This window comes from Azolla caroliniana, unplaced genomic scaffold (genome assembly GCF_043228905.1).
Source record: "Azolla caroliniana isolate FFs.n. ecotype wild unplaced genomic scaffold, voAzoCaro1.0.p SCAF_1, whole genome shotgun sequence".
NCBI lineage: Eukaryota > Viridiplantae > Streptophyta > Polypodiopsida > Salviniales > Salviniaceae > Azolla > Azolla caroliniana.
In genome coordinates this window covers 23,700,348-23,771,653 of record NW_028230436.1, presented here as the reverse complement: position 1 = coordinate 23,771,653, position 71,306 = coordinate 23,700,348, and the positions used below count along the sequence as shown (strand labels likewise).

The 71,306-nt window shown below is 41.1% G+C and overlaps 4 protein-coding genes, 1 long non-coding RNA gene and 1 other non-coding gene across 7 annotated transcripts; 5 read left to right on the top strand and 1 right to left on the bottom strand.

Annotated features, from left to right (window-relative positions):
* The first annotated feature begins 7,580 nt into the window (after nucleotides 1-7,580).
* On the top strand, nucleotides 7,581-10,048 carry LOC147869202 (10 kDa chaperonin-like). The gene is made up of 3 exons (XM_087327299.1): nucleotides 7,581-7,732; nucleotides 9,584-9,723; nucleotides 9,840-10,048. The coding sequence occupies exons 1-3, from the start codon at nucleotides 7,625-7,627 to the stop codon at nucleotides 9,886-9,888; spliced, it is 297 nt and encodes a 98-aa protein (XP_087183425.1). The 5' UTR covers nucleotides 7,581-7,624; the 3' UTR covers nucleotides 9,889-10,048.
* A 24,132-nt stretch (nucleotides 10,049-34,180) lies between these two features.
* On the top strand, nucleotides 34,181-51,370 carry LOC147869200 (alpha-mannosidase At3g26720-like). 2 transcript variants are annotated; one of them, XM_087327259.1, is made up of 30 exons: nucleotides 34,190-34,267; nucleotides 35,219-35,458; nucleotides 36,040-36,123; nucleotides 36,268-36,356; nucleotides 36,452-36,626; nucleotides 36,833-36,952; nucleotides 37,201-37,284; nucleotides 37,374-37,445; nucleotides 37,533-37,646; nucleotides 38,660-38,760; nucleotides 39,280-39,373; nucleotides 39,468-39,635; nucleotides 39,717-39,866; nucleotides 39,968-40,030; nucleotides 40,119-40,175; nucleotides 40,392-40,614; nucleotides 40,692-40,813; nucleotides 41,013-41,087; nucleotides 41,243-41,302; nucleotides 41,414-41,485; nucleotides 41,618-41,665; nucleotides 45,779-45,898; nucleotides 47,271-47,336; nucleotides 47,797-47,909; nucleotides 48,012-48,102; nucleotides 50,132-50,245; nucleotides 50,423-50,515; nucleotides 50,635-50,682; nucleotides 50,882-50,950; nucleotides 51,069-51,370. In XM_087327259.1, exons 1-30 carry the CDS (start codon nucleotides 34,256-34,258, stop codon nucleotides 51,264-51,266), a joined length of 3,135 nt encoding a protein of 1,044 aa, XP_087183385.1. In that variant the 5' UTR covers nucleotides 34,190-34,255; the 3' UTR covers nucleotides 51,267-51,370. The 2 variants fall into 2 exon arrangements, with proteins under 2 accessions (XP_087183392.1, XP_087183385.1); XM_087327266.1 differs by lacking the exons at nucleotides 50,423-50,515; nucleotides 50,635-50,682; nucleotides 50,882-50,950; nucleotides 51,069-51,370 and having other exon boundaries at nucleotides 34,181-34,267; nucleotides 47,834-47,909.
* Nucleotides 42,056-45,265, top strand: LOC147869201 (uncharacterized). Its single transcript, XR_015530476.1, has 2 exons — nucleotides 42,056-42,134; nucleotides 42,318-45,265. It is a non-coding gene; the product is annotated as an uncharacterized LOC147869201 (long non-coding RNA).
* Nucleotides 51,371-53,862: 2,492 nt separating the features above from the next.
* LOC147869199 (BTB/POZ domain-containing protein At1g30440-like) lies at nucleotides 53,863-57,957 on the bottom strand. Its single transcript, XM_087327279.1, has 4 exons — nucleotides 57,743-57,957; nucleotides 57,291-57,360; nucleotides 55,309-56,679; nucleotides 53,863-54,670 (listed from the first exon to the last, which is right to left on the bottom strand). The coding sequence occupies exons 1-4, from the start codon at nucleotides 57,943-57,945 to the stop codon at nucleotides 53,963-53,965; spliced, it is 2,352 nt and encodes a 783-aa protein (XP_087183405.1). The 5' UTR covers nucleotides 57,946-57,957; the 3' UTR covers nucleotides 53,863-53,962.
* A 5,250-nt stretch (nucleotides 57,958-63,207) lies between these two features.
* On the top strand, nucleotides 63,208-63,782 carry LOC147869198 (zinc finger BED domain-containing protein RICESLEEPER 3-like). Its single transcript, XM_087337295.1, has 2 exons — nucleotides 63,208-63,366; nucleotides 63,469-63,782. Exons 1-2 carry the CDS (start codon nucleotides 63,236-63,238, stop codon nucleotides 63,761-63,763), a joined length of 426 nt encoding a protein of 141 aa, XP_087193421.1. The 5' UTR covers nucleotides 63,208-63,235; the 3' UTR covers nucleotides 63,764-63,782.
* A 3,437-nt stretch (nucleotides 63,783-67,219) lies between these two features.
* On the top strand, nucleotides 67,220-67,322 carry LOC147869197 (U6 spliceosomal RNA). Its single transcript, XR_015532388.1, has one exon. It is a non-coding gene; the product is annotated as a U6 spliceosomal RNA (small nuclear RNA).
* Nucleotides 67,323-71,306: the final 3,984 nt, after the last annotated feature.

The following is a 71,306-nucleotide window of genomic DNA, read 5'->3' as shown; positions in this document are numbered from 1 at the left end:
ATGCTAGTATTGTGGCAAGAAGGGCCACAGGGAAAGTGAGAGCTGGAAGAAGCGTGCCGATTCAGATAAATGCGGATCCGGCAAGGCTAGACAAGGGAACCGGCAAAGCTCACACTACGCAGGCGGATCATAAGGATCTGGAACTGGAAAAACCGGAAAAGGGGACAACCTTCATGATGAAGCACAAGGGAACTCGATGAAGAAGACCACTTCCAGATCGGAGGAAGTGTGGTACGTTGACTTCGGAACATCTAACCACATGATGAGCCATGAAGAGTGGTTCTCATATCTAGAAAAACCAGAGCAACCAGGAGTTGTTGAAACCGAAGACAACACTCGTCACCCGATAGTGCATGTCCAAGAAGTTCCTTTAAGTCATGTTGGACAAAAGGGAAAGTTGATGAATGTTTTACACATACCAACAATCACAAAGAAGCTGGTATCGGTCAGGCAGATCATCGACCAGGGGATGCAGGTGCAGTTTACACACCTCGGGTGCTTCATCGAGGAAGAGGGTCAGATCATCGCACAAGGGTGCCGGGACAGGAGGATGTTTATCCTCGACACCAACGATGTAGGCATCGCTCTGTTCGCAAAAGAACAGAAAGTCAAGTCGGATATCGACTTGTGGCACAAGCGGATTGGCCACGTCAACTATCAGAGGCTTCGAGACCTACAATTGAAACATGTTGTTTTCAGATTGCGAAAATTCAGTGGCCGGAAGGCCCAAATATGTGAAGCCTGCCAACTCGGGAAGCAACACTGGCTTCCATTCCCCACCGACACAATCAGAGTCATAACAAGCTCGCCTTGATACATTCAGATGTATGGGAACTGACACAAAATGTTAGTCTTGGCGGGAGCCGATATTTCATCTCCTTCATCGACGACTACAGCCGACACATGTGGACCTATCTCATCGAGAAGAAAAGTGAAGTCTTTGACTGTTTCCGGAACCTGCAAAGTCTTGTCGAAGGGAAACTAAGAGAAAGATCAAGTGCCTACGGTTGGATGGCGGAAAAGAATAGTTATCTGTAGCAGAAAGGAATTCGGAGGGAATTCAACTGCAGATACACACCGGAACAAAACAGTGTGGCCTAATGGAAGAACTGGTCAATCGTCGAGGCGGCTCGGGCAATGATGGAAGAGAAGAGTGTGCCCAAGTTCTACTGGGCCGAAGCGGTCCAGACGGCCATCTACATTCAAAACTGGATTGGGGATAAGTTGTCAGCACATGAGCTATATTTCGGACGGAAGCCGAATTTGAGGCACCTTAGGATATTCGGTAGCATTGCCTAAGTGCATGCGCCAGATGAGAAGCGGAGGAAGTTGGACTCAAAGTCGGAGAAGTGCATTCTAGTCGGCTACTCACATGAGCAAAAGGGGTATAACTGCTACATACCCTGGACAAAGACAATCCTAGTGAGCCGCAATATTGATTTTGACTGTTTCTGTCGACTATGCCAGTGATACGTCGGATCGTCAGTCCACTTCCGGATTTATGTTTTCTCTAGGTAGCGTAGGTGTTGCATGGAGCATCAAAAAGCGGTCGATAGTGGCTCTTTCGAGCACTGAGGCTAAGTATTGGGGCAGTACCATTGCCACCTATGAAGCCATTTGGCTTCGGCAACTGTTGCAAGACCTCTGTATCGAAATACCGACTCTGATCCCGATCTACTGCAACAACATGAGTAGCATGCAGATATCCAGGAACCCTATGTTCCATGCTCGAATGAAGCACATAGAAGTGCATTATCACTTTGTGCGCGAGCAGGTCCTCAATGGTGAAGTCGAACTTTGGTATGTCCAGACGGATCGGCAGGTTGCCGACATCTTCACCAAGGTGCTCGAAACCGACAAGTTGCAGCATTTTTTGGAGATACTTGGTTTTTAGCATCTCGACATGCCGCACTTGAGGGGGAGAAAGGAGGAAACAGGAACGGGAACTGGGATAACAGGTAATGACACTGGACAAAGAGCCAGAGAGGCAAGGGGAGACAATAAGAAAAAGGGAGTCGAATCAACTGAAGAAGTCAGAACAAGCGGCGACAGTGACAGAGTCAAGAAGGACAGAGTCGACCGAAGGAGAAGGCCAAGACCTGGACATGGTCTAATGTGGTGAAGGGCCTGAAGGTTTTAGACGATTTGGAGACAGCCAATTTGGACAAGAGCTGGAACGAATCGGAGGCACCCGATTCGGAAGAGGCGGTTGATTCGTAGGAACCGGCATGTCGAGAAGTGCTAGAGTCGCAATAGTGAAGGAGCTGAGAAGGGCCTTATGAGCAGACAAGCCAACTGAGAAGGTCGAGGTGCGCGAGACCAGACGAGTCGTGGTAAGCGGAACCGAACGGGTGAAGGAGCACGAGCAAGGCGGGAAGACGCCAGGAGAAGCCGGAGGAAAGGACCGGTGGACACGCATAGAGATCCGACCTCAAGTTGAGCTTGAGGGGGAGCGTTGAGCGGGCAAGCTCAACCGTATTTGCATTGGTTGAATAAGCCGGAACCAGATTGGTATTTGGAACGGAGAACCGTATAGGTGTCCGGATATATCAGTATTCGGAACCTATAGCCGGACTGGAGAACCGGATCGTACTCCGAAATAGTAAGAACCGGTAGGTCGTTGGAGCCTATGGTTTGAGTCTAGTACGTAGGCATATTCCTTGGAGTTAGTGTCAGTCACTCGTATGAGCATCAAAGTACTTGTCAGTACTTCTTCCAGTCCTTTTAAGGACTTGTATAAAAATTGTTCTGTAGGACATTTGTATAAATAGAGTTGTTAAGAATTAGGTAATTAAGCAAGGGTTAATTAGTACCTAATTATTTGATTAAGTTAAGCGGAAGATTAAGTGATATGCATGTGTATGTGTGTGAGAGGAAGAGAGAGAGGAAGTCAACACTTATGAACAACGAGACAATATGGGGGATGATTAACTATATTAAAAAGCATCATCCAATACAAAAATACCCACAATGAGGTATATATAGATCTCATGTGCAAAGGTGCTCATGTGTGAGTAGAATATAGGTACAAAGGTATAAGTCCTGTATTAAATGAACTTGGGACTAGAGGATCTAGAATATTACACTTAAGTACAAGGTCCTATTTAAGGCGTTATAGTCAACATTTCTAAATAGATTCTATTTAAGTAACTACGAAGTTACGTGGTTGACTAACTAACTAACTCTAGTTGAGCTTGATCTCTCAACACGCCCCCTCAAGCTCAAGTGTGAGACGTCTGACATCATGTTTTTCTTTCGGCGTTGTCCGGCTTTTGTGCGACTTTTAGTGTCGGCTTCTGTGTCGTGGCAATTTCGGTTCCTCCCACTCAAGCATGTGACGAAGGCTTGGGTTGACTGCTTCCACCCATCGTGGGTCACGAGCCACTTTTGTAGAGGTCTCGGGCTCTTGTTCAGCCGCTACCTTCATCATGAAGGCATAATGATGTACTCGAGCCGAGTGACAGGATTCTTCTCTCTAGAAGAGCGTCAAAGTTTTTGGCTTGCTGATGTGAGCGCCTTTTGTTCTCCCGGTGTCTGCGTGATGGGTACACCAACTCACTGTTTAGTGAGGGAGCCAATACATCCGAATCACTGTCGTCGGGGTGGTCGACTTTGTATTCATGAATCTTACCTTTGCCTTTGTCCAAGGTCGTACTTGGCTGCAACGTGCTTGGAATGCTTGAAGGCTCGAGTGGGCTTGCATTGTCCTTTGGTAGAGGACTTGTCTGAATATCGTCCTCCGAGTTGATGTTCAACTCTTCCTCGGTTGGGTTGGGTGGAGCCGAATCGGTCTTATACCATGATGCTGATTCGTCAAAGACTACGTCTCGACTCACCTGAACCGCTCGGGTCGAGGGGTTAAAGCACTTGTATGCCTTCTTTTCGTATGAGGATACATTTCTCTTACCTCACGTCGGGCTTTCATTTGGGATGCATACGTTCGCAATGCTTCCGAACACCTTGAGGTGTGATAGGATTGGTTTCCTTCCAACAAGGAGCTCGTATGGAGTTAGCTCATGCACTCCATTGGTGGTGCACCAGTTCATGAGATAGACGGCCGTTGATGCCGCTTCGGCCCAATAGAAGTTCAACATGTGCTTCTCATGCATCATGGCGCGTGCTACCTCAAGTATTTGCCGATTCTTTATTTCAGCTACTCCATTTTGTTGGGGTGTGTGTCGACACGAGAATTCTCTCTGAATGTCTTCACCTTGGAGGTAGGAGATGAATTCGTCAAAGAAGTACTCCTTTCCTCCATACGATCGTAGGCATTGAATGTGCCAACTGGTTTCTTTTTTCACTTGGCCCTTGAGCTTTTGGAAGTGGGAGAGCACTTTGCTCTTCTTCTTCATTGGAAAGATCCAGGTGTAGCGGGAATAGTCGTCGATGAAGGGGACATAGTATCGGCATCCGCCGATCGTTGGCGTTTGAGCCAGTCCCCATACATCCAAATGTATGACATGGAGGAGGCCTTTGCTTGCATAGCTCTCCTTCGGGAATGGGAGTCGATGTTGTTAGCCGAGTTGACACGCTTCGCACACTCGGTCGACTCATTTCGACTCGAAGGTTGGAAGTCCGATGACGACTCCCTTTGTTTGTATAGCTCGGAGCCGTTGGAGGTTGATGTGGCCGATTCTCTTGTGCCACAAGTCGATGCTCATCTTGGTTTTGCGACCTTTGGCATACATGGCCGATTTCACCTCGTTTGAATTGAGAATGAACATTCGACCATCTCTCCGTCCCTTAGCTATGAGCCGACCATCTTTCTCGATGAAGCATCCTTCGTTGTTAAAATGAACTTGCATGCCCTGCTCCACGATTTGGTCGATCGAGACCAAATTCTTTGTTATTGTGGGCACATGCAAGACATTATTGATGCAATTGTTTTGGCCATCGTTGCCGAATGAAATGTTGCCGATGTCGATCTGGCGTTCGTAAGTCACGAAACCACTCTTGGTATGACGTCAGATGATGTGATGCACCGGAGATGACGAACCACATGTCTTCCGAGTTGGGGTGCTCATGGAGTAGGAGACCGACATAGACTTCACTCTATGTCTCATTATGAATAGACCACCGTAGTCGTCGTATTCGGAGTTGTTGGTGTAATTTGTGAGTTGTCGGCTTGTCGAAGCTGACTCACTTCTCTTTTTCCGACACTCCTCTTCGCGGTGGTTGATTTTGCCCACGTACACGTGCTACGTAGCGGCACTACGGTAGCCGATAGCCGGATTTTGTCGTCGGCGTCTCGAACACACAATCACGGAGTCGGGTGGGCGTAGTGGATTTTCTAAACCACACGCTCTGATACCATGTTAAGAATTAGGTAATTACGCAAGGGTTAATTAGTACCTAATTATTTGATTAAGTTAAGCGGAAGATTAAGTGATGTGTGTGTATGTGTGTGAGAGGAAGAGAGAGAAGAAGTTAACACTTATGAACAACAAGACAATATGGGGGATGATTAATAGTTACTATATTAAAGAGCATCATCAAATACAAAAATACCCACAATGAGGTATATATACATCTCATGTGCAAAGGTGCACATGTGTGAGTAGAATATAGGTACAACGATGTAAGTTCTATATTAAATGTACTTGGGATTGGAGGATCTAGAATATTACACTTAAGTACAAGGTCCTATTTAAGGCATTACAGTCAACACTTCTAACTAGTTTCTATCTAAGTAACTGTGAAGTTACGTGGTTGACTAACTAACTAAATCTAGTTGAGCTTGATCTCTCAACAAGAGTGTTATTATTTTGAATAGAGTTTATGTTATTCTGCTCTCTCTGTCTCTCCGGTGTACTGTGTATTTTCAAGCTTCCATTAAACCTTCATTTCTGTTTTACTGTTGTTATCCGGTCCAGCCGGTTTATCTAATCTTTCGCATATTAACTTTTACAAAGAAACACAACGATCCGACCTCAAGTTGAGCTTGAGGGGGAGTGTTGAGCGGACAAGCTCGACCGGATCCGGATTGGTTGAATAAGCTAGAGCCGAATCGGAGTCCTAAACGAAGAACCGGATCGGTGTTAGGATAGGTATCTGGAACCAGGAGTCGGATCGTAAAGTCGGATCATAATCCGGATCGGATTGTAACCAGTAGGCCGTTACAGGCCTACGGCTCTAGCCTAGTACATAGGCATATTTTTGGGGTCTGTGTCTGATGCTCTGTACAAGCATTAAAGTACTTGTCAGTCCTTTAAGGACTTATATAAATAGTGTTGTAAAGCACAGTTGTATATATAGAGTCTTTTGAGTATTTTGAAATTGAGTTTACTGCTCTGCTCTCTCTATCTCTCCCGTGTACTATATTCAAGCTTTCCATTAAACCTTGATCTCTGTGTTCTATTGTTATCCGGTTCAGCTGGTTTTGTCTACGCTTCCGCACATTGACTTTTACATTTTCTCTTCGCATGCATCAATATCTAAGCTTGTGCTACTAGAACACACAAGTACTTAAACAAGGGGTTCTATATAGAACTTCTATACAAGTACTCGTCTAAGTAAGGACCAAATTAGTAATGATGGAAGAGTTACTCAGATATCTAAGCATGCACTTCATACAATGTAGAGGTAATGCAAATTCATCAAGGTGATAACATAATTGAACAAAACACATGCCCTAAGGAGTGTGTGCTCATACACAAGATGTGTGATCGAGCTTGGTATCTCGATACAACCCTTTGAGCTCATTTATGTTGCATCTTCGAATAGACAAAAAGGTTTGTTTTTCTTCACTTTCCCCCAAGTTTGAGGGTTCAAGGAGACGTAGGTGAAGTATCACCAAAAGTTGATAGCACTTGTCTACTCCAAGAGTTTTGATAAATATATCTATTATATTCGGTCATTTTGGATATAGTTGAAGATCAATTTATATAGCTATGATTCTTTGGTGGATATAGTGTTTGTCTATCTTGATGTGTTTAGTGCCTTCAAGAAACACCGAGTCTTGTGTCATTTATATATCACGAAAGTTATCACCAAACGATTTCATAATGTTCGTATACTCTGCCTTTGTGTGGAATAGAACCACAAGTGATTGATTATTCTTGCTCCAAAAAATTGGCCGCACTACCAAAGAAGAATACAAAGCTTGACGTCGACTATTGATTTTTAGAGCTATGGGCCCAATAGGCATCAATTTAGCATTTCCATCGGATTGACCTACTGCTTTATAAAAGAATGACATGGTCCACGATGCCTCTAACATAGGAGGAGCACATGATCCACAACTCTCTTTACATCAGATCTTGTTGTAACAATCATCATGCAATTCACACCGTGCGGATTTATATCGAAATGTTGGGAGATGCGCCGGTTCGTTTGTGTATGCATACATACTCTGAATTATGATATAGTGTTTCCTCTCTACTTCCCGAACGTTAGTTATATATATTCGTGTGATTGAAGTGTTAGAGGGAGGGAGGGGCTGTAGTGTGGCCGGACAAAGGTCTCAAAGTGTGAAACCGATTTGGATGCTTCCAGAAGTATAACCAAACCTTCAGATGTACTAAACCCCCCCCCCCCTTAAACCCTAATTTTCTTCTCTGGCACGCCTTCTCGTTATCTGATTCATCTTCGGTTTCTGTCTGTCTGCCTGTCTGTCTGTCTGCAAATGGCTAAGAGGCTTATCCCCCTTCTCGACAGAGTTTTGGTTGAGAAGATCGTCCCCGCAACCAAATCCGTCGGCGGCGTCCTTCTCCCCGAATCTGCCTCCTCCAAGGTACACACACAGATCCCCCCCCTCCCTCTTCTCTCTTTGTCTCTGTTCGATCTTGCTTCCTGGCCTTTCTGTTTCCTATCGTTGCTTATATTTATAGGCTTTGTTGTGGTAGTGATCAAATCAGTTGCATTGCTTGCCATTGCTTTTGGGGTATTGTTCATGGTATATAGTGGTTTATACGCGGTAATGGATGTGGTACATATGGTAATGGTAATAAAATTGGCAATTCTTAAGATGTCAGTAATGATCGTATCCGTATACGGATTGTACATATGATAAAAGCAATGGTAATGGAATCAAAATGACATGTACATTTGTTACTAGTCATAGTAGAGGTAATGGTGTCTAAACTTCATAAGAATTAATTGCATGGTAATGGTATATGAGATAATAGTTCACGGCAATCATGCTTTGTGTCTGTTTACAAATGTTTATGAATCCTTGTATCTGTGATAGTGCCGCTGTTGCTATTCCGTCATCTTTGGTGTCTACAAATAAGGTTTACTTGCCCATTTCTACAGTGATTGAGCTTGTCTTCTTTGCATATGGAATGTCACGCTTTGCCTTTAAAGCTTGTAATGTTGTAATTTTTATTTTTAGAGTTGCAACCCAGAGTTGAGAGAATTTCTACTGTTTCATCGAGCATCTTGCTGTGCCTTCACGCAGCTAGGTGTGCAATTATGCAATACTTACTGCATATTGGGAGTGATATTTGCAATCCTGAATGTGATGTGTAATGTGTAATGCTGGCTCACTATGGAAATCCTGCTGTCTTAGGAACTGCTGTTGTTTCCTACTAGAAGTTTAAGAGGATGAGAATTCTTGCGTGTATGATGTGAAATATGTCTCTGCTGTAGCAGCTTTGCACATTATGTTTACTAGTGATGTTGTGGTTAAGGCATTACATCACCGAGTTTGGATTGTAGATATTGTCAGGTTTTTTGTCTGTCCGGTCAGGTTAGTTAATTAAGTTTCACGCAGCTTGGCGGTTAGGTCAGTCGGGAATGCCCACACGCATCACATTTCTTCTCCTGGCTGGGAATGGTTAGGCTCTTTCTTTGCCAGGTGTTGAATGTAGAAACTTATGTCGCTGGTCTAAGCTAGAAATTGAAATTCTTCTACTCTGCACTTCATTCACGTTGTTACATATGCCATGTGTTTGCCACCTAGATAAGGTCGTAAGTGGGTCTTATAGCGTCCTGTGAGAAGCTGGTTAGCAATGGTTTTGACTAGATCTCAGAAGCTAATGATTCTGTGTTCACTCTGATTATAGTGTGTTAACTGTGTTGAGAGGATGTGTCTTAAAATGGCACTATTGTTTTCAAAGTTGTATTTTTTAATGTTACATAGCTACATGCCTCATTTCTTATTTTTTGAACATTTTGGTTTATGGGTTCTTTTCAGAGCATTGCCTCTGCTGCATATGCCAAATGTTTTACCTGCAGCTTGTTTTCTAATAAACCATCTATTAAATGTGTTTGTCATTCTGTTCACGTGATGTTAGTGTCTGTAGGAAATACTTCTCTTTATCGTCTTTTAGAAAATCACATTATTTATCCTTCTTGTATTTGCCTCTTGATTTATATAGGTGGTCAATATCTATTTCTTTCATAGGTATATTTAGAAGTCTGTCGGTACTTTTTTCTCTCATTACCTAGTCTTTTATGTTATATTGGACTTGTGTGTAGCATATGAGATATTTTATACACTATTGTTGTGTTTCATCTTCGGCTCTCTTAGTTTACATGTGCTTCGATTAATCCAAATTGATACGTAGTTTAATGTATTTTTCTTTTCTGTTTTGAGTTCATGCATTATAATCATGCCTTTGGTCTATTTGTGTTTGTGCAGGTTAATGCTGCAAAGGTGATTGCAACTGGTTCAGGAGGCAGGGCTAAAGATGGTTCACTTATTCCCATGACTGTGAAGGAGGGAGATTTGGTTCTTCTTCCAGAATATGGTGGTACTGAAGTAAAGATAGAAGACAAAGAGTATGTCTTTCAAATAATGGTTTCTTAATTTATTTTTCTTCCTTTGCATGTTTTGGATTTTTGTTTTTCAGTCCTAACCCTTTACTTTCTGTACTTTCTTTCTTTTTGTTCTTCAGGCTCCATATCTTCCGCAACGATGATCTTTTGGGCATTCTTACAGACTAAAGAGAGTGTTAATCATAATTTCTTACATTTAGGATGGTTGCTCTAGTAGGCTACTGCTACTTCAGTCAATTTTGAGAATTACAAGTGTCAAAAGGAGTATAATTTCCTCGATTTTGTTATATGTATTCTTCCAATGGTTAAAAGAAAACCTTTTGGTATATTTTCTCTTGTTCTCTTACACCTCTTGGGATGTTAATTACCCAATTTGAATAATGGATTGAGTTTTATGTACCCTATGCTCTTTAATGTCCTTGTCTTTAAATAGTTTTGTTTGCTTGATTATTCTATGGATTTTGCTAGTGTGTGACGTGTATTCTGACTAGACATTGGTGAATGCCATAGTTCTTGGTCTGTGTAGTTCTTGATCAGTTACTCACACTTATTCACATGCACAGGAAGTATGAATAGCTACTATGAAGGAGAAATCGAAGTCATTTGGAGTGTTAAGTACTTAAGAGTTTTGATTCTCTTGGAACATGTCATTCATTGGGAAAAAGTAAAACGATAGAACAATGCAATAGTCCAAGATTGAGAACATGTGCCTCTTGGTGGAATGCAAATTATTGTGATAAACCTAAAGATGGTAGATTGTAAGTAGGGTGGTGATGTTAGATGCATGTAGATCGAAAAATTATTTGTATGGATTTTATGTGAAGGGAGGCAATATATCCTCAAACAAGCTCATACATATTTGTTACAAAATATGAAAACAATTTTTACATTGCCATATTGGTGTTTAAGAGTACAACCATAGTACGTTGTCGTGATGTGGTGTGCCGAGTGGGAAAAATGTGGTGAAAGGGGGTCAGAATGTGTTTGTGCAATGTGCGTGTACTCAAAGTCAATTAATTGTGCACTTGGAAAAGAAAAGGAAAAAGGAAGGGTGTGAAAGAAGTTGTGTAAAAGAGAGGAAATATGAAAAGTAAGAGAGAGGAGAGGTAAAAAATGAGAAAGTGGAGATGAAAAAGTAGAGAGGAGACAAACTGTGGATTTGTAAATTAATAAGATTATACCCTATGAATAATAGAGTTAATGGTCTAGCGAATAGGCATATTGACTCCTAACTGAAGGTACATAGTTCAAATTCAGTTTGACAATGTAGTGTGATTTAAGGAATTTTATTCCTTTCGCATTGAATAGGAATGTGGCGACCCCCTCCCTATTTTTTTCCTATAAAAGGAGGTTGAGGGGGGCTCATTTTAGAGGACGTTTTGGGAGGAGGAGACTATCGCCATTTTTCTTTCAGAGCTCTTCATCTTCATCTTCACCATTTTTCTTCATCTCATACCCCTTCATCGCCACGTGCTCGTCTTCTTCATGTTGGCACTCGAAGTGCTCAGGCCGTTTACAGTGCTCGTGAGCCCGAGCCTTGTTGGTTCGGTGTTGCTTCGCCCCCTTTCATTGTTGCGAGCTCGTGTGCTCACTGTTCTGGTGGTCGTGGTTCATTGGTGTCGACATTTTTGTGGTGTGGTGTGCTCATGTGCTCGTCTTCTTCGTGTTCGTGCTCGGTGTTCGGATTTGCTGTTGTCTCTAAGGGCATTTAGTATTTATGTTTTGTTGAGCTTGTGGTTAACTAGAAGTTGCCACATTGTAATCAAAACCTATTTAATAAAGGGCACTCTTGCATTGCAATCGAACTTACATATCTACTTCTTTAGTCAATGTCATTCATCTTTTCTTTCTTTAATTCTCATCTCCTTGTACGTTCGACCATATTGTGACAAGGGAGCATTTCGGGCGTGCCCATGCACCTTTCCTCCTCTTAAAGGCGTACGAGCATTTGTGCGTGTGTTTGTGTCTTCCTTGTACGTTCGGTCGTCTTGTGACTAGGGAGCATTTCGGGCGTGCCCATACACTTCTCCTCCTGATAAAGGCGTATGAGCATTTGTGTGTGTGTTACATGTCTTCCTTGTACATTCGGTCGTCTTGTGAAGAGGGAGCGTTTCAGGCGTGCCCATGCACCTCTCCTCCTCATAAAGGCGTACGAGCGTTCGTGTGTGTGTTTAGTGTCTTCTTTGTACGTTCGACATCTTGTGATGAGGGAGCATTTGGGCTTTTGCCCATGCACCTCTCCTACTCATAAAGGCGTACGGGCCTTCGTGTTTGTGTTCTCGTCCCTTTCCTTGTACGTTCGGCGTCTTGTGACGAGGGAGCGTTTGTCAGACGAAGGTGAACTCAAGGTCATTGCCTCCGAGTCTCTCATTATACTTCTCCTCTACCCCATGTGGGCTATGTATGTAAATAGCCATAAAGTTGTATAAGTATAAAGACAACTAGGGCAAACCTTAGTAAGTGTGTGGTAAGAAGCAGGAAAATTTCCGGTATGGACTAGAAACTTTGCCCAACACTGCTCCTCTCTCTTTTACACGAGTTCCTAAACCTCCTTTGCACCCTTCCTTTTTCCTTTTCTTTTCCATGTGGACAATTAATCGACTTTGTGTGCATACACATTGCACATACACATTTTAACCCCCTTTCACCACATTTTTCCCACACTCGGCACACCACATCACGACATCCACCCCCACCAAACCGCACATCCTCCGGTATGTGCCAAGAATGGCGGGCTGAGGGTGGTCAATAGTCCACTTCTTCCTCCTCATTGACCCCGCGGCTCGTGGTTCGCTCGTCTTCATCGTCGTCAAGGTCATCGAGGTTTGGCTCACTGTCGTGCTGTCTTTTGAAGATTTTGACCCGCGTCCCTGCTATAGGTACTGCCAGCTTAGTCCCATCAAGTTCAATGAGGTGGTAGGTGGCATTATTGTTTGCACTCGTTACCACGTACGGCCCGAACCATCGCTTTGCAAATTTCCGCATCGAGCTATGTTGATTGTCGAGATTGCTATCATACACAATCACCCAGTCTCTTTCTTCGATCTTTCAAGGGCGTAGTCAGTGTGTCTTGTCGAATTGAGCTTTGTTATGTAGCCTAATCGCTTCTAACCTCTCCATCACCAACTCCAAGTCTTCAGGTCTTCTCTCGAGTTGCCTTATCCTTGTTACTGGAAGCTCTTCTCGACTCATCTCGTTTTCCCATGGCATCGCTACCCATGATGCGATCATGTCTTCAATGGGCATCATCGGGTTTTGTCCGTACATGAGTTTAGCTGGCATGAAACCTGTAACTGAGCTGTGAGTTGTTATGTCGGCCCGCAAGGCATAAGGTAGTAACCGAGGCTAGTTCCCGACTCGCCCATCACAAGCTCTTACAATGGCTTTGACGATAGGCCCGTGTCCGTGGACTCGGACACCAATGTTGTCTGGTCCTTTTCCTTGATGACTACTCGTAGTGGCATCCCTGTCCTTCTCTTCGGGTGCCTCCAGAGGAATCCCCCTCATAGGAAGTACTTGTACTATTTCTTTCAGACTCTTTGTGCATCCTCCTTCGACCATGAGCTATCCACTGTCATTGAGCTTAAGAACTTGCCAATATGTAGCCACTCCCCTTCGTGTTCACCTTCATTGAAGGCGTGGAGTACTCGCACATCTCGATCATCTATAGATGCTTGGGCCGTCTTAAAGAAGTCAAGAACGACATCCTCATCTTCAGACACCATGTCGCTTTCGCCCTTGAATCTTGCCCTCGATAGCATATCTGCCATGGCATTGTTCTTCCCTGAAATGTGGTGAATCTCTGGGTTCTTTGATTTGATGTAAGCAATCCATCTTAGCATAGCTAAGTCAGCTGTTGCACATCCCGAAACCATCCCTAGGATTGGAAGGCAATCTGTCTCTATTACCACCTCTGACCCAATTTGGTAATCTTTATCCGCCTTCACTGCGGACACAATACCCCAAAGCTCACGTTTTACTTGGGCGTATCCTCGTTGTTGCTCGCTTAAGACCTTGGCTCCGAACCGGATGGCATAACGTGCACCATCCTCTCCTTCTTGGTTGATGACCCATCTGATCCCTATTGGACTCGTATCTACCGTCACGTAGATGGGCACCCCTTCCTTGTATACGGCTTTTCGTAAAGCTGCGCTACCAACATTCCTTTGAGCCTCTTCATTGCCTCTGTGTGCTTTTCCTCCCACATGAACTTCCGCCCTTTCTTGAGTAGCCCATACAAAGGCTCGACTAGGTGAGCATAATGCGGGATCCAAATGTGGTAGAATGCACATGCACAAAGAAATCGCCTCACATTTGTCTGCGATTTACATTCTTCCCTCATGTTTGTGATATCATCCACCTTTGTCGGGGTTGGCAAAGGTGGATGATATGGGATTGAAAAATCATGATTTTGAAAGTCATCCGTACGTCCCACACAAGTGTCCCACCACAATAATCTCTGGTTGGCCGAATGTTGATTTCTCACCCGAGAAGGTCAAGAGTGCATCTTCGAGTCTTTGTAGAACCTTCCCGCAATCGGAGATGTGATCTACCAGAAAACATCTGCACCCATCCTCGTCCAACATTTCATCTTTCTCCGCTTCAGAGCACCCTTTTATGGGGATGTCATCGAGGAATGGCATGGTGATGTCAGGGATGCAATCTCTCAATACCTTGTTCATTGCATTTACCATGTGGGCTACAAAGTTAGTGCCTCCTTGTGGCCAGGTACACATTCGCACTAGGCCAATAGGGGTCCGCATTGTCATGATGTCCCTACTCTCCACGACTAGTTGGAATTGACCATACCCTGAGTATAGATCACTGATCGAATAAATAGACCTTCCAGCGAAGGCCTCGGCGAATTCGTCAACGCTCGGCCCGACCCCTACATTTCGAATTGTCGCTTGATTAACAGGTTGTAGGTTCTGGATAAAGCGTAAGGTGTCGTTCTTCTTTGGCACAATGAATCACTGATTCGAGTATGGGGCGCTTGATGGCTCAAGGATACCCATCTCAATCTTTTCCTTGAGTAGCTCAATCAACTTCAGAATGTGAGCTCTCGAAACTAGGATTGGTTTGATGTTCCACAGTACATGCGGTACCATAAAGATCGCCATTGGCTCCATGATCTTAGGGTTTACGCACCCTATCTCACTCGACAAGAAGGCGAAAGCCCTTCCGTGGCTTTCGATCATCCTTCTAAATCTTTCCTACTCCCTAGACAATAGGAAGCCACCCCCACCAATCCGGATCTTCTGTCGCGTCTCATCGGTGAACCGATGCCCTATCCCTCGTGGGTCCCGCAAGCTAGGATCAGCCACTACCCCCTTTATCTGACCCCAACTATCATTAGGCAATGGGGCAACCACATGCTTCACCTTCTTGTCCACCGTATTGTACTTCGTTTGCACCTCGACCGTCCTCGCTTCCTCGATCAACCGCCCAAGCTCTTCGATGGCGGTGTACATGTCAACTGAGTTGACTGGAATTACCTTATCTTCATTGAGACCGGAAGCGACTATCCTCTCCATCTCTCTGAGAGTGTCGTCGAACGAGACCGGCTCCATGGCGCCGCTTATGGTGTCATCTTCCCATAAAAAATTACATTGTTTGAGATACCTTTTGTATCTCTTGGCCCTAAGCTTATCTCTATCACTTAAACTGGTAATTTTACAAGCTCCATTTTCGGAGAACCAAAAAAATTTCCTATTATATTTAATAGTTTTGCAAGGGTTTTGGCTCTTAGTTTGCCTCGGGCTATTGCGGCCCCACTCTTTAATAGCCCGCATAAAAAATCCTCTCAACTCTCCCCTTTGAGGGATGCTCGATTGCGCTCATGGTTGGGCCGCATTGTAAGGAATTGGACTGAATGCCTCCCATCTTGGCTCTTGATCCTCACATATGCCGACCTGTTGTCTAGCACCTTCGTCTCCATGCGAGCCACCGTGATGTATGGTTCACCCAAGATGACCGGGTGCGAGGACGTCTCTTGAACAAAGAAATGTTGATCTATTTCTACATCCCCCACCTTCACCCGTACATTCGGGCAAGCCCTGTATAGCTCCTCGGTTGCTCGGGTCGCCGCTCTAAGCTTCCACCCGTGCTTCGTGTTGATCGACCACTTTCCCTTTTTATAAAAGTCCATGGACATAAGGTTGATCTCAGAGCCATGGTCGATCAATGCTACAACCGTCTCTTTTACATCTCTGACCCATACCAGTGTCTCCGTTGTCGCTCTCGCCCAATGCGGCCTCGTGTAGTGACTGCCCGCATAGTCTTCATCTTCCTCGGGCAACTCAGTTGACAATGCATTTACAATCGCAGGCTTTGCCACTTCTTGCTCTCTCGAGAGCCGCTTCCTTTTCATTAGGTCGATGATGACCTCGTGGAATTCTTTCTTGGCAATTCCGAGGACGTCTCGTACAATAGACTCTACGTGACTATCGAGGATCCTTTCCTCCACTACCTTCTTCAAGTCCGTTGCTTGTTCAATCTCCGAGCAAAGCGTGAGGTTGGGGGGTTCCCCTTCTCTTTCCATCTTTCATCGCGTGCTTGAGATTGGTTCGGCTCTTCCCTTCTTCGTGCACCTCGAGCGTCGTATTTCCTTGATGGACCGGCTCCCTCGTCATTTCCTACCTTTTTCTCTTCTACCATTACTTCGTAGTTTTGGCAAGCAGCTTCCCCTAAGACCATCTTTTCTTCCACCGGATCCTTCCACCCGGTTGCTTCTTCGACCCTTCTTTCCGCTTTGTCCTGTTCTTCTCTTTTGAACTTTCCCCTAGAGAGGCTTCCAAGGATTGACGGCCAAAAGTCAACCTCTTTCTCCTCTTGCCTCCTCACCTCTTTCCCCACTCGAATCCTAGCTGACACCGAGTAGTGGACGACTTCAACATGTCGTGCTTCGGACTCCTCCATTAGCCTTCTCATGCCCCCTCGACCTTGATTCCATCCCAAGGGGCGCCTTGTCTCTGTTGAATAGACCCTATTGTTCCAAAGATAGACAATATTCCTTCTTAGGGCCTCTTGAAAGTCTCCACACTCCCTTCATAGGTGGTCGGGATTGTCACACCACATACATCTTTGCGCGAACGGGGGACATCGATCTTGAGGGCCGCCACTCTCTCTCCTAGCTTGCGCTATTTGGAGATCTCGCACCATCTTTGTGAGCTCGTCTATTGCCGACCCTCCAGACGGTGCTTCAACCGCGTTTCTCTCGGGCACAAACCTTGCATTTGCTTGCTCTCTTTCTTGAGGTGCTCTACCACCCCTGGGTTCGTGTGTCTCACTAATGGAGCCTGTGGATGTTTGCCCATCATTCCATTCCCTTCTCTTATCAAAACGACTACAAACCCCTTTTACCATAGCCCAATCTGTCATGAGCCCATCATCAGTTTCGAGGAGGAGCCCCACCTTCTCTCAGTCCCGTGCATCAATAACTTTTATGAATAGTAGGACCTTGCTTGTGTCGAGCACCGTCCTATCGAGAGCTGAGAGTTGCGCGAAGAGCTTCTCAAATTCTTGTAGAAGTGCCATAGTATTTCTCCCCTTGCCGGGAAGCTCAACCCACTCCATTAGATCCCTTTTCGAAATTCTGAGTGAGTCATCAAGGCCGTACTTCTCGAGGAGTCTTTCTTCGAACTCCACCCAATTGCGACAGTCCGCTTGGATCTCGAGTACCTCTGCGTGGATACTCGACATTACCACTCTAGTGAATCCGGTTAGCCGCCTATCTTCGGGGACGTTTCGCATAAGCACTTCGGCCTTATATGCGTCCAAGTAGCTCGTGGTATCCGGAAATTAAAAATTTTAACCGGCCACTTTCCTACAAGTGATAATGTCAACTGGAACATGCTAAAATTATTTTTTTGCACATCTTATTATATGCAACTAATCGATGTAAGATCTTAATCAAATTCACAACCTTTTATCATGTTATCTTTTCTTCATGACCTATTTACCATTGTGGTGGCCAAAGACTTAGACGTCCTTGGCAACACATGAATGTTTAAGGCTTCAATATTATTCATAACTTGTCTATATCTAAGTTGTGTATAAACAACAATGTATAGATACATTTCTAGGAAATTAACCTCTTCTATCCACGCAAAAAATCATGGCATTTGGTACTTTGGTTATATACATACTCAAAATCAGAATGATTGAAAAGCTATTATTCCAATAATGGTTGTTTAGGCCTATCAATTTTTTCCCGGCCTTATTTGGCTTGTCTATCAACAATTTCTGGCTTTGTGAATTCATTGAGCTCTGCAATGGAAAAAAGGAACAAACCATACTTTTATATAGCTTTGAGCCACCACCAACATTGCCAATAAAAGAATAGTGTCACATGCAATGGACACAAAAAACATATTTTATTATTGCTCTTAGAGGACAAAATATGGCCTACAAGGACCCAAAGCGAAACATTTTTAGTATGTGGAATCAATTAGTGACTTTCATGAAATGGAATGAACTAAACTTAAGTGTTCATATCCCTACATATACACCATCTACAAGTGAAATAAACAAAAGAAAGCTAGATAGGAAAATGATATGATACTCACTCCAATCAAACTCACGAGCTAAGCAACTAATGTAGATCTCGTTGGTGATACAAAGAAACAACGTCTCTAGTTCTGCTCTCGTTCAAATCAATAGATAAAAAAATCATTCAATTCAATTTATCTTCCCCAAAAGAACTTGTTTTTAAAATTAAGGCGTTCTTTAAACAAATGATTTTGAATATTCAAAACTAAATGTTCACTTTCTAGGCATTACCTTTTATGAACATCTACATATTCATTTGTCTCATCAACAATCTCTTCCTGCATTATTATTAACCCACAAGGTGCATGAGATGAAAGAAACAAAGCACCACATAGTTGACATGTATCTGCAAATTGCTTGGAGTTTAATACACAAATGAATTAGCCGCATTAAGGCAAACATGAAAACATACCTCTTATGGTTTGATGAGTTGAGGTTTCCTTCTACATTTGCATAGATCGAAAGGCCATCAAACATCTCATAATCTCCACAACATGAGTACAAACAAATGGCCTTATGTCCCACATCATTGTTATGTTGTTGACACAAAGACAACATATTAAATCAATGTCGATATTAACTGCACAAAAGATCAGTTGCATGTGGGTAATAACCAATTGGAGCACGATACATATATATACATTACATGATAGAAGTATTCCATCTCCATCATCTGGCCAACTAATTTCAGTTCCTGCTAAACAAGAAGAGATGAATTCATCTTCTCCAACAACAGTTAGAAACAGTGTGAAGCAGTACGTAATCGCGTGGTTCATGCTTTTAAATAATCCTAACACATGATTCAACATGTCGAGCCCCTCCCTTGTTCCTTGATAGAAATCTTGTCCCACTAATTATTACTTCCAATTTCCTGTCTTTGTTAGCAAGTTGTAGCATCGACAATAAAAACTCTAAAACCTTGAGTACATTTACCAAAAAAATCATTATGATGATAAGAAAAAACCACAAAATTTGATCCATGATGAAGATAAAAACAAAAAATATTTCTAGTTACATAACAAAAATAAGGGAAGGTTTAAAGGAAAACAGAATTGATTGAAGAAAATGACTTACTTTCTTCCTATCAGGACCGAATTTCTCAAATTTCACTACTCCTTCGATGAGTACACTATTTGCGAAGAGGTAATATAGACATGGGAAAATAGGGATTCGAGAGTAGGGAAACATGGAAAAACACGGTGAAAGAGGGGGAAAAGAGGGATTCAAGAGTAGGGAAAGAGGGAAAACCACAGTGAAAGAAGGGGAAAGAGGGAAACTTGTTTTTTTAACATTATTTTTTTAAACAAAATGCATAAATAGCCGGTTACAAAAATGTGAACCGGCTAGATTCCGGTTTTTGGGAAATTCTAGCCGGAATCAGTTACGACTCTCTCCCACCTTGGCCGGCAAAAGTCCCAACCTAACCAGAACGTTGACATTGTTCCTAGGACTGTTCCATTGATATACCCGACTGCTCGGAGTATATCATTAGGTCCAAGTATGTGAAGGAAAAGTGCATTCACATGAACTTAAGTGGTTGGTATGAACTTCAATAACATCAAAAGACTCATCTGTGTGACTCGTAGATTTTTCTTGAGGGGTGCTCATTGACTTCCTCTCAAGACGAAGGCAAGTATCCTTTGTGTGGCCCCCCTTCTTGCAATATGCACAGAAGAGGTTCGGTTTCTTTGAGTTGCATTCAAGAGTGTCACTGGATTGCTTATGTTTCCCAATGAGCTTGACATTTGGAGTTTTGGCCAACTCAGGTTTATTGTGGCCTTCTTGGAAGTCCTATGTTACCGAAGTACAATATTGACGGCTTCCTCGGAAGTTGTGGGGTCCTTCTCATGGACAATCCAATGATAATCCCCATTGGAAATACCATTCAAAAAACAAGCGACAAACCATTTCTCACCCGTAAGTCCCGATTTTTGGACCTGGGTCTGAGCATGATGTGCACATAATCCTCGAGAGAGGTAAATGGTTTGCTCAACAACGTGAGCAAGTTTTGAGCTTGTTTGGTTTGAGAAGGTGGATGCAAGAACAATTTCTTAAAAACATTGACGAAACCTTCCCAAGTTGTGGGCAAGTTCTTTGCAGTCCTTAGGCCACGCCACCAAGCAACAGCTCAGCCACCTAACTCACGACCGACATAACCAATTTTTACCACATCAAGTTTGGGATGGAGCTCAAAGTGAGACTCCCAACAACCAAGCCAAGTGCTAATGGCCTCCTCAGTTCTTTCTTTATAATCTCCCTTGAATGGCGTGACTACGAAAGAAGGTGAACCTTCTTTCTTGGACTCAATAGTCAATTCTTGGAATTTCTTTTCCAAAGCCATATTGGCTTGCCTCATTTCAGCCAATTGATTCAAGGTAGTAGTGAGTAGTTGCTCAATAGTGATCTCAGCTTGTGCGCGAGATGCGGATTGGAGTTGTGAGGTCTCGATGGGAGAGATCGCTCCAACAATGTTCAAATGTTGTTCCATGATGCAAGTTGTGTGTACGCAATATAAATAAGGAGGTTCAGAAAATACACAAGCAAAATGAATGCTTGAAATTTTGATTGGAAGAACTTTATCCAAGAAAGCATCTCACGTCTTTACCCCTCTAGACACATGAGATGTGATTCGAGATCCAATAACTATGGTAACACTATGGTGTTTTAAAAACCATGGGGGGAATCATATCAAATATGTCTTTCTCGGATCACTATCTTGAATAATCATGGCGGCTCCCCGAGGCTCAACCATGGTTTTAGCATCAATGTAATTTCCTAGTTAGCCTTATATTAAAATGCCAACTCAACATGTATTGATTGGTCGAGAAAGTGTATTACGTGCAAAAACAAGTGCACTCGCAAGTAATATTCAAGTCTTGTGAGTAGCAAGCAAATGTTATGAAAAAAAGAGAAAAATAAGTCACTACCTATGAGAGTCAATAAGTGACGAAAACAAGGTTCAAAAATCATGTGTTGCTACTAAACAAAAATACCACAAATAAATGGATGGTGTGAGGTATGCACATATCCATCACATTGATATGGCGATTGTAATTTGCACAATTGTGACATAAGCCAGAAGTTGTTACAAATGGTGGTGGTGTTGTACGTAAAGATGTAGTACTCAAATTTATGAGAATTTAAACATCACCTGGGGAACTCATGTGTTTTTAATTGAGTTCTAAGGCTCAATTACATGAGTTAAACCTAGAGGACTTGGAAAATATATTTAAAAAGCGGCATGATGCCCACTCAATATGAAAAAAATAGACTACACAAAATCGTTACCCAATAGGGAAACACATGTAAATAGTGTAGATGAACATAAAAATTAAGGTTAAAAAACAATGAAGTGTGGGTGGGTAGATGAAAATCATAAGAAATCTTAAGAAAGGGATAAGGTAACTTGTGTAATTAGAAAATAGGTAGAATAATAATCAATTAGGTGTATGAAACATTAAGCATGCCATAAGGTAAGAAACCCTAGGGTAGTCGACATGCACCTCCTCAAGACCACCACATCCCATAGAATCGGCCAAGTGATGGCTCAATAGAGAGTAGAGTGACCTAGGTAAGCGACATATACCTCGTCAAGGCCACAACATATCATAGAATCGGCCAAGTGATGGTTCAATAGATAGTAGAGCGGCATAGGTAGGCGGCATACACCTTGTCAAGCCCACAACATCCCATAGAATCCACGAAGTGATGGCTCAATAAAGGGAAGAGTGGCATACGCAACATCATATGCAAAAGGGCCATGAGGTGAGCGTGTGTGATTAGGGCAAGCACGCTCGACCCGATGCACAATAAGATTGTAAATCGTATCATCGTAGAAAGAAGAAAGAAAAGAAAAGGAAATGTAATACAATTTCCATGCGACCAAGAATAACACGTCATAGAAAAGAAGAGAGATAGAGAAAGAAGAATACCGGGTTTAGAATGTTGTTTTGATCCTAAGAAGAGCATGACGAGCCTTGTTAGATCCCCATCGCTCACACGCAAAAACATCAAAACAACAAAAAAAAATTGTTAGTAAATGCTCTAATACCATTGTTAAGAGTCTATTACTAATCAATAGACCAAAATAAAGTAAAAAGAAGGAAAATAGATTGGATTGAAGAACCCGTTCCACCCGACCACCCCCGAGCTACGATCTTGACATAGCCAACCTACCACCGACGTCCCATACCGTTGGATATTAGGACGACTAATACCTTGGAAGAGATAAACACGATCATCGAGACGAAAGCCTAGCCCGCACCACCAATGTCTAAGACAATTGCCTTCTAACGTAATGTCCTTATGAGGGTAGCTAAGCCTCATATTTATACCTCTTCCTAGGCCCCTTGAATAGATGCACCTTTTTAAAAGGCTCTCCATTCATTGGTTGTCCAAATCATGATAGTGCATGCACATATCATTCCTTATATCCAATCACATTAGTCCCCTTTTTAACATTAGTGAACATACCCTTCGCTTATGTAAATATTAGTGACCTACCCTCACCTACGTTACGTGTACATAACACCGAGCCTTTTATGCCACACCTCACCATCTGAGTTGGCCACTACATTTGCTTCATCTCGACATAACCTTGCATGCATTTCATACAATGTGTTCTATTTTTGTGCTCAAGTCACAATTAGACTTCCCTTATTGAACTTCCATGCACCATTACAAAAACTACCATTGTAGCCTTCATCATTCAGTCGTCCAGCCGATATCAGATTCAATTTGACATTTGGAATGTGGCATACATCCTTTAACATTAAGCCAATAGATGTTAACAAGCACACATTTCCTATGCCCACAATCTTGCATTCACCGTCATTTCCCATCTTTACATAGACATAGTCGCTGACTGTGTACGATGATAAGCATTCTCTTTTGGGAGTTAGGTGAAACGATGCACTGGAATCAACTACCCTAGAACACTCAACATTTGCAAGACTCACACTAGTTTGTTCACAAATGGATAACAATTCTTCCTCATTGGTTGCAATGGCTGAAATGTTTTTCTCATTAGAAATTGTTTTGGGTTCAACATCATCAACAATGCTTTTGTCCTTCTTAAGGTGTTGACAATTCTTTTGGAAATGGCCAGGTTTCCCACAATAAAAACATGTGAGTCTTCCTCTGGACTTTGACCTGGCATGAGACTTGTCTTTGTTTTGAGGACTTCTATGTTTACTTCTTCCTCTACCAAGGTTTTGTGCCACATTCGCTTCCGATTTAGACAAGGCACACTTATCTTTTCTTCTTGTCTCGTCGTTCAAAATGCTTGTCTTTACCACTTGTAAAGACGTGCTCTCTTCTTGACAAGAAGCATTAACTAATACTACTAGATTCTCCCAACTGTCGGGTAGGGTACATAGTAGTAAGGGAGTAGTAATAGGGCCTGCATCGCATCATCTAATGGGAACTTCATTGAGGCTAGCTAGTTTACGAACCCCATGAAAGTACTGATGTGCACCACAGTGCTATCACCATCAATGTACTTTAGCCCCACCAACTTTCTCATCAGGGAAGCTTTGTTGAGAGCATTTTTCCTTTCATACAACCCAGAGAGCTTATGCCACAAGTCGTAGGCATTTGTATCATTTGCCACATGTTGAAGGACACTCACGTCTACACATTGTCTAATAGTTGCGACCGTCTTTCTATTTACTATATTCTTGATATATCCTTCCTATCTATCAGCTCATACAGGTCTCTAACTATCAGAAGATCCTCCATCTTGATCTTCCAGTCAGAATAGTTGTGAGAGTTTACGACTATCATTCCTAGAAAACCACTCACACTTCCTTCCATCTAGGACCTAGCGCTCTAATACCAATTTGATGGATTTACAATCATAGATAAACAAAACAAAATAAATCTGAGACACAAACACAGATAATAATACACACGATTTACATGGAAACCCTAAAGCCAGGGAAAACCACCGAGCAGTCTCCTTAGCTTGCTAAGGGAAAAGATTTCCACTATGAGACAAGAGAGTACAAAACAAGATAGAAAAGTCTTCTTAGCTCGCTAAGAGAAAACCCAAATTTCAGGAGAGTACTGCAATACTGTAGAGAAGGCAAGACTCATACAACAGTAGTGCATGAAATGATAGGACCTATTTAGGTATAAATGTACTCCCAGGCTGTCGTCTGAAACCATGGTTTCAACCAAGTCCACCAAACCCTAACTCCTTTATATCTGCCTCTTTCATGGCTCTCTGCACTTCTCTACGCTCTCTCTCTTCTCTTCTCGTCTCTTTCTCACACACTCTCTCTTCTTATCTGTCTCACTCGCGCTCTCTATTCACACTATTCTTCTCTTATGCATAGAGATTATTATATATAACCCTAACTTCTATGTATATATATATATCGACCTCTCGGCTGACTCTCATTTGGTCTCTCGGCCGATTCCAGTCGGCCGACTCTCATTCGGTCTCCTAACCAATTTCGACCAGCCGGTCCTCATTCGGCCTCTCGACCGATTCACGGCTTTTCAGTTGTCTTCCCCCATCAGGAAGGACACGCTTACATAACACAAGTTTGGAAGAATGTTCAACTATGGACATGTTGACACTACCAATATTGTGGAAAGACATTGGCAGTTTATCAAGTATACTGCCTTGGGAGGAAGAATAAACCGATCAATTATCAATCTTGTGCATGTCTTTATCAAGGACAATGAAACTAGCACTTGGATTGGAGGAACGATCATGGAATGGTACAAGAAACAACAATAAATATGTGAGAGTGGTCGATTTGCACCCTGTGCAAATAGTCGAGATCAAAGGCTCAAACTTAAAGAGGCTGAGAGGATTGGAAAGGTATGTCATAGATACTTCCACGGTGCATATTGTGGATGAGGCCCGATAGTGGTTTAGAATATTGAGCATGTCAAAATCTCCCACTTTATGGTATAATGTCTCACTCCAATGCTCATATTGTGATTGCCAAAACCTTGTGAGTAAATGTAAGCATTTACTAGCTATACAAATGATTATTGAGAGGCACATGCCATATCTATGTGGCTCGTTGCCTTTTATAGATCACGCGACCTAAATTCAAATGGACCATACCACAAAGATAGATAGATAGATTATATTATCGTATTCAGAGGTCAAATATGACCTTTGAGACAAAAAAAAATACATTTCACGTGATACGTGTGAAAGTGAGTAGTGACTCTCGATGTTCAAGAACTTTACCAATGAATGTTGCAATTGAGAGTGCACATTGTGGCTGTGAGAGAAATTTGTGCAAGGATTGGGCTTGGTCGAAGATGTGTGGAAAGCATGGTCGAATATGATCAAAGACAGAGCATTGTATCAAAGTGTCATACTCAGACTCTTGAACTGGTTTAGGGCAAAGTGTGCATAGTCAACCACTCTGATCACTTGTGCCCCAAAGCCCCGTGTCACATCGCAATGCATGTGAGCTAGTTGCAAGAAAGCAATGGTTCGAATAGAAGCTAAGTCGCATGTATCGATGTGTACGGTTTCCCCATTCCGCGAAGAATATGGTTTTGTAGTTAGGTGCAACATGTGCAATATAATGTATGAAGCGTGAGCCTCCACATTTTTCCCATGTCATGATACATTGGCGTTTCAAAAAGGCCTCATTTATAAAGGAATCTAGTAATGCATCATGAAGCAACTGTATTGCATCCCATCTACCGAACCAGTTTTTTATATCTTGCATCCAACTGGAACACAAAATTTAGCTTTTATGCGTCTTTTGGATATTTTTGCTTGCTTCCCATGTGATTCTAGGAAGTCGATGTGAGAGATAGATGTGGAGAGAGAGGTAGAACAAGTCGGCGAGACAAACCCTACAACATCAGAGATGGAATCAATATTGTCCAAAATACAAACGGTCGAGGAGGCTATTCAATGTCTCAAGCATGAATTAGGATCCCTGGACTGTGCAAATATTTTGGAATGTGTACAGACATTGGATGATCTAACTAAGAAGGTGTATTGTGTCGGTGCACAGAAATCAACCAATGAAGAAGATGGCGGATCAATAAATCGCAACCAACAAATCATTGCCAAAAGAGGAGCAACAATAGACATCTTGCAAGAACTTATTGGCAGCTCCCCAAACACTTCCAAATCCCACGCCGAAAAACTCCAGAGAGGCACAAGTTGGGCTAGGAGGCGCTTGCCAATACGTTGTCGAGGTATTCCTCGCGGATGCGTGGAATGAGGCGGGACCTCGGGGGTCTTGTACCGAACAACAAGAGAGAAAGGAGAAGGGAAGAGACCCACTAGGTGCGAGCGTAGATCCACAGGGACACGGCCCTTCGACACGAAGACGCGAGCGGGAAACCAACACAGAGAAACACGAAGGTATGTATGTATATATTAACAGAGACAAACAACAAGAAGCACGAAGTCGGTTACAACCGAACGGGCCGGCGAACAGATGCCAATGCCTGTTCGCAAACGCTCAAAAAGAAAGGAGTAGGTTGGAGATGCTGCCGGAAGCACTCGGGCATTCCTCAGAGCAGCGCAAGCCTCACGAAACCTGCACAGAAAGAGGCTACGGAGTATGGAAGAGAGAGAAGCCTTCGACCGACAACCCGACAGCACTTCGTCCTCTTTGATCCCACGATCCCTTCCCCCCTCCTCGTCTCCCTCCTTTTATAGGCAAGGAAGGAGCCGTTTCCCATTAACTTCCTACCTACCGAATCTACCTACCTAGGATCTTCTATGTACAATATAAGGCGTACGTGCATGAAGAGCCGGTTCCTACGCTCCGGTGCACCGATTCCGCTTGTGGACGGTTTTCTTCACGACATCCGCCCCCACCTAACCGCGCATCCACCGGCATGCGCCAAATTGAGTTGGGACGGAGAAAACCCGTCCAGCCTTCATTCCCCGCCCGTCAGTTCTTCCTCGGTTTTAGATCATTCGTCGTCGCGGTCCAGGTTAACCGGATCCGGCTCGTCGTCGTGACGCTTCTTGAACGCTTTGATCCGCTTCCTAGCTACTGGTATCGCCATTCTCGTGTCGTCGAGTTCCGCCAGATGGTACGTCCCGTTGTCGTTGGTACTTTGGACCACGTAAGGCCCGAACCACCTTCTTGCGAACTTCTGTGTCGCTCGGTGCTGGTTGTCGAGGCTACTGTCGTAGACTAGCACCCAGTCGCCTTCCTCGATCTTCTTTGGTCGGAGCCGGTGCGTCCGGTCGAACCGGGCTTTGTTCCTCGTCCTTGCCACCCGAAGCTTTCCCGCAACCTGCTCCACATCCTCCGATCTTCGCTCGAGCTGTCGTATGCGCGCCGCCAACAGTTCCTCCCGGCTCATCTCGTCTTTCCAGTCCACGGTTGCCCATGAGGAGATCGTACGTTCCATTGGCATGATCGGCTTCTGCCCAAACATGAGCTCTGCCGGCATGAATCCGGTTACCGAACTGTGCGTAGTTCGGTCCGCCCACAACGCGTAAGGCAGCAGTCGTGGCCAGTTCCCGACTTGACCTCCGCATGCCCGAACTAACGCCTTGACGATCGGTCCGTGTCCGCGCTCCACCTTCCCATTCGCCTCCGGATTGTAAGCAGTGGTAAGCGAGAGCTTGACTCCTAGCCGGTCGAACAGCTCCTCAGCCTCTTCGACGTCCAACTCCCCGCGATCAGCCACGATCTTCCCGACGCACCCGTACCGGCATATCACGTCCTCAATCAGGAACCGACATACGGCCGCAGTCGTTTTGTTCTGAAGGGCTCGGCCTTCTACATGGTTCGTCAGATCTTCCCGAGCCAAGACCAGATACCGCATCTGTCCTACTCCCATCGGCATCGTCACCAGGTCTACCATCCATTTGAAGTGGATGGTCGGAGGGTACGTAGGGTGAAGCTCGTCCCGATGTCGGACTACGGAGTGCATCTGACAGCTCTCGCAAGTTGTCACGAACCGATGCATGTCCCGGTACAGTCCCGGCCACCAGTACTTCCCCTTTATCTTCTCGAACGTGGCCCACATTCCACGGTGTCCAGCCCAAGGGCTGTCGTGGTAGGCCGTCAGCAGCTCCTCCTGTTCTTCCTTCATCGCCACCACCCGGAGCGGGACGTCGTTCCTCTTCTTCGGGTGCTTCCATAAGTATCCGTCCCGGAGAAAGAATCGGTATGCTTTCTTCCGGATCCGGTTGGTCTCGTCCCTTGTCCATGACGCATCCGGCGTCATGGTCCTTAAGAAACCACCGATCTGCAGCCACTCGCCGTCGTACTTGCTCTCGTCGAAGCCGTTAAGTGCCGGAGTGCTCGTCCCATCGGTCGTCACGTACGCTGCCTCGAAGAAGTCCACGCCGACTTCTTCGTCCTCCGAAACCATGCCGCCCTCGTCATCAAACCTCGCTCTCGAAAGCATGTCGGCCATGGCGTTGTCCTTTCCGGATATGTGTCGTATTTCTGGGTTCAGGGACTTGATGTACGCTATCCACCTGAGCATCGCCAGGTCCGGTGTCGCGCATCCAGAAACCATGCCGAGAATTGGCAGGCAATCCGTCTCGATAATCACTTATGTCCCGATCAAGTAGTCTTTGTCGGCCTTTACTGCCGAAACGATACCCCAGAGTTCGCGTTTAACCTGGGCGTACCCTCGCTGTCGCTCACTGAGGACCTTCGCGCCGAATCGGATCGGGAACCGAATGCCGTCCTCGTCTTCTTGGTTGACGACCCATCCGATCCCGGTCGGACTCGTATCCACCGTTATGTATACCTGGGTACCCTTCCCGTAGACAGCCTTCCGGAGCGCCGGTGCTGCCGCAAGAGCTTCCTTCAGCTTCCGGACCGACTCCGTGTGCTCGTCTCGCCACTCGAATTTTCGCCCTTTCTTCAGCAACCCGTATAGCGGCTCCGCAACGTGGGCGTAATGCGGGATCCATATGTGGTAGAATGCGCACGCCCCCAGGAACCTCCAAACTTCCGTAACCGAGCTACAGTCGGTCTTCATCGCGGAGATGGCTTCTACCTTTGCCGAAGACGGCTTCCGGCCATATGGTCCACATAGGTGTCCGACCACCAGGATTTCTGATTGCCCGAAGACCGATTTCTCCCCGGAGAAGGTGAGCCTCGCATCCTCTAACCTTTGTAGCACCTTCTCCCAGTCGTTGATGTGTGTTGCCACGAATCGCCGGCACCCGTCCGGCCCAAGTGTCTCGTCCTTCTCTTCCACCGGGAACCCTTTGATCGGGATGTCGTCTAGAAATGGCATGGTGATGTCCAGGATGCAATCCCTCAGTACCTTGTTCATTGCATTCACCATGTGGGCCACCGAGTTGGTCCCTCCTTGTGGCAGGGTACACATTCGCACTAGGCCGAGGGGAGTTCACATCGTCGTAATGTCTCTGCTCTCCACGGCTAGCTGGAACTGGTTGTACCCCGAGTACAGATCACCGACCGAGTAAATCGACCTTCCGGCGAAGGCCTCCGCGAACTCGTCTATGGTCGGTCCGATTCCTGCGTTCCGAATGGTCACTCTGTTAACCGGCTGCAGGTCTTGAATGAAGCGCAATGTTCCTTTTTTCTTTGGTACGGTAAACCATCGGTTCGAGTATGGGGCACTCGACGGTTCGAGAATGCCCATATCGACTTTCTGCCTCAACAGCTCCATCAACTTCGGGATGTGAGCTCTTGGTACTGGAATTGGCTTGAGATTCCACGGCACATGCGGTACCGTGAATATCACCATCGGCTCCACGATTGTCGGGTCTACGCACCCGATCTCTTCCGGTGAGAATGCGAAGGCTTTCCCGTGCCTTCCGAGCATTCTCCGAAACCGGTCTTCCTCCGCCGGCAGTAGGAACCCGCCCCCACCGATTTTGAGCTCCCGGAGCATCCCGTCGGTGAAGGTGTGTCCTATGCAGACCGGATCTCATAAACTGGGGTCTGACGCAACCCCTCTAATTCAGGACTCGCTGCCCTCCGGTAAGGGTGCCGCGACTGGCCTTACCTTCCGGTCCACAGTCTTGTACTTCGTGCTAACTCGGGCCGTCCGATCCGACCCGAGACCCTGACTGAAGTTCGCGATGACTTCGTACATCTCTTCGGAACATACTGGTATCGTCTGGTCTTCGTTAAGGTCTTCTCCGGCTACCTTCCTCAGCATCCCCAAGTTGTCGTCGAAGGAGACCGCCTCCACGGCTCCACTGATTTCCTCGTCCGGGCCGAGAACTCCACATGCTCGAAGTCGCTCCTCCGCCCTTGCCTTTTCTCGGCCAACGATGCCAACTATCATACAGCCTCTATTGTTGGAGAAGAAAAATTTTCTACCTATCGTACAAGGTTTCTTCGGTTTCGGTTCTATCGTACAGCTGTGGGATCTTTCCCGAGTGTCCGGACTGTCTCGGCCCCACGCCTTGGAAGCCCTCTCTAAAAATCCTCCCGGTTCTCGCCACCGAGGAATTCGCGGTTTCGCTCGTGGTTCGGTCGCACCGTCAGAAATTGGACCGAATGGCGCCCGTCCTGGCTTTTGACCCTCGCGTAGGCCGAACCGTTGTCTAGCACCTTGGTCTCCATCCGCGCCGCCGTGATGTATGGTTCCCCTAATATGACCGGGTGCGAGGATGTCTCCTGTACGAAGAAGTGCTGGTTAATCTCGACGTCGCAGATCTTGACTCGCACGTTCGGGCAGGCCCCGTGCAGTTCCTCGGTGGCGCGCGTTGCCGCCCGTATCTTCCACCTGTGCTTGGTGTTGATCGGCCACTTTCCCCTCTTATAGAAGTCCATGGACATCAAGTTTATTTCCGAACCGTGGTCCACCAATGCCACCACCGGTTCCTGAACATCTCCGATCTTCACCGGGGTCTCCGTGGTCGCTCGGGCCCAGTGTGGCCTCGAATAGTGGCTCTCCACCCACTCATCTTCCAGCGCCAAGCCATCGATGTGCGTCGTCCGCACCTCCACCGGTCTCTCCGGTTCCGTCTCCGTCGACAGCCTCTTCCGCTTCACCAAGTCCACAATGGAGTCGTGGAACTCCTTCTTAGCGATCCCTAGCACCTCCCGCAATGACAACTCCACTTTGCTGTCAAGGATCCGCTCTTCTAGGACCTTTCGTAGGTCCGTGGTCCTTTCTATTTCCGTCCCCAGTCGGTATCCGCCCTTCCTGGGGTTATCTTGCGCGCTGGACCCACCGGCATCGTTTCGTCGTTGCCCGAATCGGGTCTCGTATCGTTGTGAGGGCCCGGCCGCTCCGGCTTTCCCCACTCGTTTGTCTTCCACTAGAGCCTCGTAGTTCCGGCAGGCGGCTTCTACGAAGCCCGTCTTCTCCTCGACCGGGTCGCTCCACCCGGTTATTTCCCGGACCCGTTTCTCAGCGCGGTCCGCTTCATCTTCCCTCAGTCGTGCGCCGGCGAGGCCTTCCAGCATTGCCGACCAGAATCCGTCTTTGCTCTCCTTTCGGGCCTCGCTGCCCCCGACCCGAATACCGGCCGACGCCGAGTAGTGGATGGCCTCCACGTGTCGGGCCGCTACCTCTTCCATCAGTCTCTTCATACCTCCTCGCCCGTCGTTTCGGTTTAGGGCCCTTCTGGTATCGCCGGCATGCACCCGGCCTTCCCACAGGTACACCACCCGGTTCCTCAACGCCTCTGCGAAATCGCCGCAGTCCTTCCGAATGTGGCCGACCTCGTCGCACCACATGCACCTGTTCCCTGCTGCCGGCCGTCGGTCACGAGCCGGTTCACCGCCTTCCCTTCGAGTTTGGGCGATCTGGAGATCCTTTATCGCCCGCGTCAACTCCTCCAGCGCTGCTACTCCGGACGAGTCATTGACCATGCCGGTCGAAGCCGAACCGGTTTCGAGCCACTCCCGGGTCTCTGCCCTTCGCCCTTGTGGTGCCGGTTCAAGCCTCCTTGCTGTGACAGAGCCCGCTCCGGTCACCCCGTTGTCAGCCCATTCTCGCCGTTTGTCGAAACGGCCACAGACTCTCGTAACCGCAGCCCAGTCGGTCGTCAGCCCGTCTTCGGTTTCTAGCAAGGAGCCGACTTGATCCCGGTCCCGCTCGTCCACCGACTTGACGAACAATAGGACCCGGTTCGTATCCAGAACGGTTCGGTCAAGCGCCGAAAGGCGCGCAAAGCGTTCCTCAAACTCCCGGAGGAGTGCCAACGCGTTTCTTCCCTTGCCGGGGGACTCCACCCATTCCATGAAGTCCCGTTTCGAAAGCCAGAGCGCGTCGTCCAGCCCGTATTTTTCTAGGAGTCGGCCTTTGAACTCCTCCCAGGTACGGCTCTCCGCCCGTACCTCGAGCACCTCCGCATGGATGCTCGGCATCGCCACTCGAGGGAACCCGGCAAGACGCCTCTCTTCCGGAATGTCCCGCATCAGCATTTCTGCCCCGTAGGACGCCAAATACTTCGTAGCATCCTTTCTGTTGAACCGGCCGATCGTACCGACGACCACCTCAATGGCTCTGTCGAGGGCGCCGGTGCCCTCGTGCGCGCTCAATATCCGATCCACGGCCGAAGCCATGGCCTCTGCAAGATCCGACCCCTTCATCTTCTGCTCTTCTGCCGCCTCTTTCATGTCGGGTTCACCAAGATGTTGAGGTATTCCTCGCGGATGCGTGGAATGAGGCGGGACCTCGGGGGTCTTGTACCGAACAACAAGAGAGAAAGGAGAAGGGAAGAGACCCACTAGGTGCGAGCGTAGATCCATAGGGACACGACCCTTCGACACGAAGACGCGAGCGGGAAACCAACATAGAGAGACACGAATGTATGTATGTATATATTAACAGAGACAAACAACAAGAAGCACGAAGTCGGTTACAACCGAACGGGCCGGCGAACAGATGCCAATGCCTGTTCGCAAACGCTCAGAAAGAAAGGAGTAGGTTGGAGGTGCTGCCGGAAGCACTCGGGCATTCCTCAGAGCAGCGCGAGCCTCACGAAACCTGCACAGAAAGAGGCTACGGAGTATGGAAGAGAGAGAAGCCTTCGACCGACAACCCGACAACACTTCGTCCTCTCTGATCCCGCGATCCCTTCCCCCCTCCTCGTCTCCCTCCTTTTATAGGCAAGGAAGGAGCCGTTTCCCATTAACTTCCTACCTACCGAATCTACCTACCTAGGATCTTCTATGTACAATATAAGGCGTACGTGCATGAAGAGCCGGTTCCTACGCTCCGGTGCACCGATTCCGCTTGTGGATGGTTTTCTTCACGACAACGTGACCATGAGAAGGTTCGATGTTTGCATTGTGATGGCTTGATGTTGACTTCAAGGGACTCGAATATTACATGTTGTAAAAATTGTGGTTGCATTTTGCCATCAACCCCCCATAATCTTATTGCTCATATTGTGTGTGGATTTCATTTTAGGTTTTCTAAATTAGATTTTGATTGTCGAGATTTGAAGTTTTAAACTTTTGTGTAAGTGTTATTTGAAGCTTGGAGACATAAGTTTGTTTGATTTTTGAGTTTTAAGTTTTACGTTTTGTGAAAGAGGCTTGGTGAAGAGGTTGTCGGAGAGTGGGGCTCTCTGATGACAGTGGTTGTCAGAGAGTCGGGTTCTTGGTGACAAAGAAGGGCTTCTGGTGACAAATGTTGTCAGATTTCTAACCACATCGGACAGTGTAGATCGCACGCGCCCTCAGCTAGGCGAGCGAGCTGCACAGTTTGTGCCCGCGATTCCCTTGTTTACCCTCTTTAATATTTGGTAGTAGTTAGACACGAGCCTATGCGCATGCCATGCCATCCAAATGTGAAAAGAGAGTCGAGTCTAGTCTAGTCTAAGTACATAAGTAAGTGTGGGTGTGTCAGTCGCCTAAAGCTCTCTTTTTCTTTTGCAGCAAGCACCCATCATTGTATTTGTAGCACGCACATGGTGGTACACATACAATACATATGTGAAGTGCAGTTTACGACATCTCTCATTCAAATGCATCACCATCCTTCTTCTGCTTCACCAGAACTACACATCGAAATTAGAAGGAGAGAAGAAGGACCAGCGCGCCTCATTCCCAATCATCGTAGCCCATGAATGGCTCCACTCGTAAGCCCTACTCACTCTGTTCTCAACCTCTGTTTTTAGTATTAGCTCCTCTTATGGAATTGATATATGTAACTCGGACATTTCTTCCGGCTCCCTTATGCCACAAAAGTTTTGTATTTCTTCCGATGCTTTGATTTGATTGAGAGAGAGAAGAGCTCCGATCATGCCATACTTGACGTGGCTGCGCCAATTGTTTGGTGTATGCGAGGTCGTTAATTTGATACACCGGTGAAGCATGTAGCATACAAAGTTGATACATGGTCTAACAAAGATTCTCAAAAGTAAGGATTCAAAACTGCAACCTTGTGTTGATAGCTGAATAATATAGCTGACCACTACGGTAAGCCCATTGAAAAAATAAAAGAAATAATTAAGATTTCCTGGTGGAGACCAGAAGCCCACGTGTTTGAGAGTTCAATCTCTACATTTCATAATGGCATCTAACAGATGATATTTGAATTTGAACCCAGATATGCATGGATCACTAGTTAACATGGCTTACCACTAGGGTATAACCAAAATGAATAGACGGATAGACTGTATCATCTTTGTTGGAGGTATCAGAGGAAAGTGAAACATTTGGACATAGTACGTGTAGAGTTGGTTATAAGTGACTTTCAATGCTCTAGGATTTTTGTAATGAATGTTGCGATTGAGCGTGCACCAATTGCGTTTGGGAGATAAATGGGTTGGTAAGGCTGTCCAGTGGAGACCAGAAGGTGATGCATCTGTTCAACCTATATATTTGGTAAATTGCCGTAGTCAGTGATATTCTGACCTGGATGGACAGGTTAACAATAAATAAACACATGGCATACCACTAGGATACAGCCATAATATTATCCCTGAACGTTAGTGTTGCATCTGAAAATGTGTGTGAGAGCGTTTTCATGAACATGAAGAACACGTTAAATCCAACAATGTCTTTTTTTTGTTTTGGTGAATCTATAGATGAATGGACTTCTTGTAGTGTGGCTTCTTCTGCTTCCCTATGTTTTTACCATCTCTAGTGCTGCGCTACTTGGACGGGGAGTTTATTCCCAACAATCATGTGATGAATGGATTTACAACACCACTGCGGTGCCAGTTCAAGGAAAGATCAATGTGCATCTTGTTCCACATACTCATGATGATGTTGGGTGGCTAAAAACTGTTGATCAATACTTTGTTGGCTCGAATAATTCAATCCAAGTGAGCTTTCTGGAGGCCTTTCATCATTCTCAATGTCTTTTATAAGAAAGCAATTGGATTTTCTCATTGTTTTTCAATGCTACAAATAGGAACGTTCCAGTTTTTTCTTTTATATTTTTTCTGCTACATGGTAGCTGTTTTTCCTAATGAATATAGGGAATTGCTGTTTTGACGTTTTTTTTTCAAATAACCATTTCATAATTTCAGAGAGTTCTACCTTGTGTATTGTAGATTGAAGATACCTTCACAAGCATTAAGTGTCCTCTTTGTACAAAGATTATGCATTGTGACTTGGAGATACCTTCACAAGCATTAAGTGACCTCTTTGTACAAGGAAAACAGGACAGAATATTTACCTTGATTGTATGCGAAGAAAATTAACTCGTAATGACCTTCTTCTGTGCTTACAGATCTTAGAAAATTAGCTTTTTTCGAATATATGTTGAATTTTTATTTTAGATCAAGCAGATGATCAATCTGGCCATTAATGTGACGAACTGCTTAAGCAAGCAGGAGCTAGCTGATGCTCCATTTCTCAGATAAACAATATAAGATTCTAAAGTATTGATGTGTCATAACAGGTTGCTGCGGTACAATATATTCTTGATTCGGTTATTTCGGCGCTGCTGGCGGATCCAAATCGCAAGTTTGTTTATGTTGAACAGGTAATTGGTGTACATATTTGCTATGTTTTTGTCTATTTCATATCTTTAAGGTCATTTAAATATCAATTGTCACTTCTGTACATTTTCAATTAAAAATTTCCTTCTTCGCTAGTTCAGAAAATTTCTATTTACTTCTATATGCAGGCGTTTTTTCAAAGATGGTGGAGACAACAAACATCTGTGACAAAGAGACATGTGAAAGAGCTCGTGGATAGAGGACAATTGGAATTCATGTAAAATTTCTATTATGTGAGTTTGCTTTTATTAAAATTGTGTCTCAAAAATTGGATCTAAAGGTATTTTATTCTTGTCGAATGGCACTGAGCAGAAACGGGGGATGGTGCATGCATGATGAGGCAACCACTCATTATATAGATATGATAGATCAAACTACTCTAGGTCATAGATACATCAAGGAACAGTTTGGTAAGGTGCCTCGTATTGGATGGCAAATCGATCCCTTTGGACATTCAGCTGTACAGGCATATTTGCTCGGTGCTGAGGTTAGAATATCATTGAAAATAGATTAAAAGGTTGGATTAATAGGAGATAAATAATACTTTGAATCTAGCTTTCATGTTTGTTGTTGTAATCTTTCGAATCCATGCACTGAAATCACTGTGTCGTGGAAAAACTGATAAAGATGAAAATTGATTTCCATAGAAAAGTCTTATCTAGCTAGCTAATTTGTTTGCTCCATAATGTGCAGGCTGGGTTTGATGCAGTTTTCTTTGCAAGAGCAGATTTTCAAGATATAATGAAACGTAGAAAAGATCGTACTATGGAAACCATTTGGCGAGGTTCAAAATCGCTAGGGTCCTCATCGCAGGTGTAGTTTCTTTTCTTTTTCATGAAATTGCCACTATTATTATTATTATTATTATTATTATTATTATTATTATTATTTTCTTCTCTCCCCTTCCCTCTCCTCCCTTTTTCCGGAACCACAAATAATATATTGAGACCTTGTGGCAAAGAAAAGTATGCCTTGTGGTGTACATTGAGACTGTTGGAGTCCTTTTAATAATTGCAGCCATTCTCAACCATCGTTCCAAGATAGTGTATAATTTAATGCAGATATTTTCTGGTGTGCTGGCAAACCATTATGAGCCTCCAGATGGGTTTAGTTTTGATGTGCATTCCGATTGTCCTCCAGTTCAGGTTGATATGTCTAATAGAAGCAGGCCAGAAGATTTTATCTATAGTCATGATTTATTTATATATTACACATCATTAAATTACTTTAACAGGATGATCCTCGGATTTTCGATTATAATGTAAAAGAGAGGGTGGATCTTTTTGTCGAACGTGCACTAGAGCAGGTGAACATCTCATGTTGTTTAAGTTCATTGAGTGGTGCATCTGGTCCATCTGTAATTTCTTAATATTATAGAACATTGCATGTGTAGGCTAAAGAGTTTCGGACCAATCATTTGATGTGGACCATGGGAGATGATTTTTCTTATGAATATGCGCACACATGGTTCAAGCAGATGGATAAACTTGTGCACTATGTAAATAAGGTATAATAGTGGTGTGGTATGTTTATTTATTTAGTTGTTCTACATATAAGAATCTTGCTTGTGGAGGGTTGGTTGGAAGCAAGACAATGTGATATGATGGAATAACTAACCCCAGAATAAGAACATGTAAAGGTAAATGATGAATATTCGAAGAAACAAACGTTAATATTATACAGACCACTCCAGGAAGTTGAAGGGATTATCTAAGAGTTAGATCTGAACCTAAGTTCCATTATTTATTTTTAGGAATCAATTAAATATAACTTTGAGTTTTAGCTTTTGATCCATATCTATTATTATGGAAATTTAAAAGTTTTAAACTAAGTATGACATCTCCCTTTGATCTACTCATAAATATTACATGGATTATCTGTATTCTGCTTTTAAAATGTTCATTTGTCTGAAGGTGCAATCTGTGTAACCTGTCTTTTCTATCCTTGCATTTTACTATGCCTGCCTTGTGTGCTGGGATACTTAACTGCAACCTATCTAACTGTCATTTCTTGATGTGGCGACATATTTATAAATTATGGTGTAAAAGAGAAGTTATCTTAGTCAAAAAAGATGTCTTCTGTATTTCATTTAGGTCTAAGAAGATGTCTTCTGCTTTCATAGAACAGTTTGTGAGACTTCCTGTTTGTTTGGGTCTCATAGAGCATAGCTGCCTCTGAGATATGTTTGGTACATCTTTCTTCTTTGGTTTTTTACTTGATTGCCTTCTTGTGATGTCAAGAATGGTTATTCTTTATAAACCCTAAACCTTAGCCTCGTTGCTTTTCCGTACTTGGATTTTATTTTTATTTTCTCTCCAGTTGGATGTGACTAACTTTCTGTTTCATCAAAAAGTTTCTTCTAATCAGTCTTAGTAATGGTACAACCAAACATCCACATTCTATTTTAATAGTAAATGTTTTCTCTATCTAGTTTGCCTGCATTGGTTGTAATAATATAAGCCTTGTAGTTCAGTGAATGTGTTCTCCACTTACTTTTGTTTGTTTGCCTAAATTTTGTAGGATGGACGTGTTAACACCTTGTACTCTACCCCATCAATTTATGTGGACATGAAGGCAGACGCTAACATTACGTGGCCAGTAAAGTTAGGCGACTATTTTCCGTAAGCTTACTCTTCATCCGTCTTCATCTAATTTATTGGTACATTGGATGCTTTTTCTTTGCATGTGGAAGAGTCTGTAGAGTCATATGGCATCATATCTGTTCTAGAGAAAGAAATAAGTATGAATTTTCTCCTATAAAATCGTATTTGGAAGCCAAATGGATTTTAGAACTTATTGGATACCTAATAGATCCTGCTGAGCATATTTGACAGTATAAAAACAGTTTTGGATGTTCCTTGTTCAGGAATCAGGGTGTGTGCTGCCTCCAGTGGTCCTTTTTGGGAAATCAACTGTTGACCACATCTCAAAAGCTAAATTTTCTTGATTACTAGCTTTTTATGGCATGAGCATTCCAATATTATAGCCATATACCTTAGAAGCTAGGGCTTGTTAGCTAATATATCCGTATATTTAGTGCTTCTTCTGCGTCATCAATAAACGTTTTTTGCAGTAACTATTTATAAAGGCCACTGTAGATTTGGAAAATAGTAAGTTGAGTACATGTTTTTATGTTTTAGATATGCAGACAACGCAAATGGTTATTGGACTGGATATTTTACAAGTAGGCCTTCTTTGAAGGGATATGTGCGCAAAATGTCAGCGTATCTGCAGGTAAGTAGTTGTCATCTCTTTGAAATATAAATGGAATATAATCCTTTTCTTGGTTTCCATTTCTTGCCTAAGACTTCAATGCACGATCTTTCAGGTGTCAAGACAACTTGAGTTCATCGTTGGAAGGAAAAACTTGGGGCCTAACACAGATTCTCTAGAAGAGGCAATGGCTATCCTCCAACATCATGATGGTGTGACGGGAACTGAGAAGCAGCATGTTGCAGATGATTATTCCAAGAGACTTGCAGATTCGTCTTGTGAAGTAAAACCCCAGAATTTTTCTTTCAGTTTGTGTAAGCAAGAGATTTTTTTATGCTCTCCCTATTAATGAGGTTTTTGGCAGGCAAATGATGTCATTAATGCAGCACTTTCTCAACTCATTTCTGGGAATTTTTCATCTTATTTTCATTATGGGAATAGAAATATCAATGGAGAGATGCATCCTGGTTCATCTCAACAACGATTTCTAAAAGATGGCATAAATTTCCAGCAAGTATACTAGAGTTTTAGAAGTGCTTTCTAGCTTGTTTACATTTTCCATTCCTCTTACACCTTAATAATTGTGTTTCGACAACTTTTCATGCATTTTTTCAGTGCCCTTTATCCAATATCAGTTACTGTCCGCAATCAGAGGCTGATCTTGCTGGGAAAACCTTGGTATTAAATTCTGATTTGATTTTCTTCTTTGCGTGAGACCTGTTTATATGTATAATAACATCTGGTGTAAGTGGTATACTTTGTCTAGGTGGTGGTCATGTATAACTCTCTTGGGTGGCAGCGAAAGGAGATTGTTCGGATTACTGTATGTTTATCTCTTTGAGAATACTATATCATAAAGTTTTACTGAGGATTCTTTGATAATGTTCACATTCTGAGTATCCATAATTTGAATCAATAATTCTGTTTAAATGATCCAAAATTTGTAGTATCATTGTGCTCGTTCTTTTGGAGAAATCTGAAATGTGTTCTAGAATCTGTATTTACCTAACATGTGATAATGGCATATGTCTGTTGACAGGTTTCAAATTATAAAGTCAGTGTTTTTGATTCATATGGTAATGGGGTACCATCACAGATTGTTGTTCTCAGTCATGCTTCAGAAAGGTTGAGACAGAGACATCTCAAAAGCATTTATGGAAATGCTATATCAGAAAAGCTTGTTTATATTCTTGCATTTGAAACTGTATGTCCGCCATTAGGGTATTCAACATACTATATAAAACCATCTCAGAATGATACTTGTAAGTTTCTATTTGTTTCATTTGAACTGTTTGCATCTCTAGATTGTTCTATCTCCAATATGTGGGTACACTGTCAGTGTCTGCAGAGTACTCAATCCTACAAGAGAGTGCAAATCAAGATATTGTATTAAATTCAACTTCTACCGATTTTTTATTTTCATCAACTGGACTTCTTGAAAGAATAAAGCAGAAGGATTGTGTAAGTGGAGCTTTCACATGTATTTGTGAGATGTGGAAGTGATACTGCTCAATTGACATATGTTCCCTAGCAGTTCTGTGAATGATGTTCCTATAAATTTTTATTCCTGTAGCATTGACATTTTTTTATGTCCAACATGACATCTAGCTTAAAATAGTAGTCTAGATATCAGCTTATTTATTCTGGATTTTCTCTGTAGGTTGATATATCTGTACAGCAATCATACTGTTGGTATAATGCTAGTGATGGGAATACAGACAAGACCCATGGCCAGGTTTGTTTATTAAGTGGACTCACTCACACATCCAACAATCCTACTGCAGTAGGAGGCATAATGAATTATTGTCTTTCAAGGGAGTCCTTGGTGCAAATTTGGGAGAATGTGTCTTAATATAGTCCTCTCTGACTGAAATTTTCAATGTCTGCCAGGCATCTGGAGCCTACGTTTTTCGACCTAATTCCAGTACATGCTTTCCATTGAACAACACTGTAATTTTCTGTTTCCATATATAATTTTTAAAGTTTCTTTAAGGAGCATTTCTGGAATAACTCATTAGATTAATCATTGAAAATATATCAGTTCTATTTGTCTATCTGCAGATGACCTTTTCAGTTGCTAGAGGGCCTATCATGCAAGAGATCCACCAGAAAATCACATCTTGGATTTCCCAGGTTCAAATTTTGTTTGGATGGAATGATGCCTAGATTTCTTGGAGGGAATTGTATCATTTACATCTTGTTGTGCCATATTTCTTCTTATGTAGGTAAATATTTTATGACTAATGAATGCTTTTTTCAATGCAGATTGTAAGGATCTACAAGGATTCTGAGCATGCAGAGATAGAATTCACAGTATGTAGATTGCATTTATCACATCCCTATCTTTGAGAATGTAAACAAGGAAATTTACATAGTTATATTCTTTGTCGTATTGGTTTTTGTTCCTTTTGCCATACCAAAATTATTTGATCCGATCTTCTGGGTTTTCTGTCATATCTGATCCTCTCTGTTTTCTGCAAACTCTGATCCTCTGAGTTTTCTGCAATTTCTAACTAATCTCTGTGTTCTCTTTGCCTAATCTCTATGTTCCTGGTTTCACACTGTTCCCTCTGCCCTCTGCCCTCTGCATTTCTCCGACAATATCCTGTACCCGCTGTCCTAACTACAGGACACCATGGATTCTGAATGGACAACAAATGAAGATATGGATCTCAACACCCACGAAGATGGTCCAGATTCATGGAAGAAAAGGATGGGATTGAAGCACCCTGGGTAGCACTAGAAGGTGCACAAGGCACCCAAAGTGCAGGTTCCATTTGATGTCATCATCCATATCTGCAAGTAAAGACATGCACTACAGGATGAAGAGACGAAAAGTCATCATTCCCATTGTCATTCTCATGATTGACTACATTCATCCATAGAAGGAAAGGATGGGATAAAAGCATCCCGGGTGATGCTAGAAGGGCACAACAAGGCATCCAAAATGCAGGTTCCACTTGAGGCCATCATCTATATCTGCAACTAAAGTATGTGCGCTAAAGCATGAAGAGACGAAGAGTACATCATTCCCATTGTTACTGTCATGGTTGACTACATTCACTGCTTCAATTTTAACATTGCAACTTCAATTTTAAACAATTTACTCGAGATTCAATCGATGTGTATATATGTGGAATATATAATAGCATCCTAGATTTGGATCCTTTCACACCCCTAGGTGAAGTTACACAAGGATTGTCAAAATTAATGCATAAAGCAGCCACAAATGCCTTTACCAACACAATGGACAATGTCCCCTTGGTAGAGTCATACAAAATAGTTGGTATGATGAGGAATATTGTGATACAAGGAGATGCTTGTAACACGAAGTAACTCCGGGTATTTATACACAACGCCTTGTGGGGAAGAAGAAGAGATTGTATTTAGCTAAATTTGAAGATACTTTTTATTGCTTGTTTCTAGAACAAGAAAGTAAAAGAGCATGGAAATGTTTAATGAGAGGCAACCTACCACACAACTGACCTCATCTCAGGTGGGCATGAATATGCAAAGGTACTTTATGATATTCCGAGCAGCCTTCAATTCCCCACCCACATGGCTCACACTCACATGAATGCACCTTTTATACTTACAAAAAGTAAGAAATGCCATTGATCAGTTACAATTTGAGAAGGCTTAGGATCATGGTGGATTGGTAGGTGAGCACTTCATCTATGCCTGTGAGTGACATCTTGCTCGCATTCATGCACACATATTTAATAGAGCTATGTGTGAAGGTTTCCCTACAAGATGTACAGAACATACCATTGTGCCATTCCTCAAGAGTGGAGACCCCATGATGCCGAGCAACTATAGGGAAATCATGGTTGGCCATTATGTGGTGAAACTATGTGGCTCAATCCTAGAGTCAGAATTTGAGTATATGGGCAGAGCGAAGTTGCTGCCATTCATCTGAACAGGCAGGATTTTGGAAGGGGTTCACAACTTTGGATCACATATTGACCCTCCGAGCCCTTATTGAGGAGGGCAGAGCTCATAATAAGAGGATTTATTGCTACTTTGTGGATTTCTGAAAAGTCTTTGACACTATGCTAGGTGCTGAGCTTATGCAATGGCTAGAAGCCCTTGGTGTCCCTATAGAGATGCAATCGGCAATCTATACACTATGCGAATGTGTGTAAGGAAAGGTGTGGTCTCCCAATGGGTTGTCATATGCTGTGGCTAACACAATTAGAGTAAAACAAGGATGCCCACCATCACCCAGTCTCTTCAGTCTCTACATGATAAGGTATCGCATTACATAGAGAGATTTGGGGGTTCTAGAGCCTGCCTGGCGGCAGGTATAGCTATACAAAATGTTACTAGATGCTGATGATTTTGTGCTGATTTCTGACTCTCCGGAAGGACGATAGAGACATTTAAATGCCTTAAAAGTATTTTGTATGGACAAAGGTTTGTCTTTAAACATGGATAAAACTAAAGTGGTGGCATTTAACACCACTCAAGCATGGCTAACAAGATCAGAACCAGAATTTGTCGTGGGAGAGGAAAAGATGGCATACACAACGCTCCTACACATACCTAAGAGTAATATATATAGGGCCTAGGTTCTCATTATGGAGGTTTCTTGTGCCTGCTTTTATCATGGATATGCAGCCCTTGGTGCTCTCGAAAGACAATGTACACATTTATAGTTGCAAGAGCCATGGAATTGTAGCTATTTGATACACTTGTGACACTAACTCTTCTCTATGGAGTAGAAACCTGGGGACTGAGCCTGAAAAAGGCAAATAACTGGAAAGATTTAGCGAGACCTTAGTCTCAATCATTGCCCGCATGATAAGGGGCAAAGCATCGGTGCCCCATGATATAATCTTGGAACAGATGAGAGCAGTCCATTTAATCATCGAGGCGTTATTCTGATCGTGTATCCAACGTAATTGGGAGCTCCTTAAAGGAAGGTACTCAAGGTTGGCACAGATGTCATCAAGACAACTGGCTGAACATGGAAACATTCATTGTTGATATGCTGAAATGCAGCAATGGTTTGAGCCACATGGCATAAGGATAAATGCACTACCCTCGTTCCAATAACATGACCAAAGTGGAAAATAATAGAGTGATCTGAACTGATATTATTAACTTGGAAAACAAGATAACATGTATCAAACCCAAAATATCTCTTGGTAGGAAGACACTTTTTACACACATTAGAGGATGAATTCATCATTGGACCATCTTATATGGGCATACATCTATCAGTTAGAGATTGGGAGTGGAATCTGAAGAACACTATGTTTGTCACTGAAGTGTTTTCTATAAAATAAGAGGGAGATACCATTATCTCTTTAAAGAAGGCATTGGGTCACTATGCAAGGGAATGGAATATGAGTCAGGACCGATGGTGCTTGGGGCTTTTCTTGCTAGAGCTCAAGAGACATAGGGAAAAGTGGAAGGACAACAGTACAGCCACACAAGCTCATCAAGAAAGAACAATCACAACTTCTTTTAGCCCTATCTCTCCTACTCATGCTACAAGTCAACAAATGGGCTCCCAAGCAGGACATAGCAACAGGGTTACAATAGATCAGGCAATAGCAACTTGTCGTACATGTAGGCCCCCAACCCATGGACCATGATCTCACCACCCTTGTCATCGAGAAATAAAGGCCATTACCTCCTGCCATTGCAAGTGCTTCCCTCACTTCAGGGACCTCTCTAATCTGGATCAACCTATGCTAGAGATATTTGGAAGACAAAAATTACTACATGCCTGAATTGAGAACAAGATTTTTAGTCTCTTTTTATGTTATTTACGTTTTTTTAAGTGGTAACATTTATTTATTTGGATTTTTTGTTCTCAAAGACAACACCATACTTCAGATGTAATCTCTTGTTTAGTCTCATAGGCCATTTTTGCTTTTTAAATGATGTTAATTTTTCTTTCTTTCTTTCTTGCAATCACCAATAAAAGAAGCAATACATATATCATCTATAGGCTATTGGCAATAGCATGTCATCACTTGTATGAGTTAGCCTAATCTTAATGAACTGGTTGTGTAAGCGGCACATACATTACTTGACAAAATATGGTTTTGTTTATGTGTCATCTTCAGAATCAAGAGGTTACAGGAATTCATAAAATTTCAGTACTATTAGTCTGAGTTATGATCTCCATTGCTTCTCAAATATTATGGGAAGCATCAATTTCTTTATACTTACATAGGCTCTGTCAGTTTACTGTATAGAATATATTATTCTACTTAGATTACAGAAAGAGGCCAATGATTGTATTATACTATAGAGTCTGGTAGGAATGTAGGATGACAAAAGGGAAAGAAATGTATGATAGTAGTGAGCGATAACTGTGGCTTAGCCAACATAACTACCAAGTATTAAATTCTGATTGTGTTTCTTAAATCATTAAATTCTGCTTGATTAACACATCATTCTATTTTACAGGTGGGCCCCATACCAATTGACGATGGTCTTGGCAAAGAGATTGTTACCAAGTTTTCTAGTGAGGTCACCAGTAATAAGGTCTTTTATACAGATTCCAATGGTCGAGATTTTATTAAAAGGGTAAGTGGTTATGAAAATTTGGTAGATGAACTTTGATAAGCGAGATGCTTGGTTTTTATAAGTAATGCCAGTGTTATGCATAACTGTGCAAGATTAATCATTGCTAATGATATAACTATACATGTATAGCTTAAGGATGCGGTTCACTTATACCTTTTTGCTTGGATGGGAAGTTACTTGTGGACATGATTTGTTTCAAGAAGTTCACTTCAACATATACTTTTTTCTCTAGAGGCATTTCTGGGAAGTTCATGCCTGAATATAATTGTGTTTCAAAAAGTGTATCTCAAAATATTCTTTGCTTCAAATTCCACTGCTTTCTATTAAATTTTGCGCATTCCGCCTGTGTATGATTTATTCTATTTGACGTCTTTATTTTATTTGTTTCAAATTCCAATGCTTTCCACTACATTTTGCATGTTCTAAATTGTGCAAGTTCAAGTAAATTTCAGATGATTTACTTTCCATGTACAAATGGCTGATGTTTTGTCATACGTTTTACTAAACTAGATACTTTCAGGGAACAAACCTCCAGGTATTGAATTACCTACCTTGTGTTGATAAAAAAACTTCTTGAATTGATCTTGAGCTTTAGTCTGAAATTTCTTCTTGCAGAAAGTATTCTTAAATTAATAGAGTTCAAGATTCTGAAAAATGCCACTTAATTCATAACTCATCATGTCACATGGTTTGCGATTCAAACTGAGAGTTCCATTATAATGTCCTTGAGCCTTAAATCAAGAATGAACTCAGAGCTTGATTTATGTTTTTATCGAAATCATACACGGATGATGCTTCCACAAGTTAATCTGGGATACCTCTGCTCTTGAAAGTAGCTGTGAAACCAACATCCTAGCATTAGGTTGGAACACCAAAGATATTCTATTAGCCAAATAAATGGGGAAAGTTGTTCAAGATTTTCATCTTGTTATCTTACTACCAAGGAGGACTTTCCTGGAACATTCTCTTTTGGAGCATGAACAACCTTATGTTGTATGTATCCTTATCCATGTGTGAGGTATGCATGGTTCAGATAAGCTACAAATAAAATCTCAAATATTTTACAAATACGGAATCATGTACAACGAACTTTTCGGGATTCTAATAGCAGTATATTGCTCCACTGTGTAACAATGTTATTGGGCAGATGAACTGCATAGTGTTAGGGCCTTAAGAACTTTTAGCGTAGATGAAGCATGTTGAATACTTGGTTACCATTGTTCAGTAATTGTGAATACTTGGACACAATCTTAGGGTTCAAAAGCTGATGGAGAATTATTTTAGTTTTATGTCCTAAAATTTCTTTTCTTCTAACAGGTCTATACTTCTTCAAGTATCGTAGTCTGTATTTTGATATGGTGTTTTGATACAGGTGAGGGACTATAGGGCTGATTGGCCATTAGAGGTGCATGAGGAAATTGCTGGAAATTATTATCCGGTAGGTATTGTTCTAAACCATAAAGCAAATTTCCTCTCTTGATGCTGTAGCTATTTGATGTTATGTATTTCAGTGAAGTTCAAATAGTCATTACTTACAAAATCGTCATATATTATGAATGGACCTCCTCATCCAACCTTGAGTTTTCAGTTTGTCAAACATGTCTTGTGTTGTTTCTCCTGAAGAGACTTCACGAATATAGCCAGCTGAAGAGAGAAAAATCTAAGTTGGGAGTCCTGAACTTTGTGCAATAATTGGCAAATAGAAAATCTTCTTGATGTTGTGTACTAGGAATTTACCTATATGGTTTGAAGAAGCCACTAGCTATGTTGGAGAAACAATGTCATCATGTATGCTTTTAGGGACCGTAGACCTGGAATTTATTATCTTTGAAAATTATTAACTTTAATGTTATCATGAGATCTGTCTTATGTTTTTATGCGCTTTATGAGTTGTGCAGCTGAATTCCGGAATTTATATCACGGACAATGTCACAGATATTTCAGTTTTGGTTGATCGTTCTATGGGTGGTTCTAGCATTACTGATGGTGGACTTGAAGTTATGCTACATAGGTGTGTACTAACTCTCTATTTCATGCTTCTTTCCGTAAGGTGAAGGCCAGTTCTCATACTTGAGACCTGTCTGCCCTAAATAACAACATGATATTCATGCAGGAGGTTGCAGTATGATGACAACAAAGGTGTCGCTGAACCTTTGAATGAGACAACATGTTTGGGTGATGGCAATGAATGCGAAGGCCTCATAGTAAGCTAGTATATCTTGTGCAGTGATGGTCTAGGGTCCTATTTGAAGACTCTGTACCCAATTCTATTTGATAATGACATGAGATCTATTATCTAGTTTTAGCAGGATGATCTCTCGAGATTTGAGACTCCAGGAGCTACGCATAGAAACACATACATAATGCAATGAGAATTCTAAGTGTGATTAATTGAGAAGAAATGTTATGTGGTGGAGTACCATCTCATTTTATTTTCATCAGATAGCCAATAAACAGGAAGAATTAAAAAATGCCAAAAAAAGGTCAAAATATGTCCAAGAAAACATAATGTATGTTGTAGAGTGACGTCTCATTTCTCATGTTGCTATGGTATTATGGTGTGCTCAGTGACAGCCTCTACTATGAGAAAATATTTCCTGTTTTGGGCCGATATGCCTATTGCCCTGTGACCATGGTTTAGGTTTACCAATTTATCAAGGACTTGATTACAATAAGGTTTTACCTAGAGCAGTGTAAGAGACCTGCAGGCAGGCAGGCAGACAGGGTTGTGCACCAGATGTGTACCTTACCAAAATGTCACAGGACATATGAAGGGAACAGATCTACAGAAGGGCAAGTGAGGGGGTTCCTCTAGGATCTCATGAACCTAACCAAGATCCTTGTATGAGTCTGCCGTTATCACTACACAAGATGAACCTAAGTTGCCGTAAATCAAAGTATCCTTCAGTGTGATGAGACTCCCAGCCAGTTACAGCACACGATTGCTGAAGTGCCCCCTGCCGATGATCAGAACAATGCAAGCCACAATATAGCATTGCAGACTTTCATGTAGTCCCATTGGGATAGGGGAGCGCCTCGCGATAGTGTCTGCTACCCTATCCCATTATCATTACTCCTGCTAGCTGAGTTGAGGTCACTAATTGCAGCATTGTTGACTTGATTTCTGTTTTGTAGGATGGACGTTAGACATTAGAAGCGCCTGTGAGCATAGGTTTGATCTAATGTCATCTTCTAGGACAGAAGATTTCTGTTAGCTGCAAAAGTTAAAGTTGTTACATACATAAAGGTGAATGCTCAAGAGAAGGGAAACGGTGTTGTTCTCTGCCCAAACACAATGAACAAACTGCCATGAGTACCGAGGATGGAAAATTAATGGACAGAAACATATATGTTGGCATCAGGATCCAAAATTCATCGTTAGATGAGAGAAAATGTTTGGCATTAAAAACTCAATCCAGGGAAAGTAACGATCTCCGCCAGAGATTTTGGGTATTTAATCTGGGATTCTGTCCGACCTGATTCTGGGGTTCTCCTCTTCCCGAAAGGAGCTCCAGAAAAGACTATTCAAAAGATGAAAATCTGAATATTTCACTGAAAAATCACATGCTACCTGGCGCCTTTTTAGGACCAAATTACCCAAGGACAAGGGAGGCAAGGCAAGGAAGTGATTACAGTCTCAAAGGGAAACTCTGGAAGGGAGAGATAGAACCATGAAATAGAAGAGAGAGGGCCAAAGGATGGCCTCCTGTTAGGGATGTTACAGTTCGCCTTTTTTCATTCATGTGAGAGAGATAGTAAATAATATGTATTAAGTGACTGCCATTTCACTTGCTGATATCTTATCCTGGCAAGGCAAGCAGGGACATGAATAACATGGAAATATAAACAGATCAAGTCTTTCCTCTAACCTAAATGAGATAGAGGTTTACTTTCAAATATAAATCATAGCCTCTAGAAACATGGGCTTAGAAGAAATGATTTCTATTTGACGTCTTCTATCCAGGAGTGGGTAAACCTTTTTATTTATATATAGAGATCATCAGCCAGTTCTTTTATTTGAAATTTTCTGATTTATTGAACATCAAGAAAGCAAAGCAAAGAAATGGTATACCTAACCTCAGCAGCATGAAACTAGAAGATAGATATTAAGGTGGTATTCATTGAGATAAAGAAGAATGTTGAGCTGCAATTCAAGTGTCCAAACTACTTTGTTAAATGCTGTGTTAAAAAATTCTTTTACAAATGCTTTTGCTGGTTGGAAATCTTGCACAGATTCAAGGAACCTTTCTTATGGGTGTTCATTTTTCCAAAAAAGCACCACAGTGGCGTCGTAACCTTATACAAAGGATGCTCTCTCCATTACAACTGTCATTCGCTGTGGTAGATGTAAGAACTAACTCAAGATTTGGTTTCCTTAACCCTTGATAAAAAAAATATCTTTTTAAACGTATTTGTCTCATTTATCGTAACAATTTAGCTGTATTTCAAATTTGTTCAACTCATTTTACATATCTCTATTTTGTTACGAGGTATTTTGTCTTGTTATTTATTACTTGATAACAGGATGAGGCTATAAAGGATGTGCATGTACCATCTTATTCAATAGTGTTAGATGGATATGAGTTACCGCCAAATGTTGCTATCATTACTCTTCAGGTTGGTTTGCTTTTGCACATTCATACAAGTATTTTCTTTTTTATTCTAATTTATCTCAAATTGTTTCCAAAATCTTTTAACATTCTCAAGAAGTTTTTATTTGATAAATTTTACCGCAGGAACTACATGATACAAGTGTGCTCTTGAGGTTGGCTCATTTATTTGAGGTATTCATATTCATACACAGATGTAGTTTCATTGGTCACAATTTTATGTATAAAACAATGATATCATCAATTTATCATCTCCTCTAATGTTCTGAATTGTGGATGGATGTACAAAAATAATATCATGAGTAAATCATCTCTTGCTACAAGTTGTAACACTCTTTTAAGAGAATCTCACTCCATTATGTCTCTTTCATAGAGTGAAGAGGATGATGAATTATCACGCGTCGCAGTAGTCAACCTCGAAAAGGTTTTCTCTAAGCGAAAGGTAGGAAATCTTTTTGTATTTTATTTCGACATCATACCACCTGAATAGCAAGCTCATTTACAGTATATTCTTTACTGTCATCAACCACTAATTTAAATATATTCTCCCCAAAGCACAGATTGAAGAAGTGGAAGAATTGTCATTGACGGCCAACCAGAAGAGGTCAGAAATGAGTGTGCTCAAATGGAGAATTGAGAATGAACCATTTGGAGATTACCGTTATATCAAGCGTAGCCAAGGGTTTGTTGAAAATGATTTTCTTGTCGAACTTCAGCCTATGGAGTTGAGAACATTCTCCATAGTTTTTGAGTCATAATGTCGTAAAATGTTTTATTTATCTTTTTATATGAAGAAATGCAACATATGAACATGTCATGTAATGTTTTATTTCCTAGAGAACCCTGATTATTAACTAGAAAATGTATACTAAATACATTTATACAAGTATATATATATATATATATATTATACTAGTGGGAGATGTTGAGTGTGAGGCAAAAGCCCAAGAAACAATATTTACAAGGACATTTATGATACCAGCATTTTTCAATTAGTTCAATTTAGATACTCGCATCAAAGGAATGTCATTTGCAAGGTTGGATGAGAGAAATATGGGATCATTCTTGCTCAATTATTTGCAGTGATGCTTCTTAGAAAGTTGGAAAAGGCTTTTAAAAACCCGCTTAAAAAGTAAGAACGTGTGCAATACATATTTGTAACTCTACTCATGTGATACCATATTTTGCAATACAGAATAGCATTTTAAATCTTAATAAAAATGTGAATTGTAGCATAGAAAATTCATTCACATGGTAGATAGGGTTGCTGCGACATGTTTACGTAAATTGTTATATTGTTAAGTTTTAACGTCATCAACATTTTACAGATGTATCATGGAAAGCACTTGGTTCGGAATGTATTGTTCAGAAAGCAACTCTAGTAAATTTATTCCAAGTTGTGTGAACAAAGCTCTACGGTAAAACCAAGCTGATTGAGAATAAACCTAAAAGGTTGATGGCTAAAGTTGTTGAGATCATTTAATAATCAGCACATGGGGTATGTTGACATTGTAACCTCTTGTATTGCAATATGACAATTGAAATGAGAACAAATTGTACAGTGTCATAGTAAAGTCATGATGTTTTGCCACTTACCTTCGCCTTGTGAATAGTGTAGGTACATGAGGCAATTTGGAAACTCGTCATTAACAATTTGTGTGCTGCTAATGTCTAGATATCAAAGTTGAAATAAGAACAAAATTGTACAATCTTGCACTAAGGTTAGGAAGTTTTGCCATTTACCCATTTACAATCCTAAATGTTATATCTACTTATTAATATAAGATTGGTAGGTAGGAGAAAGCGACAATTGATATTTGTGAGGGGCTATGCCAACTATACAAGAGGAAAGTAGAGTTAGTAGGTCATTACATCTATAGATGTATTGTATATTATTAATATTTGGGGCAAATGCCACTCTCAAATGCAAGATAATTTCAAGCTTGCATGGTATCATGAAATTCAAGGACAAAAATGTTTGAGATTTGAGATTTCAAGCCATTTGTTAGCAATATTAAAGTTTAGGGCACCCATGCACCTAGTAGATGTCTAATGACGTTAACTTGGTTGGCGCACACAATACAAGTCCTACAAGCCACAACTCACTTAAAACCCAAATAAACATTTAGGAGGCAAACAAGATCACCAAAAGGGATCATTTTGGAGGGAGATAATGAGCTCTGGCTAAGAGACATGTCCAATATTAAAGAAGGGAAAAGTACCATGATACCCTTGGGAATTCGTCTATTTATCAGAATGCCCCTGGAAGTTCCAAATTTACCAAACTACCCCTATGTCCAAAAAATTACACTTTATAAGGTAATTATACACTCAAATCTACAAGCCCTATTTACCAAAGATGGAAGAAATGGACCCGAACTAGCTTTACCAAATATTTGAGTGTATAATTACTTTATAAAGTGTAATTTTTTGGACATAGGGATAGTTTGATCAATTTGGAACTTCCAGGGGCATTCTGGTAAATAGACGAACTTCTAGGGGTATCCTGTTACTTTTCCCATTAAAGAATAGGGCATCCACACACCCAGTGAAACAAATCATGCTTTAATTTGATTCGCCCACATAATACAAGTCCTAAGAGCCACAACTCACTTAAAACCTAAATAGACTTTTAGGAAGCCAAAGATCACCAAAAGGGATCACTTTGGAGCAAGCTAAAGTGTTCAGGCTTAGGAGACATGTCCAATATTGAAGGATTGGGCACCTGCGCATCTATTGGAACAACGTATGTCCAATGACTTTAACTTGGTTAGCTCACACATTACAAATCTTAAAGGCCATAACTCGCTTAAAAACCAAATAGAAATTTTGGAGGAAAACAAGATTACCATATGGAATCACTTTGAAGGGAGCATCTAGCTTAGGCAACTCACACTTACGAATAGATAGGGGTCATCATTGGGAAGCCTCTAAGGAATAAAGTCAAGATTTTTCAAGAAGAGAAGTATAATCAAGATGAAATGCCTTAATGGGCTTTGGGATGTGTGAACTCGACCCATTTTCCTCCCTTTTTCTCCATTGTTTTCACTTTTTGAGAAAGAGAACAACTTGACAAGCTATAAGATTTCTATTGTTTTGGTCTACCAAGTTGGCCTTTTTAGAAATTTTAATTGTTGTATTCTAGTATATAGATACATACCAAACTTCAATGCAATTATAGTGGGAAAAACCTCCATCTCTCATTAACATTATCATAAACATCCCCAACTTGTGTACTTCCATCACTCTTTACAATTCTACTTATAGAAAAGTGATGATTGATTATTTTTTATCAATAATCATGATAATCAACCATTAGTGGAATAAATAGGAATGTATCATGAACAAGCACTCTGAAAGAGAGGAATAGTTGATTTTTTCACGGAAAGAAAGCATGACTTGACACGAAAAAATTTACAATACAACAACATTTGCCTTCAAGCACAATGGGAGATCAACGTTGTTGTTGTAAGTTGTGCTTCATCACGAGGGGAGACGGGACAAGGGAAGTGGAGGAGCGATGTGCAAACGAAGAAGGAGACGAGGACTCATGGCTGAGGTGTGAACATGGTGATCCCTTATTTCTAACAAATGCCTTATGCGCCAGCAACTTCTGGGATGACATATGGCTAACATTTGAGCGTGGTGAGGACTTGCTTGCATGTGGTTGCAAACCAATGGGGGGTGCAAGTGGCCCAGTGGCATCAGACACATTTCGACAACTAAGTTTGGAAGAGAAGCCAGACACCCAACCGGAGGCTTTTCGATGCAAGCGATTCCGAAGATGGCGACATTCTCGCTCGAGCTCAGCAACACGCTCGCGCAATGCTACAATGTCGAGGTGTAAAGACTCAGGGGCGGGTGTGTCGGTGGGCCCTTGTGTTACAGCTGACGTGGCATCTGATGTGGCACTAGGTGGGCATCCCATGTCTATTGTCGTCCCCTCAGTTAACGACTTGTGATGGTGGCCATTATCCAAGCAACCCATAATGGCATCTCGGAGTTGCATTTGTTCAATGAAGAGCACTTGCACTACTATCCTCAATGGGAGCTTCGGGTTCTGAGCGGCATGGGCACACGCTTCCAAGGACAACTTTTGACAATCTATCACACTGCACATCTCTTCCTTCTCAGCGTGGGTCATGGATAGCTCATCATGGGTCTGCACATGCACATCACATCAAAATTAAAAATATATGTTTCAATATTGACATAGAAGAACTGACATTCTTGCTAACCACATCAAGCTATTTATACTTCATGTGAGGTATACGATATGCATAACTTTTCATGAAATCAAAATATTTATTAACATCATCTACATTTTGACTTAATAAATTCACTACCCATGATTGACTTTATACCTAGAAACTCTTTCATACTACAGATGATGTGATGGGTACACTTGATTGACTGTTTTAATAATCCATGATGTGAGCACTGAGTACTAAAAACTAGCATTAAAAATAATATTGACATGGATTCAAGAGCTATCAAATCTACACTTGGGTTCTTCTTTTCTCACTTGTGGCTTTGACATTTGTCACTTATAGAGAGAGAAATTTATTAGCATGAAAATACACTTGGGTTCTTCTTTTCTCACTTGTGGCTTTGACATTTGTCAATGAATACTCCACTTATAGAGAGAGAAATTTATTAGCATGAAAATTTATATGAATTCGGCAAGAAATCATTATACGTATTGATTTATTCACTCTATCCCAAATGGTTATCCTTCATAGTTATGATCTTCATGGATTCTCATTGTATGTGGCTAGCATTAAAATCAAATTATTATACCTTGATGAAGATGTCGATGGCTCTATAAAGCCCATCATCCACTTCTCTCGCATAAGGGGGCAACGTCTCTACTAGTGCTCGGAACTTTGAAGGTTTGAGATTTGGATCTGAGGCAATTTCGGCTAAATACTCATCCAAAAGCCTTGACACGTTCCTCACGTTGCTATAATTTGGACTCGTATAGTTTATCGAAGAGACAGAGCTCGGTGTCTCACCAGAGTTCCACGTGATGAAATGCTTCATTATCCTTTCCACACATTCAACATCATACAAAGTCTCACACGTGTGTGAATAACTTGGGATGAGTAGATCATCCACACACGTGAGTTGGTTGAGTTGCATTCCAATCCTCTTCTCCAAGCTAGCTTTGCATGCATTGCTTGCATTCAATATCATAGCAATCTTGAGTAGACCAAGTAAAAAGTTAGTAGGAACCACATTAGTGTGATTGTGAACTTCTCCTTGATTAACATTGTTCATTGGTAAAAGGTTTTCAATGCTCTCTAGCAACATTAACACCTCTTCATCGTATTGACCATCGCTATTAATCGATAAAAACCGATCCCAAGTAGACGAAGAAGATCGTTCTTGATCCATATTATCTCTTGCCTTTTTATGGTTATTACCATTAAGTTCTCGTTGATTTGCAAGTCCCGGGATGAACTTCTTAGCATAGTGCACAATTGCACCACAAATTGCCTCTTTTCTCAACCCTTTCTCTTGCATTGACTCTATGACCACCTTGAAAAAGGGGAAACTAAGGACGGTCACATCTTCATACCACCAACCCATCATCGGTTTTCTCTTGGGCTTGGCACCCGTGCTTATACCATTCCATAATAACGTGCCGTCGGGGCTCTGGAGCGAGTTCTTCGACCATCCGACGAGTTGTCCATGAGGGTCTCGGCACACCTTAACCACCATGGAATCCACGCATTTCTTCACGATGCCGAGCTCCTCGGCGAGGGGTAGCAGGGATTCGCAACTTTTGAGTGCCGTCACGCAGTCTTTCCAGTTGGTGACGACGATGTTGTTGAGGAAGGTGTCGGTGAGGGTGACGAGGTTATTCTCTCCGTAGTCTTCACTCATGTCCAGGTAATGGGCCGCACATCTAAGGGAAGCCACATTAGCGGGGGAGAGTTCCACGGTGAGAGAGTAACAGAACTTTGCGACCATTTCAAACGCATGGGATCCGCCCGGCATATCTCGGAGCTCGATCCGGCACACTTTCGTAATGTTGTTGTGCTCATTGGTATTTGGAGCTTGTGGTGGGCTACTACTACTTGACACATTGCTGCTATTAGTATTAGTATTATTGGCCTCTAGTGCCACTAGATTTGAGAGCTTCCCACTTCTTGACATCAATGGGAACTGCACACATTAACCAACACACATACACAAAATCAGAGGGGTTTAATGTGCTCATAAAAAATTAATGTCCATTGATGCCCTTAAAACCCCATATATATTATGTACACACTACCCTAACCCTAACTTTTTAAATCTGAATGAAATCTAAAGCCGCCTAAACAGAACCCTCTAAACACTTTTAACACTCAACTCCAAACCTCCAACCCTAAATTTACAACCGTGTGAACCTTCCATCCCGATCTCAATATCTAAACAACAAACCCTAAAAATCTTCATAAACTCTAAAACCCTAATCCTTTAAACCTGAACTCTATTAGCATTTCACACCATCTGCCCTACACCATAAGCCTTATAAAGCCTTCGAAACTTTAAATCTTGCATTCTATAGTCTAAACTCTAAAGTATACATAATCCCTAAACAAACTCTAAACCGTTAACCCTAAACCTTACAGTGTCGTTAGCTCAACCTTCATTAACCCTAGCTACTAAAACTTTAACCCTAATTCGTGACTAACCCAAAGCATAAAACTTCAATCCCTAATTGGCCCCAAAAAACCAAAGCCTAAACATAACAGAAAACCTTAAAAGTCTCGAAGAACCCATGGCATTACCTTATGAAGGTGGAAGATCATCTCATCAATCTCAATTGTGATGTCACTGGGCAACCCACTGGTGCAAAACCTACAGATTATAATCAAATGTAGATGCATTTACATTTATATGTTAACACAAACACTCACAAAGGATTTATAGCTTCTTTTACAAAACTAGAATCTAAAAAAATGTGACCAATTAGCTTAGGACCAGATCTAGAATTAATTGAGAAATGTATGTATACAGTAGGTAAAGTAAGAAACTAAATAGGTAACAATTACTGTTATGTAGCAATTAGCTTGGCTGCTAGATCTAATAATCGAGGGGTAATATAATATAAATGCTTAAAATTAATTTATTGTATAAATACTGACTAAAAATTGTAGTGACCAGGAGTTTAGAGAGAAATCCCACATTCATGAAGTAGGAAAAGAGTAATTTTTTTTTTAAAGTATTGAGGTAAATTTACCAAGCTTGGCCTTGCCGGCGGAATCGGTCACCACGGCGAGGTTTTAGATTTGTGTCTGGATTGCAGGGGGTCATAGTAGTGGCAGTACTACTATCATTGACAGTATCTGAGGCATTGTTATGAATGTTAGCGCCAGCGGTGTTGTTATCATCAGAAAGGCTTATCATTTGGGCTAAGGTAGGCTTGTTTGTCATAGCCATCATGGACTAAATTGTTTTTTTGAATAATTTAGCACTAAATTCAGCTTCGCCACTGTGGGGTTAACATTAGCGAGAGAAGGAAACCAATCAAGTTCAGAATTGGAGGGATAAAAATTGGAAGCAATTCTATCTGAATGGAGGCAGGCAATGAATTGAATGAGAAAGAGAATCACAACCAAAAAAGGGAGAGGGATTTGTTTTGGGCGATTATTAGTGATTAACAAGAATTGGGGGGGGGTAATTAAAAAGGAAAGGAAAGAGAAGGGGAGAGACTATGGTGTCTCATAAATGCATTGTTTGCCTTGTTGGCATCAATATACATAATGTATCATATAATCTTCCTCTTCCTAGAGTTTACTAACTAGTAATAGAGGAGTTGTGAGTAGTAATAGTAGGAGTAGTAGTTTTTTTTACATGGGCTTTTTGTTTTTTTTTTTTTTTTTTTTTTTTTTTTTTTTTGCTTTACTCCTATCTACATCTCCAATTTGTCACAAATTTCCATAATTCAATATGTTTGCATTCAATTGGTTGTCCTATGTATGTATGTAGTTATGTACCTCCACCTCCACCCCAATCAATCCCCCTTCCCCTTCTAGGTAGGTACTAGGGTGTCCCCGGCCCAACCCCAAACAAACTTGGACCTTCTTCGGTGCTTCGGTCGGCTTGAGTCCCACCCCATGCTATGCGCCGAGATGAGATCTTCCCGGCTCTACTTTAGCGAAAGGATGGGTAGAGCTTTTTCTTCCCGGCTCTACTCTAGCAAAGGAACACTAAAGCTCTTTGCTTCCTATGCACCACCACTAACCCCCCCCCCCCAAGGGCCAAAGATTATGTGATGTTGCTTCTCCCTCACTCTCTCATGGTACGAAAACATGGGAAGACCAAACAACAAATGATTGGTTCGACAACACAATCGGAAGTCTTATCTCGAGTGTCAACTCTACTCATACTAGTCTTTCTTTCATTAATTTAACTAATCATTCGATGGACATTATTCGTTTTGAATAGGTGCTTCGACCCTCTACAAGCAAGCACTCAACAAAATGGTGGTTTAAGACACATGGGACACATATTTGGATCATTTGAAAGATATCATTAAACATTGGCCTCAATCTTAATGGCATGCTCTACCATCTACTCTACTTTGATAAGGTTGTAATATTATCGTGGGGCCTCCTGTATTCCTTCTTAAGGCATAAAATTTACACACTAGTGGCTTCAAACGATTTGACACATGTGTTTCTGTGCACTAAGCCCAAGCTAATTATTGCATATTTCTTTTTGTGATGGAGTATCGATACGCTACATGTCACATTGTCGACTAACTTGGATGTTGCTAACATGGAAAAAACGTGTGTGTGTGTGTGTGTGTGTGTGCATCACAACTAATGAATTTAATGGCAACTATATTTGTTACATGAAATAAATTTGTTTTGGGTGGGTGGTGATGAATATTGAAGCCTTTGATAAACATAAGTCTTATAAGATAAAGAATCGAATTACCCAAAAGTGCTAATAGTGATTGAATCCTCGATCAATCATCTAAATTATTACCAGTGACCTTATAGGGGGGTCATTGAAGGTCAAACGTACATCCTATGTTTTTCTAACACCACGTCTATATGAGTGAAAGGAACACATTAGATTCTATTGAACTTTGAATGTCAAGTGTGAATTATTGGCAAGATTCTAGAGAAGGTGTAGGTGTGATAGACATAGAGTTGTTGACACTCCCTCTAGCACTAGCATATCTTTCGCAGAGAACTTATTATATCCCCTTGTGTCATTATTTTCCTAAACATTGGGTTGCACGTTCCGACATTTTTGTATCATTATGTTCACATGCTAGCTCAGTTTTTAAATCTTAAGCTCGACGAAATCTAGTTTACTTGGATGCAACCGACCAAGCATGTTAGGTTTTATGTTTCACCAAAGGTTTTTATCGCAATTGGTCAAAAGGGATTTTACAAGAATCTAGGAACTCCTCAAGCACTGATAGGATCAAGACTTAGACAATAGTCAACAATGAACATCTTTCAACATATCCACCTTCAATAAGTGAAACACATGCACGTTATACATCTCTTAAAAATGATGAATATGGTGCATTTGGAAGGCTTGGGAATCAACAACATGAATGGCTTTTCAAAGGTTACAAGTATATTTGCATGAATTTTCTCATTAAATTTTGTTAGAATCTTAGTGAGAGCATGCATGTTTAAGATGCTACATAAAACATAAACATCATATTCTAGCAATATTTGCAATAATGCTAGATGAAAAGAGAGACAAATTCTTCCCAGATGATTGGGTACATGTAAAGAGCTTCCAAGAAACAATGTCTACAAGCTTAGTTCTCCTAATATCTATTTATAACATGGCCTTCATGTGACTCACTTTTACATTCTTGAAATCCTGTCAATTATAGGACCAACTTCCAGCTGGAAAGACTTTCATTCCACATCGGATATTTTAGATGATGTCAAATCGTTGAGATGGATTTCAATCATGGCTTATAGAGTCAAAAAATTCATCAAAAGGATCTTGAGAAAAAAAAATAGATTTCTTGTCCTTGGCTTGTCATTGAGGTTTAATTTTCCATCATTGTCGTTCACTAGAGAGTTTGCTAACTATGGAAAACTATCACAATTGAACTATTACCCTTCATACCGAAATACTTCAAAGTTGAACACTCTTAAGTTGTATTGAACTTTTCGAGAGTTTCTCATTTTATGCAATTTAAATTCTATTGTAACTGATTGACTAAAACGAAAATTCTCATTTCATGGGGGACCAATTGGAAGTCAAGAATAATCTTTTCATAACCCTTTATGTAAGCCCCAACTAAGGTAGCAAAAATTAAAGCATATATATACTAATGCATTGATTGCTTACCTTTAGTAGCGGACCACTATGACACAACATATTGCACCGAAGATCTAAGCTTGTGCTTGTGCATCACTAAGAGGCAATATCTAGGATATACTAATGAAGACCATCACCCGCAAATTATATACTTACGCAAAAGACATGCCATGTGTTGAGTTTGATTGATTAAATATATTGCTTAATGTAATTTTGTGCTTTAAATACAACGTGTGTTTCTCTTGGGAGAGTAATTCCTTGTTGGTTTTCCATTGGAGTTCAATATTATGAATCATGAACAAAGTTTGAGAGACACACATTCAACAAAGGTATGCATAGAGGGAAAGGATGAATATTAAATGAACATATGCACATGAACCCACATGCATGCATATACATATAGGCACAAACTATAACATATATTAATATAGCTTGCCCCTATAGGCTATAAGGTAGAGGTGTAATGCATTCGGATGTGTAATGTAATGTATCCAAGTGAAAATTTGGAATCCCTATTTCCCATTTTCTTCTTCTTCAAATATCCGGATTCCGTGTAATGGTTTAAACTTTATACTTATTCTTCGCATATGTGTGGGTGCAAAAACCCTAAAGATACTTTGTTCAAGAAAAAACCTCTTAAAAATTCAATTTATAGTGACTTTGTTTTTAGAGGTATGCCCATCTGTAAATCAATTATGAACATAGGGTGATCAAGGCCAGGTATCAGGTTTATCAAATCGTCAAAGTTAAAACACGAAGGATAGATTTTCAAAACTTCGAGCATTTATTGATTTGTTCTTTCTCCTCCTATTCCATATAATGTCTTCCACCATTCCCTTTTCGTTTCGTCGTCTTCCTCTCTTCACCGCAATGCACGATATTGTTACTAGTTCTCTTAATTATGACAAATTGGCCTTGTTTCAACTTCAAAACTTCAGTTTTTATATACCATCAAATTGAATTTGCAAATTGTTGGCTCGGTTTAATTCTATCCATGTACCATCTTTGTCCATTTCGCATTGAATGCAAGTAAGAAACTACAATTACTTGACGTAAATACAGATACATGTAAAGACTGGTATCTTTTCTGAAAGCGTCCTTGCCTGGTTGCATTCAATGCGAAATAAAAAGGAAAAGTGCAATAATGTAAGATGAGCCTATATCTCTTGCATTCAAGGGAGTGTGTAATGATTTTTGAATGTATGTCTTGTGCTCGCATCTTAGGAATGGGTACTACTACTAGTGCAATGTTGTAAAAATGTAGCCAATCAAAATCATGGCAATAAGAAGACCAAATTTAACAATCACATCATAAAAAGTCGTGATAGTTTGTTCACTTGGTTGTAGTAAGATGTGAAGGAAATGTTAGGGAATAAGAGAATAGTAACTTCTACCATACTAAAGCTCAATACATACTAATCTACTCATAAACATATAATCGACGTGAAAGGTCGAATCAACATGACCATATCATCTCGAAAAACGTTTAATTTATAAAAATGGGAGAGTTTTTAGACCATTGCTAAAAACTACATGGGTAAATAATATATTTTGTTATTCACAATAGCACAACCTTGTTCACAATACCAATCATATTCCCATCTCTATGACCGATAACCCCATTGATGATCATTACAACTCTCATTGCCTTTGTGAAAAACATCATTATGCCATATGTACATTAGAGCTAGGGGAAGGGTGTCATTGGTAGGGTATATTCAAGAACTAAATAGATCAAGGATGTGTTTTACGAAAGAAACCATATTGCACACATCATTATTAGTCTCAAGTAACAATTGTTGAATGTTAATGAAATGATCTTGGATGATTATCATTCTAGAGAACTTCTCACTTTTTGATTTTAGATCGATGCACCTTCTGTGAAATGTGCAAACAAGTAGTCCTCAAGGGATCTAGTAACTATATAATATGAACAAAATTACATGAATGAGAGAGAGAGAGAGAGAGAGAGAGAGAGAGAGAGAATTACAATGTAGTGTTTTTTACATGCAAATAATGTTTTCAAGAAAAGAAAGAGAGAAAATGAATATAGGGTGGGTGCTAGGAATCGGCAACGGCTCGGCTCAAGCCTAAACCGTTTAGATAAACCGGTTTAGACCGGTTTGGCGGTTTGGCGGCTCGGCTCGACTCGGCTTAGGTTTGAGTCGGGTTAAACGGTTTGAGCTCGGCTCGGCTCGGCTCAAGTTGTGCTAAACCGGCTCAAACCGGCTAAGCCGATTATTAAAATTAGGTCACAGTAAAAGTTAAAACACTTAAAAAGTTAAAACACTTAAAAAGGTTAAAGTCTACAGTCTTAAGACTTAAGTCTTACACTACGACTCACAATCTACAGTCTACAGAATATCATGATCCTAATGTCGAAGATTCTCCACCCAATGATGCATGTGAAGGATCTCAATTTGAATATATGGAGTTTTGGTGTATGACCAATGAGAAATCTCATGATTCATCAATCCGGTCAGAAATTGAAGATTTTTTGAAGCTTCCACGATCCAAGACTACCATATCTGACGTTCTACATTGGTGGTTTACAAATAGGTTTCATCAATATTGCATCATATTTTATTAAACACATTTGTTGCTATTGTTGGTAATTAAGAAACACAATCTAACATTATCTTTTTTGGCCATTTGAAACAGAACTACTTTTCCAAGGATGTACAAAATGGCATGTGATTATTTAGCAATTCCAGCTTCATCGGTGCCTTCAGAGGAAGCTAACTCCGAAGCTCGTGATAACTTTGAAGATAGGTACCGGTTGCATTCATGCACTTTCAAGGCAGAAATGTGTATACGATCTTGGGTAGATTTGCTTGACAATGTAAACATTCCTCTACCGGAAGATATTAATGATGCCTATAATAGTTTAGATATCAATTTAGAAGAGATGATGGCAGAGGATGATGTTATTGAATACTTGTATTTGGACAAGTGAAAATGGTTGGAATATAACCAACTCGAACAACTAATGATTTCTTACACTTTTTGAATAGTAAACATTTACATTTTCTCATTGTAAGTTTTCTAGTCTTTTTTAAACTATGAGACATTTGTCTTGTTTTTCTTTAAATTCTTTTTCATTGATTTTGTTTTCATGCTATTGTTGGTACTAAAGAGACATTTTGATCCTTGCAAACTGTTTCAATCGTCCTTAAATTCACTAATTGTTCAGTGTTTTACTTGTTTTTATCGGTCTTCATCAAGTCTTTAGTGTTTTACTTGTTCACTAATTGTTCAGTGTTTTACTTGTTTAGGGTTAGGAGGATTTAACATATATTTCAATTTGTCAAGTTACAATAATCCAAACCGCTTCCCAAACCGCTTTCCAAACCGTTTCCTAAACCAGTTTAGACTAAACCGGTTTAGCCTAAACCAGTTTAGGGACTGGTTCGGTTCGGTTTGGTTCAAGTTTGAGAACCATTAAACGGTTTAGGCTTAGCCGGTTTGGCTTGGATAAGGCCAAACCGGCTAAGCCTAAACCGAGCCGTTGCCGATTCCTAGTGGGTGCTGCAAAACATCATTGGAAAGAAGTGTTATATATTGTGTCTCAAGCCTTGCTTGATCAATCACCATGTGAAAAAAAGATGTCCAATCATATATTCGCAATTACAAATGTTGCCATAAGTTAGTTGAGTAAAACCATCATAGCTTCAATCTGCTTGCTTGGATAACAATGAATAAAAATACATGACAATGTGTCACCGAAATCATAAATATATGTCCATATTGAATATGAATAGTGTTAAATCAAAGATGGGGTCAAAGAAGTAATCCATTCAAGGATAAACATAGGGTAATGCTTATGGCAATCATGGTTATAAGTTTGAAATTGCATGATAAATAAGCTTTTATAGTTTCTACTCTGTCATGCTTCATAATTTGGATATCGTATTTTTCTCATAACTAACATATATGGTTGTTTTCAAAAGCATTGGAGAAAACTAAGCTTGATAATAGATCATGCTTAGCATTAAACAAATTCACATGCTAAATCTAAACAAATTTTAAATTGGGATCATATGACAAATGTTTTACTATTGTTGTGAAAAAGAGAGAGAAATGAGGATTGTATATTGGGGGCATATTACAATGTCCAAGTGAATGAAGTGTAGAATGATGATATATTTATATTGATTTTTCAGAGGCTGCTAACATGACCTATGAGAGAGTGAGTGAGTGAGAGCAAGAGTTAGAGAGAGAGAGAGAGAGAGAGAGAGAAGGTCGTGCATTCAACTGTACATCGCAATGTTGTGTAGTGAAATCATGATAAGTGGGTTTCAAACTTAAACACACCCTTGCATACCCATATGGCAAATATGGGTTTTTGAGCCCCATGTAATAGTACAAAAAACACTACATTGAATAAGTACTTTGACACAATTTAAAACTAACTAAAGTACGTGCACCATCTTCCTAATCAGTACCCAAAAAAACTATTAATATGACGCTTAAATGGCAAAATAAAGATGCATGCATCAAACTATTGCCTTCGTTTATGCTTTGTACCCTTTGGTTTACATTGGGTTTGAGCACCATTGGTGCATTATGGTTGTGAACATTTGTGTTTGTATGGGTTGTTCATATGGTCAAGGGGAAGCATTCAAAGGGACACAGGTGAATTCCCTATCCTTAATGGTAGGTCAATTTAGGAGGATTGCAACTTTAATTAACCACCCATCTTCAATTGCCTCATGAATTATTGTTGATAATAATAAGCGTTTGTAGATTAATTCATAAAAGAAGAAGAAGAATACAAACAATATAGAGCAAACACTCTAATTGGCCTCATATGTTATCTATATTCAACATCCCTTTTCTTTCACAGTTACAAATTACAATTATCAACTTCCTCCTTATGGAGAGATGTCAAATGAAATAAATAGTTAAAAAGGTATAACGTCTCTTGTATCTTGTTGCTAAAGGCTGTACATACCAATTATATATATATACCTTTGGCATTCTAAAAGAAAAACTCCATGTGTTCAACATAACCCAAGTTGATATAATAGGATCTCTCTTTGTTACCACTACCTTATAAAAGGCCAATATTATCGTTTTCCCTCTTTGTATAATGGAGAATGTGACATTTGTCAAAGTTGTAAAGCCATTTTCCATGAGCAATTGGTGTTGCAGGTGCATGATATATACCAAATATTATGTAGAGTTTTTACAATGAACACATGCAACTCATTGAGAGAATTTGAGACTTTTCATAAGGTGACTAAGGATTTGCAAGCATGATTGTTTTTAAGGCAATGCCTTCACATTGTTCTTTAGCGAGTATTGTTTTATTTTCACATGATCCTTATGGACAAATTTACAAATCATGACCATAAAAGATAAAAATCAAATGAGCCCAATGGCATGCCTTATATATGACATTACAACACTTAGTGAGAAATGGTCTAGCTTGTTTATTATCACCTTGATACTCAAAATGTTTAGTTAGACCACCAATGACCACTTTTCACTTCCCTAAAACTATGAAATAAACAAATCTTTCATGAATTAGTTTGATGCCGAAGTTTTCTTTTCCCGAACAATGCATCATGTTGCTTTCTTTCTCTCATTTTGTACGATTCTTGCTCTTGATGTAAATCTGGGATAGACATGTTACAAGTAAAGCCATATATTAACGACAGTAAATTTCATTTTTGCATGATGGTCTTGGTGTCCAATCCTAGTAGAAAGGTTGAGGTAAAATCATGTAATGAGTTTTAATATTAGTTACTAATAGAAAGCATGGGGTTTTTTGTGAAAGAGCAAGAAGATTGTGAATGATAGGAGTTAGGGATTCACACTTTGACTATGCTTAACAATGATAGTAAAGTATTGTTTTACTTTTCGAGAAATGAAGGATGGAAAGTAAACAATCAAAGGTTATCTGACCCTAAAGCATCGTAAAACATATCTTAATGGGGAGATGTGCATTTTCCTTTATTAACATGGAACAATAGAAATCATTTGTTGAATAAAGTTGTGATTTGACACTTCGAAATATAAAAAGAAGTATGAGCATTCACAAATTGTAAGACTATAAGACGAACGAAAGGGAATGCTTTTACCATTTCAATCCAAATATGTGAAACTGCATGACAAGTGATACTTAAATTATGTGAAAGTTACATGAAAGTATTTAGAAGACTAGAGGATATCCTTATAACTAGAGAAGATTCAAACATGAAGATGAAAGTTTGGTAATCTAGGGCAATAATTGACAATGTGTCATCTTGGTATCAAAGCCATCCACATTAGTGTTAGCCATAACAATTAACCCTCAATATCTATCTACACACCAATGCCAACAAATGAATCTTGAAATTTCTTATATGGAAGAACATCTATATATAAAAATAGATAAGAGAGAGAGAGAGAGAGAGAGAGAGAGAGAGTCCCTTCAGGGACATCTGATAAAATTGGAGCGATATAGAGAAGATTAGCATGGCCTTTGCGCAAGGATGATACGCACAAATTGAGAAATGGTCCAAATTTTTACAACTACAAAATGTTGCATTGATGCAAGGTCCTTTACCTCTACAAATAGGAGAACAACCGTGGGTCGATTGGTGTTTATGGAGTCAGACATCGTTGTTACAAGTGACTACTAATCTTTTGTATCATTGCTCCGTTGAATCTCTTGGATGACTATCATCTAAGGCTGAAGAAGAATGGAAAATACACAAATATGATCATGGGTGGTGGCAGATCTTAAAACGTAGTTGACATTTTAAATTGTCACTTGTAGCAAATCTTTATTTGGAGAGTTTTGATTGGAGGGTTGCCTTTAGGATTAGCTCTAAAGCGTCGTGGACTAACAACGGGTAATTGCTTCTTTTGCACTGCTCAAATGGAAGATAGTACTCATCATTTTATACAATGTCCGATTGCTTGTCAAATTTGGAGTTACATTTCTCAAATTTGGCAAGTTTTATCGCGGTGTTTTTTGACGCCTAGACAATGTTTTTTTGCACAATTTACACAAGTTGACCCAAAATCAAAGATGGAGATCATTTTCCTATTTCTCAGATATTGTGGATTGCGTCATAATTGGGATATGTGCAATGCATTTGTATTTGATGGTAGGCATGGAGTGAAAGCATATCTGCGAAAGTTGAAGGGAGTAAATATGCCAATTTTCTTTATTGGAGCAAGTGGAAATTCGTTCCTTAGTGAAGTGTTCGTCTTGCCTATTGGCAATTCAACATGTTCCACACTACCCATATAGTGTAGTCGGTGGGTGACCATACTCCATTGTGAAACCCATTGTAAGTAGTGTTTTTCACACACTTTTATTAATATAACTGTGTGTTTTCACCAAGAGAGAGAGAGACAAAAGTATGATGATCTATTATTGTCCTCGTGAGGCCAATAACAATACCCCTATGACTACGAATAAGATAGCGATCTATCGATGATGCTTTTAGTAAAACCTAAGTAAGATAACTCATAGTATAGAGAGGAAGATGTTTACCATAGACACAAAAAAATACACATTCTGAATAGAAAATTCGGCAACATTCATAAAAAGAGATTGTCGAAAACTTGTAATGATGGAGTCATCTTTGTGATGCATTTATTTGAAGCCATTCTTAGTTTTGCATAGTGATTGTTTTAATAATTAATGTTGTGGGTTTCAAGGGAAAAGTCCATGTGCTCTATTTATATTACATTCTCTTGTCATGAATACTATATGATGCACAAACATTAAGTTCTCGATACCTTTGTTGGGATTTAATAAGATGATAGAGATGCATAGGTAATGAACATTATTATTATTTTTATGTTTAACATGGTGGTGATTTCTTTTCTGTCTTTAAGGTAGAAAGTTACAATTTTCTTAGATATGAACCAATAAGAAGGTAGCCTTATAGATTCAAAATAATAATTTCGAGGAAAAATGGAAGGGTGAGGCCAAACCATGAGAAAGTGGATTTGGGACCATTGTTATGCATTTTTAGGTTATACCTCAACATAAGAGTAGATCATTCATAGGAGACTTTCTTTTTGTACCCTATGTTAGATTTGTTTCACCTCACCTTTTTCCCAATGACACTGACCGCCTTTTACCCAACCTTTTTTTGCTTTTCAATCACTTTTCCTTACAAAACCGACTATGAAACTTTTAAGCTTGTCAAAACATATGAAGATTTCTTGTATTAAATCTTATTTTAAGATCCTTTTGAGGCTCTACCCAAAAATATGGATAAATTTTACTCAACATCAAACCCTTTGGTCAAGGCTTTTGTAGTTTGCATAGCATCACATTGTATCTCACAATCTTACGCTTGCAATGCATGGCCTTTGTGAAGCATTTCCTTCACACACAAAACAACAACACTTACTCTCTAACAAGTTATCACTTATAAATTAACTAATTCAATTATTAAGTACCTTACTTATTTGGTTTGGTAATGTCATTTAACAATTTCATTATTTAGTTTGAGATAGCAAATTGCAAAGTAAAAATTCGTCATATACTTAGTTGGAGGCCTTTGTGGAAGCATTACCTTCATACCTGAAACAACGTCACTTACTCTCTAACAAGTTATCACTTTTTTTTTAAAAGGATTTTCTTCATAGTATTAAGAAAAAACACCCGAAGGCTACAACTTGAACCTAGCTAGCAAGGAGGTTACAACTTTTCTTATACAATGATGTAAAATAATCCTAGGACCAAATATCAAACTTTGTAGAAGATGTTTACATTTGTTGATATTCAAGAAAGAGTCCATGGAAGTCGATATTGCCATTGGGGCTCTTGAGTTAACATTGTAAACACGGGCAACTTTTTCCATAAGTGAAGAAGCTTTTTACTTTTATTGTTCACAGAATCTGGGGAACCCTGCATATTATCATACTGGTCACGAACTATTGCTAGCAAGTTCTCCCCTATCTCAAACAAAACATCTGAGAGATGAATGTCTACCGCATCATAAAGTCGGTTACATCGATATTTCCAATGCCCATAATGTTATTGTGGTCACGTTTTTCCAAATTTGGATAGATCGCACCTGCTTTCGAGGTTGTTGGAAGGGACTAACTAATATCAATATTCTATTATGTATTGCCATTGCCTCATGAACATCGTTTGCCTCATATAGCATCAAGCTGGAATGTAATACTCCCCACATCGATGATCCCCATGAGAATAGGCAACCTACATTGATTGTTAGGAATAAAGAAATAACTTTCTTCCATACTTGTTGAGGAAAGGGACAAGACCATAGGACATGCTTGGTAGTCTCCCGAGGTTCATGGCAAAAGCCACATTGCCGCAAATTGGGTGCTACATTCCCTTTCAATGAATGACCAGATCCATTTCCAGTAGGTTCTCAAATGCAAAGTTGAGACACCCCAATTGGTCCAATGTTTTTGAGTTGCTGGTATCGTTACATTCCGAGAGAGCAGTAATGATATTCCAAGTTTTACTGAGTAGTGGAAGAAGGGGACTTTTACGATCTTTTCCCCCAAGGAGTGTGACCAAAGCCAACCCCCTGGATCCCACGTTAATCTAGCAATAGGATCTTTTGTGTATAACCACATGATATAACACATGAGCAATTGACGGATAAGGATCAAGGATCCATTTCTTTCCAATTTTAGCAACCACTCTGACTGGTGCACTTCACAAGTCCTGTAGCTAACTGCAATCAAAGGTATAAGATTGCAATCTATTGTTGTCTAGGACACAAAATAAGCAATGCACCCATTAGGTGAAACACCCTTAACAACCATCAATGTATCATCTGTGAAGCATCCAACCATAGATGTTCCTGCATGGGTTGGAAGGTTGTAAAAAATGAAGAATATGGTGTTGATATGGTAGCCTTCATTATCTTGGCACCATGAACTGATTGTAGATGTGTAAGTCAATCTTCTTGTGACATTTGCTGAAATTGAGTCCATGTTTCCTCAGATGTAGCTAACCCATTATCCAATTTACCCCAAGCAAGGGGAGTTCGCAGGCCCAATACTTTTCCTGCATTATCCCGAAATAAAGAATTGGTAAGCATAGGCTGATTAAGTAATGCATCCCATGTCGAAGGTTTGTCCTTAAGCAAAAATGATTTAATCGCATCCCACACTCTTATGATTCCTAACAAAAATCTATTGGATGCAAGATTCTGCCTTGGCGTTTTCATGTCATTCAAGAACAACCACTTTAGAGAGGGTGACCATGCTCCTCCTATCTTAGGAGTAAACTGCATTAACTGATTTAAAAATATTCCTTTCTAAGCTTCTGATCCTGGCAACAATCCGCTGATCACAAACTTAGTCAAGGGAGCTCTTGACTGCATCAAAGGATCTATCAAACCCAATCCTCCATAGATTTTAGGCTGAATCAACACATTCCAAGCAACTTTGGCTACATCCCAAATATCAAACTGGCTCACCATGATAAAGCCATTGGAAAGCAGGACCTCGCAGGGTGAGTTTCTACACCCACCCAAAGGCCAACTAACTTATTCCAGTTAAGT

Excerpts from the sequence above, each read along its gene's own strand:
- LOC147869202 (XM_087327299.1), top strand. The coding sequence starts at position 7,625 with ATGGCTAAGAGGCTTATCCCCCTTCTCGACAGAGTTTTGGTTGAGAAG. Across the intron at positions 7,733-9,583 it reads CCGAATCTGCCTCCTCCAAG|GTTAATGCTGCAAAGGTGAT; the intron begins GTACACACACAG and ends GTGTTTGTGCAG. Across the intron at positions 9,724-9,839 it reads GTAAAGATAGAAGACAAAGA|GCTCCATATCTTCCGCAACG; the intron begins GTATGTCTTTCA and ends TTTGTTCTTCAG.
- LOC147869200 (XM_087327259.1), top strand. Across the intron at positions 41,088-41,242 it reads CAGACAAGACCCATGGCCAG|GCATCTGGAGCCTACGTTTT; the intron begins GTTTGTTTATTA and ends AATGTCTGCCAG. Across the intron at positions 50,951-51,068 it reads AGGTTTTCTCTAAGCGAAAG|ATTGAAGAAGTGGAAGAATT; the intron begins GTAGGAAATCTT and ends CCCAAAGCACAG.
- LOC147869199 (XM_087327279.1), bottom strand. The coding sequence starts at position 57,945 with ATGATGGCTATGACAAACAAGCCTACCTTAGCCCAAATGATAAGCCTT. Across the intron at positions 57,361-57,742 it reads CGCCGGCAAGGCCAAGCTTG|GTTTTGCACCAGTGGGTTGC; the intron begins GTAAATTTACCT and ends TATAATCTGTAG. Across the intron at positions 56,680-57,290 it reads TGATCTTCCACCTTCATAAG|TTCCCATTGATGTCAAGAAG; the intron begins GTAATGCCATGG and ends TAATGTGTGCAG.
- LOC147869198 (XM_087337295.1), top strand. The coding sequence starts at position 63,236 with ATGGAGTTTTGGTGTATGACCAATGAGAAATCTCATGATTCATCAATC. Across the intron at positions 63,367-63,468 it reads CATTGGTGGTTTACAAATAG|AACTACTTTTCCAAGGATGT; the intron begins GTTTCATCAATA and ends CATTTGAAACAG.